The sequence below is a fragment of the Pan paniscus genome, chromosome 11, assembly GCF_029289425.2.
Source record: "Pan paniscus chromosome 11, NHGRI_mPanPan1-v2.0_pri, whole genome shotgun sequence".
Lineage (NCBI taxonomy): Eukaryota > Metazoa > Chordata > Mammalia > Primates > Hominidae > Pan > Pan paniscus.
This window is the reverse complement of record NC_073260.2, coordinates 163744-222756: the sequence shown is the minus strand read 5'-3', so window position 1 is coordinate 222756 and position 59013 is coordinate 163744. Positions and strand designations below refer to the sequence as shown.

At 39.4% G+C, this 59013-nt stretch overlaps 1 protein-coding gene across 6 annotated transcripts; it reads left to right on the top strand.

The window, feature by feature from the left end:
* Positions 1 to 14886: 14886 nt before the first annotated feature.
* Positions 14887 to 57823, top strand: LOC117977810 (zinc-regulated GTPase metalloprotein activator 1A). 6 transcript variants are annotated; one of them, XM_055117347.2, is made up of 12 exons: positions 14894 to 15283; positions 18317 to 18403; positions 20750 to 20846; positions 21941 to 22032; positions 30051 to 30110; positions 31645 to 31682; positions 37566 to 37612; positions 39295 to 39381; positions 42012 to 42056; positions 47921 to 47977; positions 56195 to 56418; positions 57420 to 57823. In XM_055117347.2, the coding sequence occupies exons 1-11, from the start codon at positions 15145 to 15147 to the stop codon at positions 56391 to 56393; spliced, it is 948 nt and encodes a 315-aa protein (XP_054973322.1). In that variant the 5' UTR covers positions 14894 to 15144; the 3' UTR covers positions 56394 to 56418; positions 57420 to 57823. The 6 variants fall into 6 exon arrangements, with proteins under 6 accessions (XP_054973321.1, XP_057159164.1, XP_054973322.1 ...); XM_055117346.2 differs by lacking the exons at positions 47921 to 47977; positions 56195 to 56418; positions 57420 to 57823 and adding exons at positions 46044 to 46183; positions 46902 to 47876 and having other exon boundaries at positions 14887 to 15283; XM_057303181.2 differs by lacking the exons at positions 39295 to 39381; positions 47921 to 47977; positions 56195 to 56418; positions 57420 to 57823 and adding exons at positions 46044 to 46183; positions 46902 to 47873 and having other exon boundaries at positions 14889 to 15283.
* Positions 57824 to 59013: the final 1190 nt, after the last annotated feature.

Below are 59013 nucleotides of genomic sequence, written 5' to 3'. Positions count from 1 at the left end.
CTCACCTTTTATGTTTTTCAGTTCCAATAATTACATCTTTTTAAGGTTTATATTTTTTGATGACTTAATGTGATGTTCTGGAGAAGACAAATGCTTTTAATCAATATGATTAAAACCGTGAAAGACAAATCGCTGTTACTTAAGAGTGTGACATATGATCTGAAATCTTTAGGGGGCAGGGATGTTAAGGGAAAACTGCCGCTATCGTATCAAGGTCATGCCATTCCTGTGAAGCTGGTGCTGGTTACTCTCTACTGGCTTCTGTTCACCTTTCCACCGGCCCCAAGACACACACATAGTGACACAAGGCAGTGGATAGGGAAAGAGCAAGACTTGATAAAGTAAGCACAGAACAAAGGTATCTTTCTAATGAGGAGGAGGTGTTGGTTCTGGGAAGGAAGCTTGGGATTTGGGTATTCAGGATCCAGAAGTGAGAGAGCCTGGGAAGTTCAGGAACCAGAGAAAGAAAAAGACTTGCCCATTCTCACCCATGACCCTGTGCTCAGCAGGTACTAGCAGAGACTTCAGGCTCTGTGACTAAAAAGGGTCAGACCAGTTGATATACCCACAGCTGCCATGTAAGGATGTGTGTGGACTTCACTAGGGAAGAACGGTGTTATGAAAGAAGGGGCAGAAAAACTCACCTGTTGGTCTCCATGTAGACGTTTATTGTCCTGAATTCCTGGAGGTTCAGTGAAAAGCAGAAGATTGTCTTTTACACATGTTGAGTTATGCCCCCATATATGTGGTTGTGGTAAAGAAAGAGGGTGTGTTGATGAGAGGTCCTGAAATGCATTTTCCTAATACTCAGCAGGGGCTTCTCAAGAAGGATCTTCCCTAAGAAAGAAGCTCAGAGAACAAAAATGGAAAAGGATTAGATATGGCACTTTCACTGGAAAAAGTCATGTTATTCATTGACTGTTTTGTCATCTCCCTCCTTAAGTGTTGTTTTTAGGATGTGGTCATCTCTGACCCTGCCTAACACATTTCCCAACTCACCCATAGCCTTCCCTTAACGTCCTCCTGTCTTCACACTATCACACTGTGACCCAGTGAATTCGAACTTGCAAAGTTCCATTCGGGGGATCATATGGGAAGGGCTTCACACCCAGACATAGATTATAGATGGGAAGTGGGCCACATGGTGTCAGTGAGGCAAGTATGGATCGTTTAGGGACAATGCACTGTCAGATCTTTGTTGACCATGATTAGAGAAACTGTGCATATTAGTAGTGAATTAATGTCAGGAATACCTGACAAATCCTGGAAAAGAAGATTGATGAGAGGAAATGTGTTCTGCCCAACTGTATAATGCATTTGAAGCTTAAAACAATGAATCAGTATTGATCTGGTCACAAAATATTAATGATTTGAATTAAAAAGAAAAGTTTAGAAAATGATAGCTTTGACAAATTAAGGTAGCATTTCATCCACACGATGGAGTGTGTTTTATTCAGTAATTGATTTAAAAATGGAATCAACCTAAGTGTCTAACAGGAGGGAGTTTTATAAATTGTTCACAGAGCATCTGTTCCAAGGAGACCTTGATGTTCATAGATTTGTAAAGAATGCTGCTTACTAGCACACTGACTCCTCTGCAAATGTCTGAGGGTTCCTCCACTTGGGGCAAGTTGGGGGTTTGATCGCAGAGTAAATAAATGGTGCATTTTATAATGTAATATATTCTAGCAAGATGCAGCCCACAAACTGTATAGATACTCTTATGTACCATGTAAAGTTCATCTACTACTTTAACCAGAACTTGATACTGTATGCATGTTTTTTTTTAGATTTGGATAAAATGACAACTCATTGTTATTTCCAGTTCACAAAGTAATTGTGAGGCTGAATAAATTTTATTATTTTATAGACATATATGTAAAATGAATTTTTCTATGAAACTCATTTTTGATGTATATTAGATGCTATTTTATATTCTGTAGTTTAATTATATGTACGCACACACAAACACACACTTTGGTGTCTTATTATGTTTCTGCAGTGAAACCAAAATCCTTCCTTCACGCCCTTTGATTTTATGTTTTCCTCAGGAAGGCAGGAGCTATTGTATATGATAAAATATTATGTTTTATTCAGTCCACTTATGAAATTGTTTAACATTGTTATAAATATTTATATAACTTATTTTAAATTTCCAAATAACATAGGTTACATGAAATTTGACAACTTTATTTTTTTCTTTTCACAACTATTTTGACTGTACACTCACCAAAAATCAAAATTTAGACAAAATTGACTTTTAGACTAATTCTCATTTTTTACATGTAAAAGACCACATGGGACTTTTAAGTCTAGGTTGCCCTGAGTCTACAGTCATGGATGTTTTATGTCACTATGTCCTCCATTCTAATAATATGATTTTCAGGCTTTATTCATGTCATTTTTATATCCTCATTAAGTTTTAAAATTTATTTACATGGGTCTACAAATTTATTTCAAATCGTAGTCATAATATTTGGCTGATGTAAATAGACACTGATTTTGTGTGTTTGCTTTTTTTAAGGACTAATGTTGCTGGACAGGCAGGTATTAGAGACAGGGTGGATCTGCTGGACAGGCAGGTAGTATAGACAGGGTGGATCTGCTGGCCAGCCAGGTAGTCTAGATAGCGTGGAACTACTGGCCAGGCAGGTAGTGTAGACAGGGTGGATCTGCTGGGGAGGCAGGTACTGTAGACAGGGTGGACCTGCTGGAGAAGCAGGCAGTGTAGACGGTGGATCTGCCGGCCAGGCAGGTAGTGTAGATAGCGTGGATCTACTGGCCAGGCAGGTAGTGTACACAGGGTGGATCTGTTGGGTAGGCAGGTAGTGTAGACAGGATGGATCTGCTGCACAGGCAGGTAGTATAGACAGAGTGGATCTGCTGGACAGGCCGGTAGTATAGAAAGGGCGGATGTGCTGGCCAGGCAGGTAGTATAGAAAGGGCGGATCTGCTGCACAGGCAGGTAGTGTAGACAGGGCGGATCTGCTAGACAGGCAGGTAGTGTAGACAGGGTGCAACTGCTGGACAGGCAGGTACTGTAGACAGGGTGGATCTGCTGGACAGGCACGTAGTGTAGACAGGGTGGATCTGCTGGATAGGCAGGTAGTGTAGACAGGGTGGATCTGCAGGACAGGCAGGTAGTGTAGACAGGGTGGATCTGCTGGACAGGCACGTAGTGTAGACAGGGTGGATCTGCTGGACAGGCAGGTAGTGTAGACAGGGTGGATCTGCAGGACAGGCAGGTAGTGTAGACAGGGTGGATCTGCTGGACAGGCACGTAGTGTAGACAGGGTGGATCTGCTGGATAGGCAGGTAGTGTAGACAGGGTGGATCTGCTGGCCAGGCAGGTAGTGTAGACCGGGTGGACCTGCTGGATAGGCACGTAGTGTAGACAGGGTGGATCTGCTGGACAGGCAGGTAGTGTAGACAGGGTGGATCTGCTGGCCAGGCAGGTAGTGTAGACAGGGTGGATCTGCTGGATAGGCAGGTAGTGTAGACAGGGTGGATCTGCTGGCCAGGCAGGTAGTGTAGACAGGGTGGACCTGCTGGATAGGCAGGTAGTATAGACAGGGTGGATCTGCTCGACAGGCAGGTAGTATAGAGAGGGTGGATCTGCTGGACAGGCAGGTAGTATAGACAAGGTGGATCCGCTGGACAGGCAGGTAGTGTAGATAGCATGGATCTACTGGCCAGGCAGGTAGTGTAGACAGGGTGGATCTGCTGGGCAGGCAGGTAGTGTAGACAGGGTGGATCTGCTGGCCAGGCAGGTAGTACAGACAGGACGGATCTGCTGGGCAGGCAGCTAGTGTAGACAGGGTGGATCTGCTGGCCAGGCAGGTAGTACAGACAGGACGGATCTGCTGGGCAGGCAGGTAGTGTAGATAGCGTAGATCTACTGGCCAGGCAGGTAGTGTCGACATGCTGGATCTGCTGGGCAGGCAGGTAGTGTAGACAGGGTGGATCTGCTCGACAGGCAGGTAGTATAGAGAGGGTGGATCTGCTGGCCAGGCAGGTAGTGTAGACAGGGTGGATCTGCTGGGCAGGCAGGTAGTGTAGACAGGACGGATCTGCTGGGCAGGCAGCTAGTGTAGACAGGGTGGATCTGCTGGCCAGGCAGGTAGTACAGACAGGACGGATCTGCTGGGCAGGCAGGTAGTGTAGATAGCGTGGATCTACTGGCCAGGCAGGTAGTGTAGACTGGGTGTATCTGCTGGGCAGGCAGGTAGTGAAGATAGGATGGATCTGCTGGCCAGGCAGGTAGTGTAGACAGGGTGGATCTGCTCGACAGGCAGGTAGTATAGAGAGGGTGGATCTGCTGGACAGGCAGGTAGTATAGACAAGGTGGATCCGCTGGCCAGGCAGGTAGTGTAGATAGCGTGGATCTACTGGCCAGGCAGGTAGTGTAGACTGGGTGTATCTGCTGGGCAGGCAGGTAGTGAAGATAGGATGGATCTGCTGGCCAGGCAGGTAGTGTAGACAGGGTGGATCTGCTGGCCAGGGAGGTAGTATAGACAGGGTGGATCTTCTGGAGAGGCAGGTAGTATAGACAGGGTGGATCTGCTGGCCAGACAGGTAGTGCAGATAGCGTGGATCTACTGGCCAGGCAGGTGGTGTAGACAGGGTGGATCTGCTCGGCAGGCAGGTAGTGTAGACAGGGTGGACCTGCTGGACAAGCAGGTAGTGTAGACAGGGTGGATCTGCGGTCTAGGCAGGTAGTGTAGACTGCGTGTATCTGCTGGGCAGGCAGGTAGTGTAGATAGGATGGATCTGCTGGCCAGGCAGGTAGTTCAGACAGGGCGGATCTGCTGGACAGGCAGGTAGTGTAGACAGAGTGGATCTGCTGGACAGGTAAGTAGTATAGAGAGGGCGGGTCTGCTGAACAGGCAGGTAGTGTAGATAGCGTGGATCTACTGGCCAGGCAGGTGTTGTAGACAGGGCGGATCTGCTGTGCAGGCAGGTAGTGTAGACACGGTGGATATGCTGGCCAGGCAGGTAGTGTAGATAGGGTGGATATACTGGCCAGGCAGGTAGTGTAGACAGGGCAGGTCTGCTGGACAGGCAGGTAGTATACTCAGGGTGGATCTGCTGGACAGGCAGGTAGTATAGACAGGGTGGTTCTGCTGGACAGGCAGGTATTGTAGACAGGGCATATCTACTGGAAAAGCAGGTAGTGTAGACATGGTGGATATGCTGGCCAGGCAGGTAGTGTAGACGGAGTAGATCTGCTGGAAAAGCAGGTAGTGTAGACAGGGCATATCTACTGGATAATCAGGTAGTGTAGATAGGGTGGATCTGCTGGCCATGCAGGTAGTCTAGACAGGGTGGATCTGCTGGAAAAGCAGGTAGTATAGACAGGGTGGATCTGCTGGACAGTGGGAGGAGTCACACCCCAGGTGGGGCTGAGTGGGACGGCATGAGACTTCATCACGCTACTCAGAATGAAACACGATTTAAAACGTGTGTATCTTTTATTTCTGGAATTTTTCATTTAATGTTTTTGGACTATGACTGACTGAGAGTAACTGAAACCTTAGAAGGCAAAACAGTGGATAAGAGTGACTTGCCGACCTGAACAGTTTGCTCTTAGAAACTTTGTGTCGTTGGTTGTGTGATCTGTGACTTCCTTTAATTCACTTCTCTGAGTTCCTTAAAGGTAGGAATCATGTTTTATTCCTCTCACAGCCATATTTCCTGAAAAACTAGTTGGTGAACCGTGGAAAATCTAGATTGCTCAGGCCGCCTTCTGCCAACAGAAATAATGTTGCCTTTCAGCGGTGGTTTGCTTTTCTGAAATTTTCAGTCATCCCACCCTTTAGAAGGAACAACTTTAGAGAATAAGACTGGCCGGTCTGCAACTCCCAGAATTTTCTCAGGAATGTTTCAAAAATCTATTGTTATTCTGGATACTGGTGAACAGATGCGCGAACGGCTCAGGCTCTGCCACTGGCCTTCTCCATGACTGTGTTTGTAGGGACAAAGCATGGTAGCAAACAACTTCAAAAAACCTCTGTGGCTTGAAAACACAAAGTTTAATCACTTGTCCATGCTTCTCTTCCACTGCAGGCTGGGGGTAGCTCCTGTATCCTCAGGCCCAGGTGAGATAATTTTCCCATCCTGAGCACTGCCAGGCTCATGGCAGTGGGGAGGGTGCAGGAACGTTGTGCGGCTTTTAAAGTTTCTGCCAATAAGGGGCAGAGTCACTTCCATTCTGTTCCATTGGCTGGGCCTGACCACGGGACAAGTAGCAGAACCTTTCCATCCAGGAGAAACAAAGAGTGTCTGGAGGAAGAATACACACTGTCCCCAACTCCCAGAGTTAATGCTGTGAATTCATCAACAGGATGATACACTTGCCTCACTGGTTTTTTGTTCCAATAGACAGAATCATAGAGTCTTGTTGTGCTGAGAGCCTTGTAGGTCACGCAGTCCAGGGATGCAAAATTAGAAGACAATGATGAGGTGCAAACCTGAGAGCGGAGGCGAATGGAGTCTGGAGGGCGGGGGCTGCAGGCCGAGCACACACCCCACCGGGGAGCAGCCATCTCCGCTGCAGCCGACGTTGCCCTAGAGAGATGAATGCAGGCCCAATGTTGGCAGCTATTCCAATGTGAAAGAAACTAAAAATCCAGACTTTTATGTAACAATATTCTAATATTTACAACATTAATCAGCTGGAGGAAAAAGGGTCCACAGAACTTTTGCAGCCTGTGAGCCACCCATTTCTACCCAAATTCAGCCCAAACCTCTAACTGCACAAGCTCACACAAATAGAGAAAGCCAGGAAAAGTATCCAGAACTCCACATGCACTTCACTACTAACAGGGGCCTCCAGCCCTGGTAAGCATGGGAACCACACATGTAAACACTGAGGTGCCCTGCCACACCATTGAAGTGCATGCTGCTCGTGTGTGACCCATTTTTAACCCCTAAAGGCATAAAACACGAATACTGTGAATTCAGTTAATAAGTTGAATTTACACCAGTCCTTCCTGATACAGCTGAATCAGATCTTTCCCATTATTCACTCCTCAGTATATCACCCCTTCTGTTGAACAGAATTAAGTAAATATTTAAAATTTCTTACCCAGGGGTCAGCAGATTATAATCCAGAGGCCAAGCCCAGCCTGTCTGCTTTTGTGTATAAAGTTCTCATGGAACAGAGCTGTGAGCCTGCCGTGTGTGGTCTACGGCTGCCCCTGGACACAGCTGCGGAGCTGATTCCCACACAGACCTCGGGGCCCACAGAGGGAGGCGCCTTCCCTCCATCATCCCCACTGAGCACCAGCCGCCGCAGCCGCTAAAACCTGCGGAACTCACTCCATGCCCCTTGTTGGCTTTCTTCACATAAAGTGGATAAAACTGGGTGTTTACAGCCTAAAGCAGCCCATGCCAAGGCACTCCTCAGGGACTGAGCCTTAGTCACAGTCCTTGTGACTACAGCACATCCATAGATGGGAGCTGGCCGAGGGATCCGTGTGCCTCCAGCTTCTCGGAGCTGGAAAGAATCCATACTGGAAAAATGTTCCTTCAGTGCTCCTCCTTCTGGGAAAAAAAGACTGGGAGCTACATCAGCCTTAAGGGTTAATGTTGCTTGAATGTAAGCATAATAAATATTCAGCATGTCTCCTAAGACCTGGAGTATCATCAGGGACCAAGCTTGGAAAACCACAAAGAATGACGCCCAGTTTCTAAGAGTCATTCCATGCTTTACAGTCAGCCCACAACCACCGAGTCCCAGGAAGCCCAGCCGAGACCGCGGCAGGTCCTGACGCAGCATCAGCCTGAGTCTGAGCCCAGAGGAAGCTTCTGCTGCCACAATTGCTGTGTGTGCTCATGGCTTGGGTGCAGGCCCAACCACAGTGGACCAAGGGCAGGCTGAGATTTGGCCTGGACTGGAGGGCTGTCTCAAGGAGGGTGACGTGTCTTTGACTTTTGCATTCTTCCCTTTTCCTTTCTATTCTCTTGGTGACGTGAACACAGACAGAAGGTGAACGTTTTTTGCATAAGTTCCCTGTAGATTCTGGATATTAGGCCTTTGTCAGATGCATAGTTTGCAAATAGTTTCTCTCATTCCGTAGGTTGTCTGTATTCTCTGTCAAACATTTCTCTTGCTGTGCAGAAGCTCTTTCATTTAGTTAAATTCTACTTGCCAATTTTGTTTTGTTGCAATTGTTTTTGGGAACTTAGCCAAAAATTCTTTGCCAAGGCCAACGTCAAGAAGAGTATTTCCTAGGTTATCTTCCAGGATCTTACAGTTTGAGGTCTTACATTGAAATCTTTAATATATTTTGAGTTAATTTTTGTATATGGTGAAAGGTAGGGGTCTGGCTTCAGTCTTCTGTATGTGGCTAGCCAGTTATTCCAACACCATATATTGAATAGGATGGTCTTTTTCCACTGCTGCTTTTGCTGGCCTTGTCAAAGATTGGATGGTTGTAGGTGTGTTGCTTTATTTCTGAGTTTTCTGTTCTGTTCATTGGTCTATGAGTCTGTTTTTGTACCGGTACAGAAGCTGTTTTGGTTACTGGGGCTGTATAGTATAGTTTGAAGTTGAGTAGTGTGATGCCTCTGGCTTTGTTCTTTTTGCTTAGGATTGCTTTGGCTATTTGGGCTCTCTTTTCATTCCATATGAATTTTAGGATAGTTTCTTCTTGTTCTTAAATGCATTTTATAATTAACTTGTTTAGCTCTAAGAAAAAAACTTGATTTTGTATTGGAATAGCATTAAATTTAATATTTTTAAAAAATGTTTCATCTACTTCTAACTTACTGCAAAGAGTTTTATAAAGTTGCCTGTAATGATTTTTTAATGTTTTTCTTCATTTTTATAAAGGAAACATCCTTTATAAAATCCAGGTCAAGGAATAGAACTTTATCAATCATCCCAGAAGCGCCCACCACATGTCCCATTTCTATTATAACCTACTTCCTCTTCCCAAAAATAACCACTTCCCAAACTCTTATGGTAATCATTTCCCTAATCTTTATAGTTTTATCACCAAGTGTATATCCCTAGACACTATAGTTTAGTGTTGTTTTATTCTTAAAATTTGATATGTTTTTAAAGTCTCTTTTAATCTACACATTTTTCTCTCTATCCCTTTCTTTTCCTTATCTTTTACAATGTTTAAATTTTCTTCTGTTAGCACTTGTAACTTTCTTATTTTTTTTTTTTCTAATCAGATACCTAGTGGTTTGTTTTGGTTGATTATTTTCTCTTGAGAGCCAGCTTTTGGATTTACTTCTTAGTTCTATTCTTTTTCTACTTAATAATATCTGCTTTTATTTGTAATAATTCACCCCTTTCTTTTGGTTCACTTATTCTTTTTCTGGCTTTTTCAGTTATATGTTTAAATAATTTATTTTTATTATTTAAATTTGTATTGATATAGGTATTTAATGCTATAAAGTTTCCTGTGACAGTTACTTTTTTTCTGAGTCCTATAAATTCTCTATATATTTCCCCAGCCTTTTATAGCTGTATATCTTATATGCAGTATGGTGTTTGATTTTGCTTTGTGAGCCAATCCAAGACTGTTTTCCATTTAATAGGTGAGCCAAGTCCATTTTTTACATCACAGATAACAGGGAACCCCTTGTTCTATTTTATTTGCTTTTACCCTTTTGGTATTTAAGAGGGCTTTCTTCCTCCCTTTTTTTTCCCACTTTTATCCTAATGCCTTTATAGCAAACACTTAGTTTCTTTGGTTGGCTCCCCATAGTACCTGATACTGCAGTTAGCTGATGGACACCCCAGTCCCAGTTGGCCCCTGCACATCTTCTGCCCGCCCCTACCACTTCTCTGGTGGTTGTTCTTTGTCTGCATTGTCCAAGCTGGTAACCATGGCATGCTGCACTTTTATCACCGTCATGTGCCAGCAGCTCCACAGATAAATACAGACCACCCTGCAGCTCACCTTTGCATCTGCCTCTAGTCATTTTGGTTTCCGGAGCTTATTCTTTAGTGGGTCATCCTTCAGCTCCTGGTCACCATACTTCCTGTGTTTGTGTGTACTCATAAAAAATATGTGTGACTTTTACCCTTGATAGTCACTATTTAGATGTTAAATCTTTGACTTATATTTTTTCCCTTAAATATCTTAAATATGTTACTGAACCTATTCTATTCTGGACCTGTAATGCCTACTACAAAGCCACTCACAAGTCCAGTTTTCATCATTTCTGATATTACAGACATGCATTCTTAAGGGGGAGGAATTTATAGAACTGGAAACCATGTTAATATCCTAGTCATGAGGTGGCTGAGATTTAGTCTGTTCAGGTAAGATGGTGCAGGTAGGGAGTGTGGTGGTCCAAGTGGCACACGCAGGAAGTCACAGAATGTGGGAGGCATTGTTTTGTGTACCCTGTGCACAGAGTGTCTGATGCCCTTTGATAGGTTTGCGGCCTCATCTGGTGGACTTTCTGGCACAGCCCTTCTTCAAGGTTGCTGCATCTGAAGCTCTTTAAGACGGCGTTTCCCTTCTGCCAGATTGCACTCTGTGCACAGTGCAGTTGCTTCTCCCTGCGGAGTGAGATGGGCCCACATTGGCTGTGGCTCCACCTGGCCTTGGTGCTCTTGTCGCCCTCTGCTCTGCTGCTCCCTTCATGTAAGAAGGGTGTGTTAAGAGTCCGTAAGTGTGTCGTGTTACCACACCCAGCTAATTTTTGTATTTTTAGTATAGATGGGGTTTTGCCACGTTGGCCAAGCTGATCTCAAGCTCCTGACCTCAGGTGATCCACCTGCCTTGGCTTTCCAAAGTGCTGGGATTACAGGCATGAGCCACTGTGTCTGGCTGAGATTGCTTTTTTGTAAGTAATCTGTTGTTACTTTGGGTTACTTTTCTGTAAGGGATAGAGCAGAGGGGACTTCCTTATTATACTGGAATCTTCTGTCTTCAGGAGAAGAAAAAAAAAACTCGTCTATTTTGGGACCTGTTTTTTAAAGTTTTAATTTGATTTTGTGGTGCTTAGCATGAGTGACTCCATTTTGGTTTGGTCTGGTCTGCTTGGGATTAGTGCAGGAGCTCAGTCCAAAACAATGGCCCCTCATAATTTTGTTTAATACATGAAATTCAAATTTCAAACTTGTAGACATTTGCTCTCTCTCTTATTATATAAGTACCTACACAATGTCCTCAAATTTGCTTTTTGATCTGTAAAGACTAAGATATTTATCATCTAGTTTTACAGAAAAGTTTGCAGATCTTCTGGTTTAAAAGAGCAGGAGATTTAGTGTCAGGCAGGTTTGGATTGAGCCCAAGGGCTGCCATTTACTGATTGTATGACTTTGAGCAAGGTATTTATCTTTTTCTAAGCCTCAATTTCCTCATCTATAAAATGGGCACACAAATAGTATTTACCTTGGAGAGTTAAATGGGATAATGCATTTAATGTGCTTAACACAGGGCCTATCAGATGCTTAGGGGCTCAACACATAATTATTGTTATTGTTGTTGTTTTACCCTAAAGTAAATGAGACAAAATAGCAAAGCTAAATGAGGAGGAATTTTTAAGTTACATCAGAAACTGTAATAGATTCTAAAATATTATAATTAAGAAATTCCATACTTATTTAAAAAGGCATTTTCAATTTAACAATTTAACAATTTAACCCTCTTATAAGTTAAAAAAAAAAAAAAAAAAAAAAAAGCCCGGCACGGTGGCTCACGCCTGTAATCCCAGCTCTTTAGGAGGCTGAGGTGGATGGATCAGGAGGTCAGGAGTTCAAGACCAGCCTGGCTAACGTGGTGAAACCTCGTCTCTACTAAAAATACAAAAATTAGCTGGGCGTGGTGGTGCATACCTGTAATCCCAGCTACTCAGGAAGCTGAGGCAGGAGAATCGCTTGAACCCGGAGGCAGAGGTTTCAGTGAGCCAAGATCGTGCCACTGCACTCCAGCCTCGTCAACAGAGCAAGACTCCATCTCAAAAAGAAAAAAGAAATAAAAATAAAAAGTCATGCCCAGCTATTTTGGGAGAACTGAAATTACAACTCTATCTGAGAAAATAAAATGACAGGACTCCACAGAATCCATAGATAAAAATTTAACTGAAGAGGAATATGGAACAGACTAAAGGAAAAATTTTATCAAGCTGTAATCTTTATACTTGTGCCTAAGGCCAGAACTTGAAACTGCTGAAGACAGTGTTTCTCTACAAATGCACACAAGCACCCCATTTTGATGCACAGATAGGTGTTTCTTTTAAGAATAGCAGCTTTATTGAGATAAATTTCACATATACAATTCACCAATTTAAAGTGTACAAGTCAATGGTTTTCAGTATAATCAGAGTTGTACTACCATCACCATAATCAATTTTGGAACATTTTCATCACCGCCCAAAAACCACTGTAGTCTCTCCCCAGTCCTCCACTCCTGGGAACCATTAATGTACTTTCTGTCTCTATAGATTTGCCTATTTTGGATATTTTATATAAATGGAATCATACAACATGTGGTCTTTTGTGAATAGCTTTTTTCACTTACCATAATGTTTTCAAGATTGATTCATTTTGTAGCAGGTATCAGTCCTTTTTCCTGTTTATTGCCAAATAATTTTCCATTGTATGGATAGATCATATTTTGTTTATCCATTTGTCACATTTTGGTTGTCTATCAGTTGATAGATATTTGTGGTGCATTTAATTTTTGGCCAATGTGTAAAACTTATTTTGCTCTCACTGAGGCTACATACTGTTACAACAATGCTATTTGGTCAACTTGACTGAGCTGGCCTCATAGGTTACAGGTTGCTCATTGTTAGAGATGAGACTTTAGACCGGACTGGACAACATAGTGAGACCCTGTCTCTACCAAAAAGAAAAAGAAAAATTAGCCAGATGTAATGGCATATGACTGGAGTCCCAGCTACTTGGGAGGCTGAGACGGGAGGATCACTTGAGCCCAGGAGTTTAGGACTGCAGTGAGCTGTGATCGTGCCAATGCAATCCATGCTGGGCGACAGAGTGAGACCCTGTCTCAAAAAACAGAAAGAGGGATTTTAGTATAACATTCAGCCAGTGCCATATTGGGAACCCACAAGAATGTACTTTAAAAAATATGTCAAAGAAGGTGGTGAGGGCTGTAATAGCTGCTATTCAGGCAGTAATGCAGTGCTGAAGGGACATCAAGCAAATAGTGTGATGCCTGTGGGTGCAATGTTACTCCTTCCCTTAGGTTGCCAAAAAAATCAATACTTCATAGCATTCCTGAAACGAAAAAGCTTATGAACCATTGTGTTTAGGGTGTAAGCTATCTATTTTGGGCTACCCATCACAGCTTCTCTCCTTTGGTAGAATAAAGTGAACTGAACCACCATGCCTAAGGTATTTGCCTTATTTCTTCCTCAGCTGGTTCATGGTTACATTGTCAAAGCTGGCAAAGCATTCAAGACCTGATTTCTCAGACGGAGTGTATGTGTGAATATAATATACTCATTTGCACAAATATAAACCCTCTGTCTTAACTGTGTTCTGCAAAAGGCGTGATAAATACTTTCAAGTTATATGTACTTATCAGTAGAACTAATGGAATACACACAGTATGTTTTATGGGGAATTTCAGAGAAGGAAGGAAAAGTCAACCTTCTATTTGGCATCAGGATAGTAGTAAAACATTCTACTTGTGCATCAGATAGATTTTTATGACCTAACCTGGACAAGTAACTTAACTCTTGGTGCCTCCTGTTTGAAAGAGGGATAACACTCTACAGGGTCATTCTAAGAATTAAATATTGCCAAAACACATGAAAAGATTCTCAACCTTGTTAGTAATCAAGGAAATGCAAATGAAGATCACAATGAAGTCTTCTTTTGTACTCAATTGATTGGTGAAAAATGCATGCCTGATAATATTGACATACCGACCAATGAGATCTCTTATAATTTGCTGGGAAAATGTATCAATTTGTACAAACATTTTGAAAAATAATTGTGCATTTTCTTGTGAAGTAAAACATTTGAATAATCTAGGACCCAGCAATTCAACTCTTACACAGACACTCAAGAGGAAGTTGCACACACATATGCCAGGAAAAATGTTCATAGCAGCCCTGTTCATAAGAGCAAAACCTGGAACAATTGAGAGGAAATGAATAAATTGCCGTGTAGCCACACAATAGAATACAAGACAGCAGTGATGCTGAAAAATATAGCAAGCCTCAGGAGTTTATATATTATATGGATAATTTTATGAAGCTCAAAAACACCCAAAATTAAACAACATATTCTCTAAGTACATATATGGGATATGTGATAAAACTAAAAAGAAAACAGGGAATGATCAGCAATCCAGAACCAATTCATGACTGTTGTTACTAATGGGGCAGGCTGTGGATTGGAAGCGGGGGCGGTGCACATAGGTACGTGTAACTTACTGGTAATGCTTTTAGGTTAGGAATGAGGTCAAAGGAGTTCACTATAAATTTATATTAGAAAGAAGGGCTATGGATTAGTGATGAGAGTGTCATGCACCAGCAAATATGATTAATGAACTTAGGTTACCTGAGGTCCAAATAAATAATGAGAAAAAAGTAAATAAAAGTGATGCATGAATACTAAAAATTTGGAATTACATATATAATATGTAATAATAAAGAAAAAAGTGTCACTGGTTATCCTTCAGGTATAAAAATTACAATTAAAATTGTAATGTTATAACCTTCCATTCTTTCCCCTATGAATTAAAACTTTTTTTTTTTTAACGAGACTAAAAAATCAAGTTGATAAAATCTATGCCCTGTGGGAACTGGTTAGGTCAGGCTACCCACTCCAGATTTCCAGCAGGCTGGCCTCAGCTCTACCTACAGCCAGTAGCTTATTAAGGCTCTAGGCGACACGTTCAGATAGGTGGTTAGTGCGCCCTAAGGACTCTCCGCAGCGTCGCTCAGGTTCACAGAACACGCCCAGGGGCGTGTCCAGCTGTCGTCGGGGAGAGCCCACCTCCCCGGGGGGTGTGGCTAAGGGACGAGGCACTTCTCGTCCAGAGCCCAGGTAATCCGGGCGGGATCAGCTGGCGTCGCGATGTGATGACGTCAGGCCCCGGGCAGGCCTGGAGTGGCGCGCTGGGCGTGCGCGGCTGCGGTCCGGCGTGTTGGTCCCCGCGGTTCAGCTGAGGTAGGGACGTGCTGTAGGCCGGAATGTTACCGGCTGTTGGATCTGCGGATGAGGAAGAGGATTGTCCTGAATTGGTTCCCATTGAGACGACGCAAAGCGAGGAGGAGGAAAAGTCTGGCCTCGGCGCCAAGATCCCAGTCACAATTATCACCGGGTATTTAGGTAACTAACCATCCCAGTCACAAAATGCCGTGAACTCTGGTGTCGTGGGATTTTGCGGGCTGCCGGTGCCTCTTCTCCTGAGGCATTGGGGCCTCATGATCAAGAGCAAATGTCTTTGAGGTAGGGGCTGGGTCACTTGCTTCTCGTAGGGGTTACCTCTCATCTTGGGAGTTAATGATGCCCGGTCCCCTCTGCGTTCGATTCCCGTTTCTCAAGTGAGATGGAAAGTTAGCCTTTGAAACAAGGCTTTGAAGCGAAGACACGCCCCCCAATTGTCTCTGTGACCTCTTACCAGGTTATCTTACCTTCCTGACGCTCATCTACCTCACCTGAAAATGGAAAATTACCTGTCACCTGGGAAACAGGGCCGGAACCACCTACCTATTGCCATGAAAGGATGTCCCGTCTGTAAAATGCCCGACACGTGGGGCTTTCGTCAGTAGATTCCCCTTCCCCACGAGCCACAGTCCTCCAGCCAGTTGGCAGGAAGTGCTCCCATCTTAAACACTTTTTTTTGGAGGTCTGTTTGTAAACCACTGCGTAGGAAGTAAGAATAAAATCTCTGTCCTCCAAGACTATTTCTCAAACTAAGAACGTTGAGAGTGTACAGGGATACTCGAAACCACAAGTTTGTGAAGTTGGTAGTTTCGTGAAGGGCGGTTTATGCACTTACACTAGAAGTTTCTTACTGGAAAAGTTTGAGAAATGTATTTTTAAACCTTACAGTTAAATAGAAGGGCTAGAACAAATATATGACTGTATTAGAAGTTTGGAAAAAGTTAAGAAATGTAAATAAAATGATACTGTTTCCGGGAAATAATATTCCTAGTTGTTGCTAGAGACAGGTACAGACTTGGGCCACTTCGTGACCTTTTATGTAAAAATAAGAAATAACTGCTTTTGTTTTTTTAAAAACTTTGTAGACTGTAAGTTTATTCCCATTTTTTGCTCGGAAGTAATTTTATAAAGGAATTTATTTTTGGCGTTTCCCCACAGTTATTCAGAGGCTGCTCTGCTGAGAAGATGAACAAATTTCTTGTCCAAAACAATGTATTTCAAACGTGCCCCTCGGGCCTTTCCCGTGTTGCTCACTGGTAGGTCAGTAGATCATTGGAGAAAATGATCTGAGGCTCAGGAGTGAGAATTAATACCAGCAACCTTGTTGCTGAATCTAGGGATAGTTTCACTCCTATCCCTGACCATTTTCCCTTTTTGAAACAGTGTTCCTTTGGCTTCTATTACATTTTTCTTCTGATTTTTCCACCTGCTTCTCTGGCTTCTTTTTAAGGCTCCCTCCTCCTTCCCCCTTTGTCCATCTTTAGCTACACACCTGTGTAATTTCTATTTTGATGTCCTACAACTTAAAACTTAACATGTCTGAAACTTCATCTGTTACCATCCCCCCAAATCCTGCTTCTGTGATCCCAACCATTTGGAATACTCTAAAAGCCTCCTGACTAATCTGGAGTCTTGCTGCCCTTTAATTTATTCGTTGCATGTTAGCCTTAATGATCTTTATAAATGTCAATCCGACTGCGTCACACCTTTCAGTGGCGTCCCTATGGGTTAAAATTCAAATTCCTTAACATGAATTACAAGGACCTGTAGGATCTGGATCTTGCCAACCTTTCCAGCCTGCCAAATTGGCCCCGCACAATGAACTAATGTTACTTCAAAGGTGCCAAGTGTTTTAGCCCCTTGGAATAGGTACTTTTTTACTGTGACTCCTCTGGCTAGATGTCCCTCTTAGGTTCTCCATAGCATTTTGTGCATCTCCTATTGAATATGTCACCCTGTGACATAATTGCCTCCTTATTCACTGAATTCCCCTCCATTCCCCCCTTCCCTTAATATTTCTAAGCTCTATGAAGGCAAAGACTATCTTGTTCACTTTTTCACCAAGGCCCAGCATAAATCTGTAACGTATTAGAAACCTTCCAATGAATGAACTATGTCTTAAAGTGTTTTTTTTTTTTTCATAATATGGTTAAAAAGCCCTAGTAAATCTTCTCTTAGAAGATTTCTTACATTCACCCTTTCCTTTCAGTTTTCACATCACTGCCCTGTGAAACACTCATGTTCAGGGCCTCTGTCTCAGGCTTGGACTGGTTTTAAGATCTTCCTCATTGCCCTAAGTCTCTCTCTTCCATTCTATACTTCATATTTTTGTGATGTTGAGCTTCCTAAAGTACTCTAAATATAAGCCTTCATCTCTTAAAAAGCTTTGAAAGGAATATGACCTAAAAGATATTAATACCCTAATACTCCGTAAAATCTTCCTAGTTATAGGAAGATCTAGTTATATACTAGAAAACTTAATGTATTTCAGAAGACATGTATAGCCTACATGTAAAAGTTTTTAGCAGCACTGTAATAGTAAAACACTGGAAACAAACCAAATGTCCAACAAAAAAAAAGATAAAGAAATGATATAGTCATACAATTGAACTACAATACTATGCAGTTAGGATTTTCTTTTTTTCCTCTGTGAATTTTAGTGTGTACGGTTCACAAGACTATTTTTTTTCTACTGGAGATTGACATATTGGGTTTCATATGCCACCTGCTGGATAAAGTTGGTATAGCTTTATGAATTTATCTTACTGAACATTCTGTCCATTGTTGACACTACCTGGCTCTATTCCCCATTTCATAAAAACTTTTATAGATTGTTTAAAGCATACTATAAGTAGCCATATAGTCAGCCTGAAGTTGCGTCTCATTAATGTTGAAATAAAAGGTCATTATAAATAAAAGATTGTGTGTAAATTTTAGGGAAGGTTAGGCTAGGTTGAAGAAACTGTTTCAACTTGTAGGAGTGTTTGTAAATATTTATAAAATTTTATGTCTACATAAAGTATTTTGCAACAGGTTTCAAAGAATGCTTTAATCTTATCCTCTAGGATATTCTCTACTAAAATAATATATGAAAAATAGCATGCAAATTCTCAAAAACGTTAGGATTCTTTATATGTTTTTTGTATCTTTAAAATTATTTTGAATTTTTTTATTTACAAAAAATATGTTTTATAGGTGCTGGGAAGACAACACTTCTGAACTATATTTTGACAGAGCAACATAGTAAAAGAGTAACGGTCATTTTAAATGAATTTGGGGAAGGTAAGTAAAGTTCAATAAATGTCATGTTGCAAGATTTTGTGTGACTGTTTATTCCTCTGGTAAATTGATATTCCATATTTAAAAATGAAAATGCAAGGTATTGTATTGTTGTGGATAGCTTTAGAAAAATTAGATTAATTTCTGTTAAGATTTATATGGGTTGAGATACTGAAATTAGTTTTAATAAAATTTTATTTTGTATAACTTTGGAGTTCTTATTAACAGAATTAAACTACATTTTTACCTGAAATAAATGACTCCAGTAGTAAAAATCTAGACATATGAAAAAACGTTTATTTTTTATTTTATTTTATTTTTTTTTGAGATGGAGTCTCTCTCTGTCGCCAGGCTGGAGTGCAGTGGTGCAATCTCAGCTCACTGCCACCTCTGTCTCCTGGGTTAAAGTGATTGTCCTGCCTCAGCCTCCCGAGTAGCTGGGACTACAGGCGTGCGCCACCATGCCCAGATAATTTTTGTATTTTTAGTAGAGACAGGGTTTCACCATGTTGGCCAGGATGGTCTTGATTGAGCTCCTGGCCTTGTGATCCACCCGCCTCGGCCTCCCAAAGTTGCTGGGATTACAGGCATGAGGCACCATGCCTGGCCAAAAAATGTTTTTTTTAGGAATTAGAAAGGCACTTTTGTATGGACTCTATTGCAACTCATGAAAAATATTTGAAAATGCTTCTGTTATTAGTTAACTTTGTTTAATGTTTATTATCTGCAATGCAGTTAAAACTCAGTATTTTAAAAATAAGGTAAACATATGGTCTTTATCCTCATGTATTTTAAGTTATCTGTGAAAATAAGTGTGCTTAACTTCTCAACTGAAATATTAAACTGTAGTCAAAAAAATAGCTCTAGACACAATACTTCTGTTATCTTTATAGGAGTTTTTCTTCATAAGTATGAATTGTAATCAAAGCTCACTTCTAGCCAAAAAACAATATCTATTAAATGATTTCTTTTAAAATGTACTATTTTTTTTCAGTTGTAAAAAGTAAAAGAGCTAGGTTTTATGAACAGGATGGGAAGCCAGTTATATTCGATTTCTGGTTTTAATAAACTAAAGAGAAAAGTGCTTTTTAGGCAAAAATCCTGAGATTTCTAATAACAGACTGTTTTTTTCATCATCTTATTAAATAACCTATTGCACACTGATTACATTTATTCTTACTATTTTCTTTATTTTTTCCCGGATCATTTTTGCAATTTTATTTTTCACAGCATTCTCAATACTTTTCTTCATGTTTCATTAATGTTCTGTATATAGTCCGAATTCTGTAGCAACCTCTTTAGAAGCTCTTTATTAATACCTAGCTGAAATATAAAAAATATGCAAGTGTAAAACTACTCGATTTTATGGGAGCTCATTTGCTTAGTGGACTTTTAGAACTTCACCGTTTGGTATATTTCTTTATTAGAGGAAAAGTAAAACATTTAAAATAATTCTTATAGATAACAAGCATTTCAAATATAGTTTATTCTTTCTTAAGTAAGTATTGCTAGGAAAATATGTGAATTTGACTAAAAGTTTAGGGTTTTTTTTTTTTTTTTTTTTTTTTTGAGTTGGAGTCTCGCTGTGTTGCCCAGGCTGGAGTGCAGTGGCACAGTCTCGGGTCACTGCAACCTCCGCCTTCCGGGTTCACGCCATTCTCCTGCCTCAGCCACCTGAGTAGCTGGGACTACAGGTGCCCGCTACCACACCTGGCTAATTTTTTGTAATTTTAGTAGAGATGAGGTTTCATTGTGTTAGCGAGGATGGTCTCGATCTCCTGACCTCGTGATCCGCCCGCCTTGGCCTCCCTTTAAGTTTAATTTTTAAATGAGCACATGGTACACTGGCCAAAAACCTTCCTCAAGATGAACTAGGGTTTTTACTCATTGGTAATATTCAGCAGTTTGTCTAACAGAAACAATTTAGAAGAAGAATGAAAAGAAAAAGATAGATAAGGCAGTCTCTTAAGAGGTTGAAGGGCATACAAAATCTAGTATATAAAACATACTAGTCTATTTAGAAAGTTTACCCTGGACAAGAAAAAAATGCCTTCAAGATAGCTACTTTATTAAGAAATGGGGGTGGCCAAGCAAGAGGCCTAAGGAGGAAGTAGGTATGTTTATCAGTTTAGGATGTGTCTTTTTCAGGGCTTAAGGCATCTTAAATAAAAGCTAAAATAATGTAGTGTACTGTAATTTAGATATCGAGGCTGCATGAATAAAATGAAAGAATATAAGTTATAAAATGCAGTTTCTGCTTCAAGATCTCCATTATTGAGTTATCCTCATCTTTGTTTTTTGTTGGCTAATGGACATAAGCTAAAGAGTGCTGTTTGTTAATTATTCTAGGAAGTGTGCTGGAGAAATCCTTAGCTGTCAGCCAAGGTGGAGAGCTCTATGAAGAGTGGCTGGAACTTAGAAACGGTTGCCTCTGCTCTTCAGTGAAGTGAGGAATGTGTTTACTGTGTACATGGTTTACTAGAAATGTTTATTGATTATATTTCCAGCTTTAATTTTCTTGAGTAATTTAACTGAATTTACACAGTTTGCTTCATTGTATTTTCAAACAAATAGAAAATAAACTTATTAAGAAGCATTTTCTTGAAGTGTTTCTTGCTGTCTTTTCTATCTGCTCTAATGTTTTGGTCCTTTTATTGAGTTTTTATTGCTTTTGATGTCAGAGCTTATTTAATCTCTAGTGCATGAAAGTCTCATATGTAAAAAATGATTATTCTGAATTTAATCTGTCATTGGTCATATTTCTAAGTGTTCAACCTTATAAAAAAAAATGACTATCAAAAAAGAGAAAAACCTTACATTATGTTCTACTAGTTAAGTTTTCAAGGACAGTGTTCACTAGTCTACCATAGACCCTAGAAGAGTTACCCAACACATAGTAGCACTCAAATATTTGTTGAATGAATTATAAAAATGACTACTTGTACTGTTAATTTTGTGTATTCTAGTGAATTAAATCTCTTCGGCATCATTTACTCCCTTAGGTATTTGACTTTGTGTCAAATGTTTTGGCAAGGATAAAATTATAACAGACTTTCTTGAACAACCAAAATGTAATCTATTAAGGATTTTCCTTCACTTTTGATAAAATAAGAAAAAAGGAAATTAAAACCTTGCATCCTAATGTAAAATAGAATTATATGGTGTTTAATATCAGTGTCCCTTTAGCTATTATATTAAACTACTATAGTTAATAAATTTTATCATTATTTTGTATGTTGGTTTTTAAAAATTTCATAAAGCTATAAAAAGATACTTGGTCAGATAAAGTTTCCTCTGCTTTTAATTTTAATAAAGTATTATTATGTATATGATTTCTTTTTACCTATTATATATATGCATCTATTGTTTTCCCACTGGTAAATATGGGACGGACATTTTGTTAGAAGGTTAGAAGTGAGTTAAATTTTCACATTCCTAAGGATACTTTTGTCTCGGGTTGTTGAATACATTTTAAAGTGTTTATAATCACTTCAAAATATTTAGGTAATTAACTGTAAATTATGTTTTGGTATTCTCCAGGGACAATAGCCTTAGAGCTATTGAGAATTTGATGCAAAAGAAGGGGAAATTTGATTACATACTGTTAGAGACCACTGGATTAGCAGATCCTGGTAAGAAGTGAGATTATTAATAACCAGAATATAGTTCTGTGATATATTGTAAATAGATGTATTAGAGGAATATCTAAAATGAGTATTAAAGCTTTTGTTAGTATTAAACCAAAAACTTTTTTTGGTTTAAAAGAGGAAAAGTACTCTGTTATCATTTTCTTTGGCAGTTGAATGAATGATCAGAGTATTTCTTGGTACTTGTAAGCTGTTAATAGAATTTGAAGTTTTATTGATTGACTTAGGATTATTTGTAAGAACAGAAGTTGTTAAAAATAAGGACATGTAGGAAGAGCAGAGATGTTCTACCTCTAAGTACAGTTGTCCCTTGGCATCCATGGGGTATTAGTTGCAGAACCTCTGAGGATACCAAAATCTATTAATGTTCAAGTCCCTTACATAAAATGGTGTAGTATTTGCCTATAACCTATGCACATCCTCCCATATACTTTAAATCATCTGTAGATTACTTATAATACCTAATACAATGTAAGTGCTGTGTAAGTAGTTATTATACTGCATTGATAAGGTAATCATGACAAGAAACTCTAAACTCTACTATGGAAAGCTACACAGAGTCAACCTGTTTCTAACAATGGGTTTCTGTTACCTTCTTACCAAGCTCTAATTCTTGATAAAGTCTGCTTATTTTCCCCAAATAACTTTTAGATAAAATCTTTATTTTCAGTTTGCATAAAAGTTAGTGCTTATTCTGTGAATCTGACCCATACCATTATTTTCTTTTTGATCTGGGTCTCTGGCATTGGGGCGATTTGTAAAACTATATTAAAGTATTTGGGGGTAATTTACTAAACAGGTCATAGTTGTCCAAAAGAAATATTGAAGTATCCTGAGAGTTCAAATGTGATCAGTGGTTATTGTAATTAAAACAATTACATAATAACATCGTCCCCATGTTTTCAAAGTAGTATTGAATTAGGCTATTTTGGTCCTTATAGTAGGCATGGGTTTTCATACCTTTCTGATAAATCTGACTGATGATAGGACTTGGACTAATATGTTGGTGTTAAATATTTGAATCTGGTAAGAAAGAAAAATATGTTGTATGCTTTTATTAGAAATAGCAAATATCAGTTTATTTCATCATAGCCAGTTTTGCCATTTTATAGACAAAAACTTGATACTTTTGAGAGTTTAATTAAACACGATTCAGCTTTTCAGAGGAAGAAAGAAAAACTAAAGATCACAGAGAAAGCTTTTATACAAATTGTAGTTATAAAAAATGTTAATGTTTCTTGCTTCTAACTTTCTTTACAATAAAGATTTTATTGTTTGGGTAAAGATGGAACATTCATTGTAAAAAAATTTAAATACCTAAAAAATACAAAGAAGAAAGTTGAAAAGTAATCATCTCACTATTGTGATATACAAGTAGGGGCTGGGCATGGTGGCTCATGCCTGTAATGCCAGCACTTTGGGAGGCTGAGGCAGGTGGATCCCTTGAGGCCAGGAGTTCAAGACCAGCCTAGCCAACATGGTGAAATCCAGTCTCTACTGAAAATTCAAAAACTGGCCAGGCGTTGTGGCGTACCCCATAATCCCAGCTACTCAGGAGGCTAAGGCATGAGAATCGCTTGAAAGCTGGGAGGCGGAGGTTGCGGTGAGCCGAGATCACGCCGCTGCACTCCAGCCCAGGCAACAGAGCAAGACTGTATACACACACACACACACGCACATGCACATGCACACACACACACACACACACATTCATACACACACACACAAGTAGGTAAATTTTATTCCAGGGATCTCTCCATGCCAGTGCTACTTGGTAGTATGTTGAATGGCAGCCTCAGCCTCAGCTGGGAGCTTGTTAGAAATGCAAATTCTTGACCAACCCAGATCTACTGAATCAGAATCTCTAAGGGAGGGGGTCAAGCAAGCTGTTTTTAATAAGCCCTTCAGGTGATTCTTATACTGTACAGCCATACCGCAGGGATGTTGTGGGCTTAGTTCCATATCACTGCAGTAAACTGAATATCACAATAGAGTGAGTCACACACATTTTTTTGTTTCCCATTGCTTATAAAAGTTATGCGTTTTGGCCGGGTGTGATGTCACAGGCCTGTAGTCCCAGCTACTTGGGAGGATCACTTGAGCTCAGGAGTTTGAGGCTGCGGTGAGTCATGATTGCACCACTGCACTCCAGCCTGGATGACAGCATGAGACCCCATTTCTTAAAAAAAAAAAAAAAAAAAGCTGTGTTTATACTATACTGTAGTCTATAAAATGTGTAATAGAATTGTCTAAAAAACATACATACCTTAATTAAAAATATTTATTGCTAAAAAATGCTAACGATCATCTCAGCTTTCAGCAAGTCATAATCTTTTTGCTGGTAGAGGGTCTTGCCACAATGTTGATGGGTGCTGACCAATCAGGGTAGCAGTTACTGAAGGTTGGGGTGGCTATCGCAATTTCATAAGATGATAATGAAGTTTGCTGCATTAGTTGACTCTCCCTTTCATAAAAGATGTCTCTATAGCACATGATGCTATTTGATAGCATTTTACCCACAGTGTGACTTCTTTCAAAATTGGAGTCAGTCCTCTCAAACCCTGCTTTATCAATGAAGCTTCTGTCATATTTTAAATCCTTTGTTGTCATTTCAACAGTGTTCATAGCATCTTCACCAGGAGTAGATTCCATCTCAAGAAACCACGTTCTTTTCCCGTCCATAAGAAACAACTTCTCATTAGTTAAAGTTTTCTTATGAGATTGCAGGAATTGAGTCACATCTTCAGACTCCCCTTCTAATTCTAGTTCTCTTACTGTTTCCACCACATCTGCAGTTATTTCCTCCATTGAAGTCTGAAATCCCTCAAAGTCATCTGTGAGGGCTGGAATCATCTTTCAAACTCATTCATGTTGATACTTTGATCTCCCATGAATCACAAATGTTCTTAATGGCATCTAGAATGATGAATCCTTTCCAGAAGGTTTTCAATTTACTTTGCCCAGATCCATCAGAGGAATCACTGTCTATGGTAGCTATAGCCTTATGAAATATATTTCTTAAACAAGACTTAAAAGTCAAAGTTACTCCTTGATCAGTGGGCTGCAGAATGGATGTTGTGTTAGCAGGCATGAAAACAACATTAATCTCCTTGTACATCTCCATCACAGCTCTTGGGTGATCAGGTGCGTTGTCAATGAGCAATAATATTTTGAAGGAATCTTTTTTTTTTCTAAGCAGTAGATCTCAATGGTGGGCTTAAAATAAACCATGCTGTAAACAGATGTGCTGGCATCTAGGCTTTATTATTTATAGAAAACAGGCAGAGGAGATTTAGCATAATTCTTAATGGCCCTAGAATTTTCAGGATGGTAAATGATTATTGGCTTCAACTTGAAGTCACCAGCTGCTTTAGCCTCTAACAAGAGAGTCAGCCTGTCCTTTGAATCTTTGAAGCCAGGCATTGACTTCTCTATAGCTATGAAAGTCCTAAATGGCATCTTCTTCGAAAAGGAGGCCATTTCATCTCCATTAAAAATCTGTTGCTGGCCGGGCTCGGTGGCTCATGCCTGTAATCTCAGCACTTTGGGAGGCTCAGGTGGGCAGATCACGAGTTCAGGAGTTCAAGACCAGCCTGGCCAACATAGTGAAACCCCATCTTGACTAAAAATACCAAAAATTAGCCTGGCTTGGTGGTGGGAGCCTGTAATCCCAGTTACTTGGGAGGCTGAGGCAGGAGAATGGCTTGAACCTGGGAGGCGGAGGTGGCAGTGAGCTGAGATTGCACATTGCACTCCAGCCTGGGTGACAGAGCGAGACTCCATCTCAAAATAAATAAATAAATAAATAAAAAATAAGTCTGTTGCTTAGTGTAGCTACTTTCATGAATGATGTTAGCTACATCTTCTAGGTAGTTTACTACAGCTTCTATATCAGCATTTGCTGCTTTCCCTTGCACTTTTATGTTATGGAGATGGCTTCTTTCTTTAAATCTTGTGAACCAACCTCTGCTACCTTCCAACTTTTCTTCTCTAGCTTCCTCACCTCTCTCAGCCTTCATAGAACTGAAGAGAGTTAGGGTTGCTCTGAATTAGGCTTTGGCTTAAGGGAACATTGTGGCTTGTTTGATCATCTATCCAGACCACTTCATATCAGCAATAAGGCTGCTTTATTATCATTTGTGTGTTTACTGGAGTAGCACTTTTAATTTCCTTCAAGAACTTTTCCTTTGCATTCACAACTTAGCTAACTGGCTCAAGAGACCTAGCTTTTGGCGTATCTTGGCTTTCAACATAACTTCCTCACTAAGCATAATCATTTCTAGCTCTTGATTTAAAGTGAGAAACAGGTGACTGTTCCTTTCACTTGAACACTTAGAGGCCATTGTAGGATATTAACTGGCCTAGTTTCATGTTGATCATATTCTTTATGTTGTCATGGTTCTGTCATAATTCTTTTAGTTCTATGTTTTAATAGTTTTGGTGCTCATTACCAGTACTGTTGCTTCTCCATTCCCGAGTTAGTCTATCTCCTGATTGAATTTCATTGTCAGGCAGTCTTTTCAAGTTACAGGTACTGCATGCATTCTTTGGGTTCTTATACACTTCATTGATTCAAAATATTTGTCTTTTGTTTTTATATTACTTGAAGGATTACTTGGCTAGGTATAAAATTTATCAGTCACACTTTTTTCCCCCTCAACTTTGTAAATGTTGTTCCATAATCTCCTAGTGTTTGATTGGCTGGATTTCATTGTCCAATGTTTTCTCCTTTTATTAGGAAGAATTTGTGAGTATTATAGTCTCTGAGTTTCAATGCTTGCTGTTTTCTTTAATGCTTGAGAATGTCTGTCTATTGCTTTCGTTCCTGAAAAATAACTTGTTTGGGAACACTTTCATTAGAACTTTGTGGTCACTGTTTTATTATTTTGGGACATCTAGTGTTACTGTAGAAAAGTCTGATTTTTCTCCCTCCCTCCTTGAAGGCACTTTTTTTTTTTTTTAAATCTAAAATGCCTGAGAGTTTTCTTCTTTATTTTTGAAATTCAGTAATATAAACAAGGTATATCTAAGTGTCACTTATAATCATTTTTCCCTAAATTATAATATGCCCTTAGTTCTTCTAAGAACATTTTCCTGGTTTATTACCATGAATACTTTTTTTTGGTCAAATTATTAGATCCTCTACTTCATGACACCAGTTTTTTTAATACTGAATTTTCTTTTGTTCTTCGTATGTATTCTAATTGCCTTGATTTTGTCTTTTCAGATGCTGTGATCATCTGAAGGCTTTCTTTTTGTCAATAATTCTGTTTTCTCCAGTGTCTGTCCTGTTTTTGATATTTTAAATGAATTAATTGGTTAAATCATTGTGTTATATAGGCTCTAAGTTTCTTTAGCACTACAAACTGCATTTTCATCTTATTCTGCTTCTTCTTGCTTTTGAGCTTGTTTATTATAAGGTTGTATTGTTTTCAAGTTCTTCATTATGATGAAGTTGTTGAGAATTTTCTTTAGTTTTTATTGGGTTATGTATCCTTCCAGAATGGGTTCTTTGCCACTTGTGTGCCCTATTCATTTCTTCATTTTGTGTTCTTTCTTGCTTTTTATTCCCTGTATGTGTGTGTTTCTTTTTGTCAGGCTGTAATACATATGCATACATGTTTCTTCTTGATATGGGAGAACTTCTATGTGGTGCTGATGGGAAATATTTTTAATACTCCACTCTCCTTACCCAAGTTTGTTTTTCTCCTGAGCCCTAGTTTGAAAGCTGTATATTGTTGGAGTGGAGGGAAAGAGAAGGGAAAAGTGGTGATTCAGAGAGCCAAAGGGGGCAATGTGGCTTTTAGGCTCTGCTCTCTTGAAGTACCAAGTATCTCACTCTTGGGTCTGCCCAACTGCTTATGAATAAAATTCCTTTGCCTTGTATGGGGACATCATTCGACCTCAGACCTCTCATTTCTCTTTGTTCTGAGCCCTAGAATGTGACCTGACCTTCTCCTTCCCAAAGCATGGAGATGGTTAAAACTCACTCTTGAAATTTTTTTGTTGACTTTTCCCTGTGTTGCTTATTCATTCCTCGGCTCTACTTTTTGCCATTTTGGAGTGTATTTCTGGTAAGTGTTTAGGATTTTGTAAACTATTTCCCTACAACCTCTTATTGGAGGTAGGGGTAGAGTTGGGAATGACCATCAATCACCTATAACTTTGTTTCTTATTTTGACTATCAGTCTTCAAAATTTATGGCAGGCCCTTTTATATTTGGTTGCTGCTAATAAAATGTTGGCCTTTTTGTTTTATTTTTTGTTTTTATTTTTTGTTTTATTAGATTTTGAAGAAGGGAGATTCTAAAATGTAGTTCAGGTTTTCTCAGTGTCAGCACAAATAACATTTTGGGTTGGATCATTATTTGTTGTGAGGGGGTTGCCCTGTGCAGAGTGGGATATTTAACAACATCCCTGGCTTCTACCCACTAGATGCCAGTAGCATTCCCCTAGTTAAGACAACCAAAAACATCTTCAGACATTGCCAAATATTCCCTGGGGAGAAAAGCACCCTGGTTTGAGAGCCACTGATCAATTTTGTTCATTCATCTTTACTCCTCCTAAATACCTACATCCAAATTTTAAATAGATCTTTCTCATGTAGTCTGGCAAGTATTATATCAAAGATAAATACCCGTTTTAGAATAAAGCATTAATATACTCTCACATTTCAACTTAAGAGGCAAATATTAACAGTAGGATTTGTAAACTATTTATTGGAATAAAAATCAATGAATTTTTAAAAATTACAAAATGATTTATGTATGTTAGATATTTTACTGAGTGAAAAAATTCATGCTTTTTTAAATGACTTATTGTTTGGAGTAGTGATACAGTAGGTTTAATTTTCCCCCTCATTAATTAAAATCATGTTTTAGCCAAGAAAGTGAACAAAATTCTTATTTCCCGTTTTGGAGACTGACACTCTCCAGTTCTAAGTTAAATAATCATCATGGTAAAGTAATTTCCTTGAAAAGAACGGACATTGATTCAGCCCCTGTTACTCACAAATCCTATTTGAGTCAAATTGGAAAACTATTAAGTTTTTGGGAAAAAAAATCAATAGGTATCAGGAAACCATTAGATCTTGTGGCCCTTGCTATATCTTGCATGAGTAATCACTGTAAACAGCTGACAGGTATTTCATTGTTGACACTGAGTGATGCTTGGGGGACTACATCTTGTCAGAGTAGGTGGACAGCTTTAGACGTTGGAATGCGTTTGATTATCCTTGTTTTTCTCCTACACTCATTCTTTTAGACAGCCCTGTCACTAACTGGGCCCGTGATGCTTTCAAAAATCAAATACTTTCCTTGCTGTCAGTTTTCTTTTTCTTGCGTTGTGGCATACTAATCAGGGTATGTGGTTTGGTACTGAACCAATTTCTGTCAAAAGCAAGTTTTAATTTATTATTTAGGAAAAATTTTTCCTAAGACCCAGGTTTTATACAGTACTAAATAAATAGTGTGAGAAATAATTAGTAATGCCATAGAGTATATAATTTTACTTCTAGTTCTACACAGATTGCAAGTAAATTTTTTTGGGGCAAGTGATTTTGGAATTATCTATGTTTTGTTTTCCTTTTCCTTTAGAGTGATAATTCACTATTTATGATTGAATGATTATCATATTAAAGAGGTGAGAAAATAAAAATAAGTCTGATGTGCACAAAGCCATACTGCTCAAATTGTTTGATAATATCTGTTAATTAAATTATTATGGCATCGGTAGAAGAATGATGTTTTGTTTATATGTGGTTAGAATTGGTCTTTTTTAAAGGAAATAACGAGAGATGGAAATGGAATGGGTATAAATAGTAAAAGGTTCTGTCACTATAATTCCCTTTTGCTATAAATAGTTAAAGGTTCTATCACTATAATTTCCATAAGAAGATATATGTGTTTACCTGTTAGTTTTATCAGGGCAAATTAAAACATGGATAGAATCATGTTTCTCAGTGTGAAGAAATATTTTTATTTGATGAATATTATATATTTTCAGGTGCAGTGGCTTCTGTGTTTTGGGTTGATGCTGAATTAGGGAGTGATATTTACCTTGATGGTAAGTTAAAAAACAGTTTTCTTTTATCTTTCTTGTTTTTTTTTTTTTTCTGAGACAGAGTCTCACTTTGTTGCCCAGACTGGAGTGCATGGAGTGCAGTGGCATGATCTCGGCTCACTGCAACTTTTACCTCCTGGGTTCAAGTGATTCTCCTGCCTCAGCCTCCCGAGTAGCTGGGACTACAGGCGTGCACCATCGTACCTGGCTAATTTTTGGATTTTTAGTAGAGACGGGGTTTCGCCATGTTGGCCTGACTGGTCTTGAACCCCTGACTTCAGGTGATCCGCCAGCCTCGGCCTCCCAAAGTGCTGGGATTACAGGCATGAGCCACCACACCCTGCCTCTTTTGTTTTTAAGTAAAATCTTTATGGTTAAGCTTATTGTTGTTCATTCATATTATAACTTTAATTCCTTGCATTGTTGTTCTTTTCACACTTTAGTTTAATGATGAAATCTTTGTTCATATAGATTAAAAAACCCCAGACAGTGGTGGAACTCGATGTCACTCAACTTCGAATTTAGTGCTTCCACTAAGGTTTTCTTTAAAAAAAAAAAAAATGCTTTGTAGGTTTTCTGTATCCTCTGTTGTTTGATTTATGCCCTTAATATAATGTTAGAGCCTTTTATTTTAATCCGCCAGGCAATATGAGGATCATATTTTTGCTTTTATTTTCTCTTGAAGATAAGAATTAAACACTCCTCCCTTACTTTATTTACCTGAACACTTTTGGGCAATGACATGCCTTCATTGAAAATATATTAGAAACTTTCTTAGTTAAGCGACTATGTTTTCTCCCTTTCTCTTTCCCTTTTTCACCTTTTTAAAAACCAGTCGAAATTTTTTACTTTTTCAAAAGTAATAATCATTAAGAAATTTAAGAATTATTAAGCTGGGCCCCATCATTGAGCTCTAATATATGTGGCGGGTAACTGGTTGAATTCCTTAGGCATAATTAAACTCATTCTTTTGTTATCAGCATATATTCAGAGATTGCAAAATGAATTGGTAGTTTGGAAACTTAGGCATATGTTATGTAAAACATTTATGAGTTGGATTTGGATTTGGTGAGAGATGTTAGGAATGATACCTTAAGATGTCTCATTCTTTAGGCAATAATTTAAATCTTAAGAAAAGTCTTGATTTTGATTATGTGAAAATAAACTAGAAATAACCTGTCTTATGTACTTATCACATTTGACTATGTTATGAAATTTGACTTATATTTTGGATTGTAAGCTTTTTCAGTGCCAAGGAAATCTTATTTTCTTATTTATTTAATTTAACATTTTTATTTGTTTTATATCTTCTCTAGTGCCTTAAAGTAGTGCTAGCCACTCATGAAACACATTGACTTATTACTGGAATTTAATTAAATGGCAGCACTAGCAAGAGAAAAAAAACAGTACATTGTTTTATTGAGTAGTATTTGTGAACTGAAATAGGTTAGTTTTAATTTTCATTCTGAAGTATGGTTGCATAAATATTAATAAACATTCTTTTTAAAAAGTGATTAAAATGTTTTTTCCTTTGTAGGTATCATAACTATTGTGGATTCAAAATATGGATTAAAAGTAAGTTGAAAGATTGCTATGAGTGGCTCATTATTGAGAGCTGGGAATATGGGGATTGATTGTTTAATTTTCTTTATGTTTGTATCTGAAATTTTCTTTAACAAAAACCTTTCTCAAAAAGATATCCTGAACAATAGGTGAAATTTGTGTTTTAATTATTAGTTTGTGTTAAATATTTCTTTTCTATTACTCTGAGTTTGAGTTGGTGATAAAATTTGGAATTATAATTTGTAATAAGCATATGGGGTTAGGATAGAGTTTGGTATGTATAACTCTTCACAAGGATTCAACCCCAATATTGGTAAGTTTTTCTGTTCCATAGAAGAAGCTGAGCTTGATAAAGCATCTGAGATCTTATTTTTCTTGTTAAATTACTATTAAACACACACTGGAAATGAGTTTTTAAAAAATATTGAAGACCTAGGTGATGGGTTAATAGGTGCAGGAAACCACCATGGCACCTGTTTACCTATGTAACAAACCTGCACATCCCGAGCATGTACCCTGGAACTTAAAATTTAAAAAGTACATATCGAAGAAAATCAGGATATACACATAGGATTAGTAAGAAGACTCTCTCCATTAAAAGGCATCTTGCATCACTTCTTGGTCTTTTGGCTGAGATCAAGTGTAAAAGACATCCTGCTATGAATGTTTTTGTTAACTTCTAAGGTCCTAGAATGCATTTAAATGAGGTTTAATTTATAAAATGCATTTAGTAAGATCTTTAAAAGTATGTTGTTACATACAGTAAAATGATGTTTCTCAACTTCCCAAGTGAAATACCACTAAAGGCAGAAGAGAATGAAATCATCCCACCCACTGACCCGTTCCCAATCTGAGCATATGGATAGGGCCCAAAGCAGTAAGTTCTTAGAAGTTTAAATTCAGTGTTTAAAAATTAGTGTCTGTTTTGTATCCAACCTCATATCTGAACGTGTTAATTTTTTTTTTTTTTTGAGACAGAGTCTCACTCTGTTGCCCAGGCTGGAGTGCAGTGGCACCATCTTGGCTCACTGCAACCTCCACCTCCCAGGTTCAAGCGATTCCCTTGTCTCAGCCTCCTGAGTATCTGGGATTACAGGTGCACACCACCATGCCCAGCTAATTTTGTATTTTTAGTAGAGACCGGATTTTACCATGTTGACCAGCCTGGTCATGAACTCCTGACCTCAAGTGATCCACCTGCCTCGGCCTCCCAAAGTGCTGGGATTACAGGCATGAGCCACCACGCCCGGCCTGAACTTGTTAATGTTTAAGTTTGCTTTTTTTTCCCCAAATCTTTGCTGAAATTATGCTCTAAGGGGATATGTCAGGTTTGTCAAATAGCTACCAATACCTCTTCACTGGGTCTTCTCTCCCTCGTTGATAGAGTGCCCTAATTTGAAAAGTTTGGAAGAAAACTCCTTTTTTAGAGTTTAAAATCTCAATTTATGAATTTATGAATATAATTTAAGAATCAAAGAATGATCCCAAATACAGTATTACAGTTTCACGCAGAAAAATTCCAATGACTGTTGGAAATCATATTTCTTGCAAAATGCTTATGGAGGTAGCAAAAAAGCCCCAAATTATTCATTTTGAATGTTTATTATAGGCATGTTTGAATCTACCTCTTCCATAAATTTATTACAAAATTTGATATACCTATGTGACAGATAACTGCTAAGACTTTTTTTTTATTTTGATAGACTGAAAATGCCATGCCAAAAGTCAAACTGTTTATGTATTTTATGATTATAGGAATAATTTTATATGTATAGTTGGGTATGGAGAAGAGTTAAATAGAATCTATTATCAGCATGATAGAGGCCAAAAAAACAAAGCAACATTCTGAATAATGCAAACACAGTAAACGTTTAACCTCCTGCTACCTTGATAAAACCTCTTAAATTATTAAATCAGTATACCTACACAAAACTGACACACTGTCAGGATAATGGAAACTTTAGATTTTCTAAGTCGGATGCCAGATAAATAACTTTGCCTTGATATAAAGAATTTTCCAACTTGTCCAATTCCTCTGGTTGCAAAGCTTGACCTCAGTAGCTGCTTGTGATTCAGAGAATTCTGAGGCAGTACAAGTAATGACACTTGGATAATGGGCAGCAATTTAAGAATGTCATGCTTCACAGAGCCAGCCCATCACAAGTAAATTTGAGAAATGGTACCCTGTGGCCAGCCAGCCAAATTGAAACTGAAGTGGTAATTGATATCATGGGGTATCATGCTAATAGGATTGTCACCCATTGATCTGAAATATTCATTTTTTAATCATAGGCAAAGAATTGGACAACTTAAAATGACAGCTCTCTATTCTCAGGACTTGACACCCAGGCTACTGACATTGTTCTTTTCAGTTCCACAAATGTGACAGCATTTAATGCAATAGAAGCAATGAATGAAGTTACCCAGAGAAGGTCAAGTGAGAGGTTTCTTCTTGGTTCCTCTGTTATATTGCACAATCTGTTGAAACAATTCAGTCAGAAAACAGTTAGCTTGGAAAAGATCAGAACAATAAATAGACTGACATTATGCAATAATTTTTTAAAAACTAAAATAGTGTTACATCTGTAACCAATCCATTTGAAAGAAATAGTTCCTGCTGCTGCTTTTTAAAAATGACACCAGACGTCTTTGACACTAGATTTATTTCCACTCTGGTCAACAGCAGTGTTCTTTCATAGCCAGTGGGTTTTAAGATAGTTTTTTCTTTTCTTTCTTTCTCTTTTTTCGGTCCTGCTTCTTTCTTTCTTTCTGCAGAAAAGGACACCCTATAGCCCTTCATGAATTTAGGTCTACAGTGGTGTTATTTCAGAGAGTTCCTTTGTTTCTCTCCCTAACCCCCCCAGCTTTATTGAGGTATAATTGACAAGTAAGAATTATATATATTTAAGGTATACAATGTGTGAAATATAAAACAATCGAGCTAGTTAACCTATCCATCACCTCACATTGCTATTTTTTTGAGAGGGGGTGGTAAGAACAATTAAGATCTATGTTTTAGCAGATTCAAGTATACAATAGAATTAACTACAGTCATCATGCTGTAATTAGCTCTCCATGACTTATGCATCTTGTATAACAAACTTTGTATTCTTTGACCAACATCTCACACCACTCCCCTTTAATTTCCTTTGTTTCTTGTGGTAAGTTAAATTGGGGTTTTGATCCTTAGCCTTTTGAATATGTTGGATTAATTAGTATCAAAATTATTTTTGTCTTTTTTGATATATAAGCAAAAGCCATAGTTGTTAAGCAGAGATAAGGAATACTTTGGACATCTATGTAGTATAAAATATTTAAAAAATATTTTGCAAAAATTTTTTCTTCACTTATACAGGTGGAATAGAATGCCAAAATTTCCATTTTGTTTTATTTTATAAATGAAAGTCATCTGACTTAATGACCAAATGGTATATAATGTATTATTGGAGAATGTTCTTTTGAATAGAAGACATTGATTTTATACTTTTTGCAGAGTTTGACTTGGGAAGGTAGGAAGTCACATGAGGGAAATGCAGGGCTGATGTCTAAAGAAAATAAATGTTAATATGCACTTATTTTTTAAAATGTTTGTATAGCTTTCCTATGGGCATAGAAGAGGACATTTATCTCTTCTGCTATAATTATATATGATTACATATAATTTTAATACAGCTGTAAATATTGGCAGGCTCTCATTTGGGGTGATTTTCATTTATTTTTATATTTGATACTTTCTGACTGCCTGGAAGTAGTAAAACGTTAGTCTACCACTGTTAGCTTTGAGTGAAGAATTCTAATATTTTGGAGAGGTAAATGCATTTAAAACATTGCACATTACCTTGTGAAACTAACATTGTATTAGTTACATTTAGGCATGGAAATGCAAAAACAAATCTGTAATTCTTCTGTCATATCATTTTTATGCCTCACAAACTCATAGCCAAATAACCCCAATTTCATATGTTAAAAAAGCTTTCATAAGGTCAATAATATAATATCTTGAAAAATATTTCAGTTTAAAAAGAATTTTCAGTACTATAGGATCATTCAGAGGCAGATGCCTTGCCAAAAATATATCATTGTTAAGTAGATTTACTGCTTAATGGGAAGAGATTTGTTGCTGCATGTTAGATGGCATTTTTCATGTAACATCTTTTATGTATCCCCACAACAGGAGGTGTTAATTACAATTCATTCAACAAATATGTCTTGAGCCTTTGTGCCAGGCACCATTCCAAGGTCTGTTAGCAGCCTCATTCTCTAGAGGCAGAGTATATAACAATAGGACTTGTTGTAGCCTCAGGCCAAGATGAATTATGAAAAAAATATTAAACTTGATCATTTGGCATGGAATGATTTTTGATACAATACTTGTCAAGTTCTGTGACTTCAATAATTGCAGAGTGGATCTGCAGTTGAATTGAACAAGATTTTGCCTGAAGTAGAAGTATCATTGCCATGATTTTATTTCAGTTTTGTTTTCCTCAAAATAGAATTTGCTGAACTTTTAGAAGGAAAAAATGTTTCTTCTATAGACCTAATCAAGCTTGTTAAATAAAATTATTACCTGCTTGCTCTGAGGTTCCAAACTATTCAGATACCCCTAATGATCATCTCCCCGTGAATTATGAAACTGGTTTGGCTCTGATATATGGTTATTGACATTTGTGTAGCATTGTACACAGACTGATTTTATGTGGCATAAAAGATTTCACAAAGACTTTAAAATTATGTTCATTTTACTTGATGGGTGTGTGTTCAATTAAAAAAAAAGTCCCTGTGATTGTATATAAAATATAGTATCCTGTGATGATGAGGGTGTTAGATTTAGTTTCTTCCTTTATAAATGAAAATAGCCATCTCCCATAATTATTATGAAAGCTAAATGAGAAAAATGTATATAATTTATAAAGTTAGATTCAAGGATTTAATTCATTTGTAAAGTTGGCTTCAAATATAGAGTATTACTATAATCTAGTTGCCTCTAAACCTCAGTAGCCAGCTTTTTATTGTGACAGGGAACCTCTATTGAGGTTTGAGGTAATGAGGGTAAAAGTGTAATTTCCCAGAGAAGAAGCTTGTGATGTTGATGATGTTAGGGATGTAAACAGGATTATGAGGGGGGGAAAAAAAAAACAGACAACAAAACTTGCCTCCAGAGAGATGAAAACTACCACTTGGGCTCTAAGTCAGTGTCAAAATATTTTTTGGAGTTAGCCTGACTCTGGAGAGGTCAGTAAAATAAACAGTTGCACTGAGAGGCCAGATTAGCAAGTATAGGTTTCTAAATGATAAACTGCTTTTAGGCTAGAATCAGGGCTGAATCAGCCTTCCCACCACTTATTTGTTTCTAGGGTGTTTGAAAGGCCTAGTACTGAGTTCACGTGGTGCATGATTGTGGGCTGGGGTGTAGGGAAGTATTTTAGATTCTAATATGGGGGTTTGGTGTGAAGGGAAGTATATTAGATTCTAAGAAAGTATATTTCAGTGGTTATCCTTTTTTAAAAATAAGTAATAATGAATATTTAGAACCAGAACAGTTTTGTAAGAAGGAAAATACCTAAAATCTGAACTGTAATCTTCTATGTTTTTATGACATTATGTGAATCAAAGGGGTTTTCCTTTTAAGTAAAAGAAAAGGTCAGGAGTATGAAATCCTAAGCGCTCTTCCTCCCCGTATAAAACCCCACAGGTTCACTTGTAGAAAAAAATTGCAAATGGGGAAGAAAAATGCTTTCAGCTAGAAAAGTTAGTTTTGGATTTGTGTATTCAGTAACAGAACATGTTGAAGTTTTTATTAGATGCAAGAAAATGTCTCTAAAGTAAAATCCTTTGTGTTGACATTAGATTTTTTATTGTATTATAGTAACTTTATTCAAACTTTTTTTTGTTTAGCATTTAACAGAAGAGAAACCTGATGGCCTTATCAATGAAGCTACTAGGTATTCATATTTAAAGTATATATTGATTGCTGGCTAATTGTAAAGAGAAAAATCACTAAGATGAAAACCAAAAACAAACTAAGAAAATTTAAAACATAGTCAAGGAAAATTTATTTTCTTTTTTTCCCTTAGTTGAATTATTGCTATCTATTTATAATGATCTCATAACTGAACTTTTACTTAAAGTCATTTTTGTCGTAGCATAAAGTGAATGCTGAACACAGGAGTTCTGTAATTTTGAGGAACTCGGGAAATATTAACATTTAAAAATATTTTCTTGTCATACAATTTCTTTGGGATTGAAGATTTTATATATATATATATGTATAATAATAATAATAATTATTTTTTGAGACAGAATCTCACTCTGTCACCCAGGCTGAAGTGCAGGCTCACTGCAACCTCTGCCTCCCAGGTTCAAGCGATTCTCCTGCCTCAGCCTCCCAAGTAGCTGGGATTACAGGCACCCGCCACCATGCCCAGCTAATTTTTGCATTTTTTTTAAATTTATTTTATTTTATTTTATTTTTTTTTAGTAGAGATGGGGTTTCACCATGTTGGCCAGGCTGGTCTCGAGCTCCTGACCTCAGGTGATCCACCCGCCTCGGCCTCCCAAAGTGCTGGGATTACAGGCATGAATCCACTGCGCCTGGCTGAACTTAAGTATTTTTATAACTTTTTTCCTTATGAAAATATGGTTATTATAGAAAATATAAATAAGCCAAATAGAAAATAGCCAAATTGGATTTGTGATGTACATACTGTTGAAACCTGCTCTTTCAGTGAACTAAAGTTAATTTAGTTTTGAGAATTTAGTTGTATTCTTTGAGATAAAGCATAAGACCCTGAATAATTGAGGAAAATTGAAAGAATTTCCAGTTTTACTATCCTGTTAATAGAAAATAGAGCTTCTGATTATTATCATCTACTTTGTTATCTAGCATTCAGTCAACTGGATTCTTTACAGAGATAATATACAGTATATTTATAGTGATAAAGAAGACATATGGGCAATATCCTGATATATCTTCTGAAGTATAGCTTATTTTTTTTAAGAAATGGAGTCTTGCTATGTTGCCCAGGTTGGACTTGAACTCCTGGGCTTAAGGGATCCTCCCTCCTCAGCCTCCTAAGTAGCCAGGACTACAGGTGTGCTCTACCATGCCCAGCTCTGAAGTATAGTTTTAAAAAACCTGTTTAATACAGTTTTTAGTATTAAGTGAAGTTATTCTATTTCTTTGAAAATTTTGGTAAATATTACAGTATTTTAGTAGGTAAACTCTTCTTCTTTTTACCATATTGGATATCTGAATTTTATGCTTTTCTTCACAAAGAAAATTATGAGTTTAAAATCATCCTTTTGATTGTAAACTTTTTGAGACTTATCTTTGTAGCACAAGAGTAGCAAGTAACAGAACTTAGTAAATACTTTGCGAATGGGTAATGTGAAATCTGAACTTGCATAGTAATGAATACAATTCATTCACATTGAAAAATTAGCGGATTAGGAGTAAACTGAATCACTCCTATAGAGCACTATATAATTCTTAACTGATATATTGATCTACGTGAGGTGTTTTTATTTATTTTTAATTTGTTAACATTTCTCTTTTGATGTATTAATCTGCATGCGTGTATATTATTTAAAATTTCTTAACATTTCTTTTTGTTTGCTATTTTAGGCAAGTTGCTTTGGCAGATATCATTCTCATTAATAAAACAGACTTGGTGCCAGAAGAAGATGTAAAGAAATTAAGAACAACAATTAGGTACAAAATGATAAGTGTGTTAAGTGCCTACAGATCCATATTGTATACACAGAATATTTTTTACTCTGATTGTTGCCCTGTAGAAACTTAAGGTATAAGGTTGACCTGCTTCAAGAACGTTAGGGAATCACATATATTGTTGATGGCTAATTGTTATATAAATGGTAATACATAAAATTAGTCCCCAGTGCTTGCAGAATATAGTTCACAGTTAATAGACTGATATTCAGGGTCTTCTCACTCCATCTTTCTTTTCCTGTCTTCTCTTTGACTCTTTCCTAATGTCAATCTTCCCTAACTTTACCCAGGATGGTTAATTCACTTTCCCATGGATGCATCCTGTCAGTTCCTGTCTTTACTCATAATGTATTCTCACTCTGCCAATCCCTGAGTTCTTTCTTGTTCTGTTTTTTTTTTTTTAAATTTATTCTATAGAGCCTATTCTGTCTCTCCCCACTTCCTATGTGAAGTCTTCCCTGACTCAAGTGGTCTCAGTTTTCTCTGAACTCTTGTTGACTTCATCTTCCTTAACTGTCAACCATGCCTTGTCGTCCAGCTTGCTTTAATATCTTCTTTGTCCATAGCCAAGGCTGATCAGCATAGGACAATCAGGACAATATGAATGATGCTCAAATACGTGCTAACAGTCATTTTGCTGACTGTTCTGGAGACTCCCATTCCTTTTGAAAACAAAGATGGACTTTTCAAATGAGGTTATAGTTCAGGGGCTTTGTTTTGAATTATTTTGTAAGACCTGAACTAATAAAAGCCCTATACAGAGAGACATTCGGTAGCTATTATTATTCGTTATGTTTAATGTGTACAATGCTTTGAGCGTGATGGCTCAAAATTACTATTCTTAGTATTTATAAGTTCTACTGACATTAGATTTTGAATCTGTCATCTCAGTTCATATAGTATATATTATAAATTGAATCAATAAAGGTAAGGCTCATTAGGAGATTATTTGCCATGATTAATGATTGTGGAAGAAAGAAATTCATATTTTTTCCACATATTTCATCTTATTTTAATAGTAATGTCCTTAAACTTTACTATAAAAAAATATAATGTCTCCACGTGGAGGGTAGGTCTTGTTGCGTAGTGTTAAAGATCACAGACCTTGGAATCTGCTTGGGTTCTAATCCTTGGTCTGTTTCTCATTGTCTTCTTAGGGAGCTTATTTACCCTTTTAAAGCCTCCTCTGTAAAAGGCATAATGCCTATCATAAGTTTGCTTTGAGTATTACATGAGACAATGTTGGTAAACTTTGCACAGTGCTGACACATAGTAAGTGCTCTGTTAGCTATATTATGTAATTTTTTTTCTTAGCTTACATAGTAAGTTCAAGGTATAGTAAAAAAGGGAAGAAAGAAAAAGATGGCTGATTTTGAAAAGGAGAAAGTGATGAATGAAGATTGCTTTTACATTTTTTGACACTGGTCTTCTAATCTTGTTTCTCTTCATAAATCTTGTGCACCATTGTGATTGCTAAGAAGAACACAATCTATTTAGCAAACGTTTTTGGCATAAAAGGAATGATAATTATTACTTGACTTCTATATCCTTATAGAGACCTAAGCTAAATCTCTGACACTGACAATATTGATTATTAGCCAGCTTGTTAACAGTACTAGAAATGAATTTGGAAGAAGCAATTTGATAAATTACACACCCTTTTGGCTTTTACCCTCCCTTTATATCAGACTTGTGACTGACTCAGAATGATATTTGGGGAGGTGAAAAAAGGTAAACATGTTTGAGAGGAATTAGCCATCAGACTAGAGTGTATTCAAAAAAGAAGATTTAAGAATTTTGTAAAATAGTGGAGAGACTTGCCTCAGAATCATTATATGTGGGAAGCCTTACCCATGAGAACAAACTTGAACAAGTAGCAAGAATCTTGGGTAAGTAACCCTAAAGACAATTGAATTCATGATAGAGAATTGATGACTGATGATAGGCAATGGAAAAGATAAATAGATGAGGTGTACAGTGTGTTGAAAAGAATTTAACCGGTACTTTTTGGTGCCATACAAAGCCATATTCTATAGTATCAAAAGAGGGAGAACAGGCATAACGGGTAGAGAGCCTAATTAGGGAACTGACGAGGTTATTCTATAAAGGAACCTGGGATGTGTGACTTAGAATTACTGTGAATACTATGGACAGGCTGGGGGCAAAGCAACTTACAACTAGGTTTTTATTTTTAGTGTGTATATAGCCATTTCTACCATGTATGCCTGAGGAAAAAAGTGACCACCGTAAAAATTTTGAGTATCTACTCATTTTTAAGAACACTAGGATAACTGACTATTTATGAATGATTTTTTCTAAAGTGAAGCGTCTTTTTATTAACCACAAAGTAGCCCTTAATCGGACAGTTGTGCGAATTTTTGCATATATGCTTTATTGATGTATGAGTGGAATATATGTGATTTATTGTTTGAAGGAAAATCATAATTATTTTTTAAAGCAAGTTTTGTTTTTCTGTTTTTAATTATTTTCTGGTTCCAGATGTATTTGGGTATGCTTATTTCCTGTTTTAGAAACAATATACTTTGTATACTTTTTTAAAAAGTTAATTTTTACTTTTAAACTTTGTCTTCCTCATTTATTATTTATTTCAGATCCATAAATGGACTAGGACAAATCTTAGAAACACAAAGATCAAGGTACTTTAAAAAAGCTATTCCTATTAATAACAAATCATTTTAGTTATTAATAATAAACATTAAGTAATTGACAAATATGCTTGATTCTGATATAAGAAAGATCTAAGTGCATTTAAAAAGAATTGGATCCAAAATGTTGTTTGGAATGCTCTTAATAAGTTAGTTTGGCATATTTGGCTAGTACATTTGCCTGTCTTCAAAACTAAGATTACAAAGCCATGATAACACTGTGTAAGTGTTTGCTTAATGAGGAAGAAAAGACTTACAAACACTCGAGAGGGTAACTCAGTACAGAAATCTGAAGTATATTGAGGAATCTTAATTTGAAGTGTTTAAATGGCTTTTTAATATTTAAAAAGCCTTCTTAGTGTTTTATAGTTGCCAAAAAATACATGGAGTCTTTACCTTGAAGTTCCTGACAAATTCTTTTATTAAATTTTGACTTTCATTTTCTCTAGGTTCTGTTCCTAAAACATCTGTGAAGTGTATTTCTGTAGATTAAATTCTGTTTTCCATTGAATGTTATCTTAATTTCAGAAAATTTCTGTGCAGGGTTATTTTATTAAGCTCTTTTTTTTTGGTGAGAAAGGCTCAGCAGCTGATAGACTCAGCAACAGGCAGCCAGGAGCTCTGAGGCTCACAGCTGGCAGTCTAGTTCCACTCAGTCTCTACTTGAGAAATTCTTTCTTTGGAAGTACAGCAGAGGCCTTAGGTGAGTGGCTTGTCTGCTATGGCAGAGATTAGAGGTGCTGACAGACTGCCATAAAAGTATTAGGCAGTAACAGCAGCAGCTGCTTATATGCATGTGAACAGCTGGGGAATTAATTTGGTATGCATTCTCAGGAGCCACTCATCTGCTGGCAGAGGTAGCAGAAGAATGCCCTTAGTGTAAGTCCTCTGCAACCATACACCAAATGTGCTCCCTGCATTTCAAATTCCATTGTAGAAAGTCTCTGATAATCTCACTTATACCATGAGCCATTCCTCAGTATCTGTCCTCTTCCTGTTAGTGTTCTACAATTCCTTTCTCCTTAATTTTTCTCCGCTTTACAAAATGTCATACAGACAAGTGCATAATACTTAAACAAGCTTTTAAAAATAATGCTCATAAATAGCTTTGGTTCTGTCATAATATTCGTATTTATAAACATTTTAAGTCAATTCTCTTCTTTTGTTTTCATTTCAGAAATATCCATGTCCTGAATAAAAGTTGTGTCTTGATTAGTTTATTATGTAACAATTTAGTGTGTTTGACATTTCTAACTTTTATTTCTAACATTTGCTTTATTATAGAACAATAAACATGCAGTGATTGATTTTTCTTACTTCAAGTGGATGAGTGAGCAAGTGACTAAAATCTTCTGTGAGTTCTTCAGTGTATGGTGCTTGCCAATGCATCTGAGAATCTAGGGACTTTCTGAAAGAGTACTTCCTTGCTATGAGGACTGAAGTTGGATTAGAATCCTTTTCAATGAAGATCAGATGTCCTGAGTAGAATTCTTACTATTGGGTCCTGAATCTTACATTAAATATTCTCTCAAATTCCTTGAGGCATAGCAACTTGAGCTTACCAGTTTAGAAACTGGAGATTTGGGCTGGGCGCGGTGGCTCACGCCTGTAATCCCAGCACTTTGGGAGGCCAAGGTGGGCGGATCACGAGGTCAGGAGATGGAGACCATCCTGGCTAACACTGTAAAACCCCATCTCTACTAAAAATACAAAAAATTAGCTGAGCCTGGTGGTGGGCGCCTGTAGTCCCAGCTACTCAGGAGGCTGAGGCAGGAGAATGGCGTGAACCCGGGAGGCGGAGCTTGCAGTGAGCTGAGATCGCACCACGGCACTCCAGCCTGGGTGACAGAGCGAGACTCTGTCTCAAAAAAAAAAAAAAAAAAAACAAACAAACAAAAAACCCAGAGATTTGGTTAACAAAATAGTCAAAGTCACTCTTATAGAAGTTTTGTTTTATTTTTTGTTTTTTAAAAATTTTTTACCATTTTGTAGCCGACAAGTACTGACAATAAACTGCTATAAGCATGTGTAGAAAAAGGCTCACCTTGAGTAGTTAAGAGTAAGGAAAAGGAATAGTGTGTAGCATCGTCTTAGTGGTAAGACTTAAGTTGATTTAGTAGCAAATGGAAGTACTAGTGAACCACATAGATTTCAGAAGTAGGAGTAAAAGGTTAGAAGATGTGTCATTTTAATCTTCTCTAGACTTTTTCTTAATTTTTAGAAATGTAAGTGGACTGAACAGAGGAAAACCAAAACACAGCTGGTCAATAATAAGTTAAATTAATTTGACAAACTGCCTGCTATGCATTTCATAGCATTTTAAGGACTATATAAGCAATGGATAAGGCAAAAACTCTGCCTTTAAGGAGATCAGTCATTGGGGGGAAACAGAAGCAAACAAACAAAAAGGCAACATAATAGATATTAATATTAATACAAGAATTTTAAAAGCACAGAGTTCTATAATAATAGGAAAATAGAGGGAATGATTGCTCAACTTTTCTTGAAAAAGAGTCAGGAAAATATTGACCGAGAAGGCAGTCATTGACCTGAGTCTTAAAGAATGAATAAGGCTTTTACAGATGGAGTAGGGTAGGGATAACTTTCCAGGTATAAGGAAGATTTTGTATTCCAGGGACCTTTGAATATTTTAGAATGGCTAGAAAACTTGGTATTATGTAGCACAGAAAAAGTGGTATGACTGAAGAGATAGAGAACTTACCACAAAGGGTCTTGAATGCCATGATACATAGTTTGGATTTTCTTCTGTAGGGAGCAAGGAGTTAGTGAAGGATTTTAAAAGCAACATGACTCTTGGGAGGTAGATTCAATGTGAGGCTAATCTCCGAGGTATAGGAAATACAGGAAGGAGGAGCAACAGGTCGGGTAGTGGTGGAAGCAGGTTTGGAAAATGTGATTAGTTTTGTAAACGTTTTTGAGTTTGAAGTGCCACTGGGGAAGGCTTTTGGAAATTTATTTCCAGAGTTCAAGACTGAGCTATCATTGCAGTTTGCTCAGCTATTTACTGAGCTATCTACTGTCAATTTGGATAGTATCTACAGTTTGCATTGTAGATACTGGATACTTGGATTGGCTGGTGCACCCTGTTTGTGAGACTCACTGGAGTTTGAAGAGATGACCACTGGAAAATATCCCTAAGCAGTAGCTGCAATTCCACCCCCACCTTGGAGAGCCAAAACCCTCTTCGTTTTCACTCTCCTGTCTTTGGTCTTAGGCTACTTAAAGCAGCCTTTAGACCTAGGGAAAAATTGAAAGCCTCTCTTTTAAGAAAAACATTAGGTACTTCTGGAATAGAGAGTTCAAGAAATGAGGAGAAAAACGAACTTTTGAAGCTTTTTCTTTCCCTTTTTTGTTTACTTCATTCTCTTACTCAGTTTTAAAATGCTGGTAATGGTCTTTTTTTTCTTTTTTTTTTTCTTGGCGATTTTAATGCTTTGGAAAAGATCTCATGGTTTTATCTCCAAAGGAGGAAATTAATTTGATGCCATGGAAATTAGTTTTCTAGTCGTATGCCTTGAATGAGTGAAGAATTTCTTTTTCATGGTGGTACTAAATTTGGGGAAAGCTATAGAAACTTTCATCTGGAAGCTTACACTTTTCCTCTTTTTTGAAAATTTGGTGAGAGACTTGGATATTTTATTATTTTCTGTAAAAGAGTGTAATTTGTTGTACAGGTCTAATATTGATCCTTTTTTGGAAGTATGGAAAGAATCTGAGTATAAAGCAGAATTACCTCAGGATGACATGTATTCTCAAGGACACTGTCACAGTGAAACAGTTTATTTAGAAGCTTGTGTTTCCAAACTGTTGAATTTGATATTCACAAAATTGGCATGTGTAAACTTTATTAAACTTTAAGCTATTTCCTAAGATGAAGATGACAAACTTGGAGGGAAACTTCATTCATTTGGTTTATTTTTATTTTTATTTTTATTTATTTTTATCTATTTGAGACAGAATCTCACTCTGGTTTGAGACAGAATCTCACTCTGTCCCCCAAGTTGGAGTGCGGTGGTGCGATCTCGGCTCACTGAAACCTCTGCCTCCTGGGTTCAAGCGATTCTCCTGCTTCACCCTCCAAGTAGCTGGGATTACAGGTGTGCACCACCACACCCAGCTAATTTTTGTATTTTTAGTAGAGACGGTTTGGCCAGGTTGGTGTCAAACTCCTGGCCTCAAAGTGATCCGCCCACCTTGGCCTCCCAAAGTGGAGCCCCCATGCCCCTTGTTTGTGGCCTGTCAATATAAATATGCTCAGTAGTGGGGGGAGGGGTGGGGGGTGAAAAAGGAAATATGTTTAATATTAGACTTTGGCCTTTTAGTGTAAACTGATATTCAAAAATTTCTTCATAGAACATTTGCTTCTTTGCTTGATCATTTTTCTAATTCTGTACATCTAAAATGCCCAGAATTTGAGTTGCTGTTACAGTCTACTAACATAGAACTTTGGAGTAATAAGATGGGAATTTGTCTCTCTTTTGCCAAGACAAGCATTCGTAATCTAACACAGTATTGTTGTCACGAGTGCGAGTATGTGATAGACTGTTGAGAATAAAGAAAGCAGGCACAGTTGGTCAGTCCTAAGATAAAGGAGATGTTTTTTCTTATATGTTTGTGCATTAAAGAAAAAAAATCTTGAATCTGACCAATGATGTTTTTTTTCCTTGTAAGAAAATTTAAGAAATGTTTGGCAAGCTTCTGGAATCTAAATTTGAAACTATACATTTGTCATTTTCTTTAAATATTTCTTCACCTTAGCTTTGATTATGAGAAATCACTGTCCTCTGCTGTTCTTTTTTTTTTTTTCCTTTTGAGGCGGAGTCTCACTCTGTGCCAGGCTGGAGTGCAGTGGTGCAATCTCGGCTCACTGCAACCTCCACTTCCTGGGTTCAAATGATTCTCCTGCCGCAGCCTCCCGAGTAGCTGGGACTACAGGTGCGTGCCACCACACCCAGCTAATTTTTGTATTTTTGGTAGAGACAGGGTTTCACCACGTTGTCCATGGCCAGGATGGTCTTGATCTTGACCTTGTGATCTGCCCGCCTCGGCCTCCCAAAGTACTGGGATTGCAGGCATGAGCCACCGCGCCCGGCCTGTCCTCTGTGGTTTTCTGGGCTTATGTTAAAATTATAACTCAATCACCAGTCTTTATAAATTTGCTTTTTTATATTTAAACCAAACCTAATGCTAATTGTGATATGTTATTTATTCTCACCTGATTTGAATCATTTGATTCAATTAAATGAGTTTAATTATCATTAAATAATTCTAAGAGAAATAATGTCTATTCGGATGGTGGGAATTTTCTTTCTACATGCAGCCCCATTCTGAATGAATGAAATCAAATCACGTGAAGATCAGGGTCCTAGAGTAACTTAATATTTTGTACATTGGTTATTTGACTCCTCATTTTTATATTACATGTTATATCAAGGGAGGGGGTATAAAAGAAATACAAAAATTGCAGAGGTATCTGGAATGTACCTATTTGTTAATTCTATTTGTCATTTCTTTTGTTTCATCTTTTGAGTAATAAGCTGCTTGGAAAAGTTTCTGTTCTTTAGCTGATTTTTTAGCTATAAAAATGTATTTGAAAAGCTCATAAATTTCAGGATTGAAAAGATAATTGAAAGTTTTAAAAAAACCTAATTCATTGAAGTAATAACCAAATAATTTTCAATCTTGATTCAACTGTGATTCAAATGTTACACCATTTGCCCACTTCTATGAATTTTATGTGTAAAATTTTTTAAGAGTCAGAGTTTTTTTTTCTTGATTAATTGGATGTATTTCACAGAATTTCCAACTGCTCACGTTAGTTTTCTTCCTTTTAGAGTTGATCTCTCTAATGTATTAGATCTTCATGCCTTTGATAGTCTCTCTGGAATAAGGTATGTTTTGTATAATTTGGTTACTTTTATTGTTATGTACCTTTTTTCCCCATAGTTAACAGGAATGATTCGCACAATTGCATCCATGATTTAAGCTTCCTGCCATTCCTTTGGCATACAAGACCATTCTTAATGAGGTATATTCTTGGAAGTTTTACTAATTGGTTGTTTGGAAATCATATTGCATTTTCCTGTAGAAATTATAGTGTAAATGATAGTTAACTTTAGAGGCTAATCGTTAACACTTCTACACCAAACACTATGTCTAATACTCTTTCTATGAGAAAATGCATGAAATACATAGAAAATTTTAGCTTAGCGTTTTCACACAAATAACTCTCTTCACTTTATTTTTTTATTTTTTATTTTTTCTTGAGTTTTTTAAAAATTTCTTTATTTATTATTATTATACTTTAAGTTGTAGGGTACATGTGCACAATGTGCAGGTTAGTTACATATGTATACGTGTGCCATGCTGGTGCGCTGCACCCACTAACTCGTCATCTAGCATTAGTTATATCTCCCAATGCTATCCCTCCCCCCCACCCAACCCACAACAGTCCCCAGAGTGTGATGTTCCCCTTCCTGTGTCCATGTGTTCTCGTTGTTCAATTCCCACCTATGAGTGAGAATATGCGGTGTTTGGTTTTTTGTTCTTGCAATAGTTTACTGAGAATGATGATCTCCAATTTCATCCATGTCCCTACAAAGGACATGAACTCATCCTTTTTTATGGCTGCATAGTATTCCATGGTGTATATGTGCCACATTTTCTTAATCCAGTCTATCATTGTTGGACATTTGGGTTGGTTCCAAGTCTTTGCTATTGTGAATAATGCCGCAATAAACATACGCGTGCATGTGTCTTTATAGCAGCATGATTTATAGTCCTTTAGGGTATATACCCAGTAATAGGATGGCTGGGCCAAATGGTATTTCTAGTTCTAGATCCCTGAGGAATTGCCACACTGACTTCCACAATGGTTGAACTAGTTTACAGTCCCACCAACAGTGTAAAAGTGTTCCTATTTCTCCACATCCTCTCCAGCACCTGTTGTTTCCTGACTTTTTAATGATTGCCATTCTAACTGGTGTGAGATAGTATCTCATTGTGGTTTTGATTTGCATTTCTCTAATGGCCAGTGATGGTGAGCATTTTTTCATGTGTTTTTTGGCTGCATAAATGTCTTCTTTTGAGAAGTGTCTGTTCATGTCCTTCGCCCACTTTTTGATGGGGTTGTTTGTTTTTTTCTTGTAAATTTGTTTGAGTTCATTGTAGATTCTGGATATTAGCCCTTTGTCAGATGAGTAGGTTGTGAAAATTGTCTCCCATTTTGTAGGTTGCCTGTTCACTCTGATGGTAGTTTCTTTTGCTGTGCAGAAGCTGTTTAGTTTAATTAGATCCCATCTGTCAATTTTGGCTTTTGTTGCCATTGCTCTTGGTGTTTTAGACATGAAGTCCTTGCCCATGCCTATGTCCTGAATGGTGATGCCTAGGTTTTCTTCTAGGGTTTTTATGGTTTTAGGTCGAACGTTTAAGTCTTTAATCCATCTTGAATTGATTTTTGTATAAGGTGTAAGGAAGGGATCCAGTTTCAGCTTTCTACATATGGCTAGCCAGTTTTCCCAGCACCATTTGTTAAATAGGGAATACTTTCCCCACTGCTTGTTTTTGTCAGGTTTGTCAAAGATCAGATAGTTGTAGATATGTGGCATTATTTCTGAGGGCTCTGTTCTGTTCCATTGATCTATATCTCTGTTTTGGTACCAGTACCATGCTGTTTTGGTTACTGTAGCCTTGTAGTATAGTTTGAAGTCAGGTGGTGTGATGCCTCCAGCTTTGTTCTTTTGGCTTAGGATTGACTTGGCGATGCGGGCTCTTTTTTGGTTCCATATGAACTTTAAAGTAGTTTTTTCCAATTCTGTGAAGAAAGTCATTGGTAGCTTGATGGGGATGGCATTGAATCTATAAATTACCTTGGGCAGTATGGCCATTTTCAGGATATTGATTCTTCCTACCCATGAGCATGGAATGTTCTTCCATTTGTTTGTATCCTCTTTTATTTCCTTGAGCAGTGGTTTGTAGTTCTCCTTGAAGAGGTCCTTCACATCCCTTGTAAGTTGGATTCCTAGGTATTTTATTCTCTTTGAAGCAATTGTGAATGGGAGTTCACTCATGATTTGGCTCTCTGTTTGTCTGTTGTTGGTGTATAAGAATGCTTGTGATTTTTGAACATTGATTTTGTATCCTGAGACTTTGCTGAAGTTGCTTATCAGCTTAAGGAGATTTTGGGCTGAGACGATGGGGTTTTCTAGATAAACAATCATGTCGTCTGCAAACAGGGACAATTTGACTTCCTCTTTTCCTAATTGAATACCCTTTATTTCCTTCTCCTGCCTGATTGCCCTGGCCAGAACTTCCAACACTATGTTGAATAGGAGCGGTGAGAGAGGGCATCCCTGTCTTGTGCCAGTTTTCAAAGGGAATGCTTCCAGTTTTTGCCCATTCAGTATGATATTGGCTGTGGGTTTGTCATAGATAGCTCTTATTATTTTGAAATACGTCCCATCAATACCTAATTTATTGAGAGTTTTTAGCATGAAGGGTTGTTGAATTTTGTCAAAGGCCTTTTCTGCATCTATTGAGATAATCATGTGGTTTTTGTCTTTGGCTCTGTTTATATGCTGGATTACATGTATTGATTTGCATATATTGAACCAGCCTTGCATCCCAGGGATGAAGCCCACTTGATCATGGTGGATAAGCTTTTTGATGTGCTGCTGGATTCGGTTTGCCAGTATTTTATTGAGGATTTTTGCATCAATGTTCATCAAGGATATTGGTCTAAAATTCTCTTTTTTGGTTGTGTCTCTGCCTGGCTTTGGTATCAGGATGATGCTTGCCTCATCAAATGAGTTAGGGAGGATTCCCTCTTTTTCTATTGATTGGAATAGTTTCAGAAGGAATGGTACCAATTCCTCCTTGTACCTCTGGTAGAATTCGGCTGTGAATCTATCTGGTCCTGGACTCTTTTTGATTGGTAAGCTATTGATTATTGCCACAATTTCAGCTCCTGTTATTGGTCTATTCAGAGATTCAACTTCTTCCTGGTTTAGTCTTGGGAGGGTGTATGTGTCAAGGAATTTATCCATTTCTTCTAGATTTTCTAGTTTATTTGCGTAGAGGTGTTTTTAGTATTCTCTGATGGTAGTTTGTATTTCTGTGGGATCGGTGGTGATATCCCCTTTATCATTTTTTATTGCGTCTATTTGATTCTTCTCTCTTTTTTTCTTTATTAGTCTTGCTAGCGGTCTATCAATTTTGTTGATCCTTTCAAAAAACCAGCTCCTGGATTCATTAATTTTTTGAAGGGTTTTTTGTGTCTCTATTTCCTTCAGTTCTGCTCTGATTTTAGTTATTTCTTGCCTTCTGCTAGCTTTTGAATGTGTTTGCTCTTGCTTTTCTAGTTCTTTTAATTGTGATGTTAGAGTGTCAATTTTGGACCTTTCCTGCTTTCTCTTGTGGGCATTTAGTGCTATAAATTTCCCTCTACACACTGCTTTGAATGCGTCCCAGAGATTCTGGTATGTTGTGTCTTTGTTCTCATTGGTTTCAAAGAACATCTTTATTTCTGCCTTCATTTCGTTATGTACCCAGTAGTCATTCAGGAGCAGGTTGTTCAGTTTCCATGTAGTTGTGTGGTTTTGAGTGAGATTCTTAATCCTGAGTTCTAGTTTGATTGTACTGTGGTCTGAGAGATAGTTTGTTATAATTTCTGTTCTTTTACATTTGCTGAGGAGAGCTTTACTTCCAAGTATGTGGTCAATTTTGGAATAGGTGTGGTGTGGTGCTGAAAAGAATGTATATATTCTGTTGATTTGGGGTGGAGAGTTCTGTAGATGTCTAATAGGTCTGCTTGGTGCAGAGCTGAGTTCAATTCCTGGGTATCCTTGTTGACTTTCTGTCTCATTGATCTGTCTAATGTTGACAGTGGGGTGTTAAAGTCTCCCATTATTATTGTGTGGGAGTCTAAGTCTCTTTGTAGGTCACTCAGGACTTGCTTTATGAATCTGGGTGCTCCTGTATTGGATGCATATATATTTAGGATAGTTAGCTCTTCTTGTTGAATTGATCCCTTTACCATTATGTAATGGCCTTCTTTGTCTCTTTTGATCTTTGTCGGTTGAAAGTCTGTTTTATCAGAGACTAGGATTGCAACCCCTGCCTTTTTTTTGTTTTCCATTTGCTTGGTAGATTTTCCTCCATCCCTTTATTTTGAGCCTATGTGTGTCTCTGCACGTGAGATGGGTTTCCTGAATACAGCACACTGATGGGTCTTGACTCTTTATCCAATTTGCCAGTCTGTGTCTTTTAATTGGAGCATTTACTCCATTTATATTTAAAGTTAATATCGTTATGTGTGAATTTGATCCTGTCATTATGATGTTAGCTGGTTATTTTGCTCGTTAGTTGAGTCAGTTTCTTCCTAGTCTCGATGGTCTTTACATTTTGGCATGATTTTGCAGCGGCTGGTACCGGTTGTTCCTTTCCATGTTTAGCGCTTCCTTCAGGAGCTCTTTAGGGCAGGCCTGGTGGTGACAAAATCGGTCAGCATTTGCTTGTCTGTAAAGTATTTTATTTCTCCTTCACGTATGAAGCTTAGTTTGGCTGGATATGAAATTCTGGGTTGAAAATTCTTTTCTTTAAGAATGTTGAATATTGGCCCCCACTCTCTTCTGGCTTGTAGAGTTTCTGCCAAGAGATCCGCTGTTAGTCTGATGAGCTTCCCTTTGAGGGTAACCCGACCTTTCTCTCTGGCTGCCCTTAACATTTTTTCCTTCATTTCAACTTTGGTGAATCTGATAATTATGTGTCTTGGAGTTGCTCTTCTCGAGGAGTATCTTTGTGGCATTCTCTGTATTTCCTGAATCTGAATGTTGGCCTGCCTTTCTAGATTGGGGAAGTTCTCCTGGATAATATCCTGCAGAGTGTTTTCCAACTTGGTTCCATTCTCCCCGTCACTTTCAGGTACACCAATCAGACGTAGATTTGGTCTTTTCACATAGTCCCATATTTCTTGGAGGCTTTGTTTGTTTCTTTTTATTCTTTTTTCTCTAAACTTCCCTTCTTGCTTCATTTCATTCATTTCATCTTCCATCGCTGATACCCTTTCTTCCAGTTGATCGCATCGGCTCCTGAGGCTTCTGCATTCTTCACGTAGTTCTCGAGCCTTTGTTTTCAGCTCCATCAGCTCCTTTAAGCACTTCTCTGTATTGGTTATTCTAGTTATACATTCTTCTAAAATTTTTTTCAAAGTTTTCAACTTCTTTGCCTTTGGTTTGAATGTCCTCCCGTAGCTCGGAGTAATTTGATTGTCTGAAGCCTTCTTCTCTCAGCTCGTCAAAGTCATTCTCCATCCAGCTTCGTTCCGTTGCTGGTGAGGAACTGCGTTCCTTTGGAGGAGGAGAGGCGCTCTGTTTTTTAGTTTCCAGTTTTTCTGCTCTGTTTTTTCCCCATCTTTGTGGTTTTATCTACTTTTGGTCTTTGATGATGGTGATGTACAGATGGGTTTTTGGTGTGGATGTCCTTTCTGTTTGTTAGTTTTCCTTCTAACAGGACCTTCAGCTGCAGGTCTGTTGGAGTACCCGGCCGTGTGAGGTGTCAGCCTGCCTCTACTAGGGGGTGCCTCCCAGTTAGGCTGCTCGGGGGTCAGGGGTCAGAGACCCACTTGAGGAGGCAGTCTGCCCGTTCTCAGATCTCCAGCTGCGTGCTGGGAGAACCACTGCTCTCTTCAAAGCTGTCAGACAGGGACACTTAAGTCTGCAGAGGTTACTACTGTCTTTTTGTGTGTCTGTGCCCTGCCCCCAGAGGTGGAGCCTACAAAGGCAGGCACGCTTCCTTGAGCTGTGGTGGGCTCCACCCAGTTGGAGCTTCCTGGCTGCTTTGTTTACCTAAGCAAGCCTGGGCAATGGCGGACGCCCATCCCCCAGCCTCGCTGCCGCCTTGCAGTTTGATCTCAAACTGCTGTGCTAGCAATCAGCGAGACTCCGTGGGCATGGGACCCTCCGAGCCAGGTGTGGGACACAATCTCCTGGTGCGCCGTTTTTTAAGCCCGTCGGAAAAGCGCAGTATTCGGGTGGGAGTGACCCGATCTTCCAGGTGCCCTCTGTCACCCCTTTCTTTGACTAGGAAAGGGAACTTCCTGACCCCCTGCGCTTCCCAAGTGAGGCAATGCCTCGCCCTGCTTCAGCTCGTGGATGGTGCACGCACCCACTGACCTGCGCCCACTGTCTGGCACTCCCTAGTGAGATGAACCCGGTACCTCAGATGGAAATGGAGAAATCGCCTGTCTTCTGCGTCTCGCACGCTGGGAGCTGTAGACCGGAGCTGTTCCTATTTGGCCATCTTGGCTCCTCTCTCCTCTCTTCACTTTAATAATGGATTAGTTTTCTGCCTTCTCCTGTGGGGAATCTTTTTGGTAAGGGAGGGAAGAAAATTTAGTTATTCTTGTGCATCAGTATCTTTTTCTTTTTTTATTGTAGTAAGAACATCTAACATGAGATCTACCTTCTTAACAATTTTTTAAGTGTACAATACGGTATTGCTAACTATAGGCATGAGGATGTGCAGCAGATCTCTGGAATGTTTCACTCTTTATAACTGAAGCTTTATACCCCTTGAATAGCAGCTTCCCATTTCCCTGTCTTCATAGCCCCTGGCATCCACCATTCTACACTCTTTCTGTGGGGTTGACTATTTTAATTACCTGACACAAGTGGAATCATGCATTATTTGTCTTTCTGTGACTAGTTTATTTCACGTAGCATAAAGTCATCAAGGTTCATCCATGTTTTTGCACATGGCAAGGTTTCCTTTTTAAGTCTGAATAATATTCCATTTTCTACATATACCACGTTTCCTTTATCCCTTTTTCTGTTAGTGGACATTTAACTTGTTTTCACAGCTTGGCTATTGCAAATAATGCTGCAATGAATATTTCATAAGTCTCGTATATGTCCATAGAAGATCATGAAAATGGACATGTGTCTGGGTATTTTGAATTGGTGGGGCAGTTTTGCTTAAGGGTAGGCATAGTGGGTGGCTCTATACTTGAGAGTTCTAATTCCCATTCCTATATATATTTCCTTTCTTTTTATTTATTTATTTTTTTGAGATGGGGTTCTCTGTCACTCAGGCTGGAGTGCAGTGGCACAAACGGCTTACTGCAGCCTCAACCTCCTGGGCTCAAGTGATCCTCCCATCTCAGCCTCCCAAGAAGCTGGGACCACAGGCATGTGTCACCATGCCTAATTTTTTTTTAAATTTTCTGTAAGCGTGGGGTCTTGCTATGTTGCCTAGGCTGGTCTCAAACTCCTGGGCTCAAGTGATCCTCATTCCTCAGCCTCCCAAAGTGCTGGGATTACATGAGTAGGCCACCACACCCAGCCTGATATATATATATTTCTAATTTTGCCTTACCCATGCCCTTAAAAACTAATTCTACTTTCAACTAGGGTGCCGCTCCCCCTGCGAGGGGGGTCCCAAGAGCCAGGGGGGGTAGAGCAGCTGGTTCTAAGTCCACGTCTCTCGAGGGGTGCATCCCCACACTGCGATGGGGGTCCTAAGAGCCAGGGGGGGAAGGAGGGCTGACTCTCAGTCCCTGCCCCGCGGGGGGTGCCTCACCCCCTGCGATGGGGTTCCTAAGAGCCAGGTGAAGAAGAGGGGCTGGCTCTCAGTCCCCACCTCCCTGGGCGTGCCTCCCCTTCCTGTGATGAGTGTCCTACGAGCCAGGAGGGGAAGAGGAGCTGGCTCTCAGTCAACACCTCGCGGGGGGTGCCTCCCCCACTTGCGATGGGGGTCCTAAGAGCCAGTGGGGGAAGAGGGGCTGGCTCTCAGTCCCCGCCTCGCGGGGAGTGCCTCCCCCCCTCGCGATACGGATCCTAAGAGCCAGGGGGGGAACAGGGGCTGGCTCAGTCCCCGCCTCGCGGGGGGTGGCTCGCTCCGCTGAGATGGGCATCCTAAGAGCCAGGGGAGGAAGAGGGGGAGAGGATGATAATAATTTCAGCATCGCAGGCTGTGTTCACCCAGCCTGTTAAACTGTTATTAGTATCCTGAAAGGGAGAGGATGATATTACTCCCCATAACAGACAGATATGACTCCCCATCGTAGAGCACGAGGTGTACACCCGCCCTGTGATTTTCTTCCTCATATTCAGAGACCGAGAGGTTGATGTCACTCCCAATATCGGAGGAAGTATACACCCCCGTGTGAGATGTTCCTTAATGATATTCCACGGCGGAGGGGGTGATATGACTACATACATGGCAGAAAGTGGAAACCCCCCAGGGATATTATTCCCACGATCCTGGAGGGAAGAAGATGATGTTACTTTCAATATGACAGAAGGTGGATGAAGTGGTGGACTGCCCCTCCACACCTGTGAGTATTTCTAGTTGGGTGGGACGAGAGACTGAGAAAAGAAATAAGACACAGAGACAAAGTGTAAAGATACAACAGTGGGTCCAGGGGACCGGCGCTCAGCACACCAAGGACCTGCACCGGCACCAGCCTCTGAGTTCCCTCAGTTGTTATTGATTATGATTTTCATGATTTTAGCAGAAAGGAATGTAGTAGGAGAGCAGGGTGATGATAAGGAGAGAGTCAGCAGAAGACATGTGAGCAAAAGAATCTATGTCATAATTAGGTTCAAGGGAAGGTACTATGACTGGACGTGCACGTAAGCCAGATTTGTTTCTCTCCACCCAAACATCTCAGTGGAGTAAAGAAGAACAAGGCAGTGTTACTGCAAACATGTCTCGCCTCCCGCCACAGGGCAGCTTTTCTCCTATCTCAGAGTTGAACGAATGTACAATCGGGTTTTACACCGAGACATTCAGTTCCCAGGGGCAAGCAGGAGACAGTGGCCTTCCTCCATCTCAGCTGCAAGAGGCTTTCCTCTTTTACTAATCCACCTCAGCACAGACCCATTACGGGTGTCGGGCTGGGGGACAGTCAGGTCTTTCTCATCCCATGAGGCTATATTTCAGACTATCAGATGGGGAGAGAGCTTGGACCATACCCTGCTTTCAAGGGCAGAGGTCCCTGCGGCTTTCCACAGTGCATTGTGTCCCCGGTTTATTGAGACTAGAGAATGGCGATGACTTTTACCAAGTATACTGCTGGTAAACATTTCGTTAACAAGGCACGTCCTGCACAGCCCTACATCCCTTGAACTTTGATTTTATACAACACATGTTTTTGTGAGCTCCAGGTTGGGTCAAAGTGGCTGGGGCCAAGCGGCTAGGGCAAAGCTACAAATTAACAACATCTCAGCAAAGCAATTGTTTAAAGGACAGGTCTTTTTCAAAATGGAGTCTCTTATGTCTTTCCTTTCTACATGGACACAGTGACAGTCTGATCTCTCTTTCTTTTCCCTACAGGTGGACACGCCCCCACTGATATTCCTTCTAATTGCAACGTGGGAGAGGAGGATATGACACGCGATATCGCAGGGAGTAGAAACACCCCTGTGATACTGTTCTTCATATTCAGGGAGGAAGAGGATGATATTACTCCCAATACAGAGGGGTGTACACCCTCTGTACACCGAGGGTGTACACCCGTCTGTGAAAGAGTTCTTAATCTCCAGAGGGGGAGATGATATTACTCACAATATGGTAAAGAGGCTGTGAGTCCACGGAGGATCCTCAGAGCCAGCGGGGGAAGAGGGGCTGGCTCTCAGTCCCCGCCTCGCGGGGGTGCCTCCCCCCACTGCGATGGGGGTCCTAAGAGCCAGTGGGGGAAGAGGGGCTGGCTCTGAGACCCCGCCTCGCGGGGGGTGCCTCCCCCCCCTGCGATGGGGGTCCTAAGGGCCAGTGGGGGAAGAGGGGCTGGCTCTGAGACCCCGCCTCACGGGGGGTGCCTCCCCCCCCTGCGACGGGGGTCCTAAGAGCCAGCGGGGGAAGAGGGGCTGGCTCTGAGACCCCGCCTCGCGGGGGGTGCCTCCCCCCCCTGCGACGGGGGTCCTAAGGGCCAGCGGGGGAAGAGGGGCTGGCTCTGAGACCCCGCCTCACGGGGGGTGCCTCCCCCCCCTGCGACGGGGGTCCTAAGGGCCAGTGGGGGAAGAGGGGCTGGCTCTGAGACCCCGCCTCACGGGGGGTGCCTCCCCCCCTGCGATGGGGGTCCTAAGGGCCAGTGGGGGAAGAGGGGCTGGCTCTGAGACCCCGCCTCGTGGGGGTTGCCTCCCCCCCCTGCGATGGGGGTCCTAAGGGCCAGTGGGGAAGAGGGGCTGGCTCTCTGTACCCGCCTCGCGGGGGGTGCCTCCCCCCCCTGTGATGGGGGTCCTTAGAGCCAGGAGCAGAAGAGGGCCTGGCTCTCTGTACCCACCTCGCGGGGGGTGCCTCCCCCCCCGCGATGGGGGTCCGAAGAGCCAGAAGGCTTAGAGGGGCTGGCTCTGAGTCCCCGCCTCGTGGGGGGTGCCTCCTCTCCCTGCGACGGGGTTCCTAAAGGCCAGTGGGGGAAGAGGGTCTGGCTCTGAGACCACGCCTCGCTGGGGTGCCTCCCCCCACTGCGATGGGGGTCCTAAGGGCCAGTGGTTGAAGAGGGGCTGGCTCTGAGACCCCGCCTCGCTGGGGGTGCCTCCTCCCCCTGCGACGGGGGTCCTAAGAGCCAGGGGGGGAAGAGGGGCTGGCTCTCAGTCCCCGCCTCGCGGGGAGTGCCTCCCCTTCCTGCGATGGGGGTCCTAAGAGCCAGGAGGGGAAGAGGGGCTGGCTTTCAGTCACCACAGCTTGGGGGGCCTTTATGTTCTGGTTTTACCCAAGAGTCAGCTGATTTGCTTCTTGTACTAGCAGGGCAGTTGCTGCCAAGGCCCTCAAACAGGGGGGCCATCCTTTAGAAACCCTGTCTAGCTGTTTAGAGAGGTAGGCCACCGGCCTCAGCCAGGGCCCCACAGTTTGGGTTTAAAGTCCAGCTGCCATCTTTTCTCTGACGCATACAGTGGAAAAGGCTTTGTGAGATCCGCTAGCCCCTGGGCTG

Excerpts from the sequence above, each read along its gene's own strand:
- LOC117977810 (XM_055117346.2), top strand. The coding sequence starts at position 15,145 with ATGTTACCGGCTGTTGGATCTGCGGATGAGGAAGAGGATTGTCCTGAA. Across the intron at positions 20,847-21,940 it reads TGCCTCTGCTCTTCAGTGAA|GGACAATAGCCTTAGAGCTA; the intron begins GTGAGGAATGTG and ends GGTATTCTCCAG. Across the intron at positions 39,382-42,011 it reads AAATTAAGAACAACAATTAG|ATCCATAAATGGACTAGGAC; the intron begins GTACAAAATGAT and ends TATTTATTTCAG.